At 44.9% G+C, this 72,089-nt stretch overlaps 3 protein-coding genes and 1 long non-coding RNA gene across 4 annotated transcripts; 1 reads left to right on the top strand and 3 right to left on the bottom strand.

The window, feature by feature from the left end:
- Window positions 1-16,649: 16,649 nt before the first annotated feature.
- On the top strand, window positions 16,650-17,308 carry LOC127309511 (uncharacterized). The gene is made up of 2 exons (XR_007857191.2): window positions 16,650-16,761; window positions 16,879-17,308. It is a non-coding gene; the product is annotated as an uncharacterized lncRNA (long non-coding RNA).
- Window positions 17,309-19,285: 1,977 nt separating this feature from the next.
- On the bottom strand, window positions 19,286-20,380 carry LOC139832530 (F-box protein SKIP23-like). Its single transcript, XM_071822310.1, has one exon. It carries the CDS (start codon window positions 20,378-20,380, stop codon window positions 19,286-19,288), a length of 1,095 nt encoding a protein of 364 aa, XP_071678411.1.
- A 262-nt stretch (window positions 20,381-20,642) lies between these two features.
- LOC139832532 (F-box protein SKIP23-like) lies at window positions 20,643-27,322 on the bottom strand. The gene is made up of 2 exons (XM_071822311.1): window positions 26,318-27,322; window positions 20,643-20,750 (listed from the first exon to the last, which is right to left on the bottom strand). The coding sequence occupies exons 1-2, from the start codon at window positions 27,320-27,322 to the stop codon at window positions 20,643-20,645; spliced, it is 1,113 nt and encodes a 370-aa protein (XP_071678412.1).
- A 262-nt stretch (window positions 27,323-27,584) lies between these two features.
- On the bottom strand, window positions 27,585-36,357 carry LOC139832533 (uncharacterized). The gene is made up of 3 exons (XM_071822312.1): window positions 35,761-36,357; window positions 33,263-33,661; window positions 27,585-27,692 (listed from the first exon to the last, which is right to left on the bottom strand). The coding sequence occupies exons 1-3, from the start codon at window positions 36,355-36,357 to the stop codon at window positions 27,585-27,587; spliced, it is 1,104 nt and encodes a 367-aa protein (XP_071678413.1).
- Window positions 36,358-72,089: the final 35,732 nt, after the last annotated feature.

Genomic DNA, 72,089 nt, shown 5'->3' on the forward strand with positions numbered 1-72,089 from the left:
TGTGGTTGTCATTAATTAGCAAAACCACACATAGGGGCAATGTACCCTTACAATCTCCCCCATTTTGGTAATTGATGACAACCACAATAAGAGGGTTTATATAATGAATATTAGAAACAAGTACGCAACTTATCCGAGAATAAGTTGTATACAAGAGGTTGTATTTGATATGGTCAAGTAACACAAAGCTACTAGCCCATATCAAAACCGGCTCTACTCACACAACTACAACAAATGCAAGAGATGTGAGTAGAACCAATATATATAGTGAAAACTCCCCCACAATGTATGCACGTGTGATGAACATGAATTCATTGCATATATTGTCAAGATTAACCTTTGGGATAGTTTCCACTATATATATACAACCATGCAAGACATATAAATATGGAATGCATGAGAGGCAAAACACTTAAGTACAAACCAAACTTAAGCACAAAACCATTCCCTTAAACCCTCTAAACTTCTCCCCCATTGGCATCGATTGTCAAAATGGGTGAAAAATTTAGAAGGCCAATATAATGTGAGTTCCTCCCCAAAGTGTGCACTTCTCATAATCTGAGTGGAATCAAATGCACATATCCAATGATGAATACTTGAAGGAAGTCAAACTATATTGAGGATCAAAGATTGCATAAAGATAATATGGTGAAGTGAGCTTCAACAAATAAAGGCAAGCAATCAAGGATCCAATTGGACAAACAAAGATATCATGATAAGAGAGATATGGTGCTCTAAAGAAGATAAGAAAGCTCCCCAAGGTTCGTGCACAATTTATAATGGTTGCATTTGAATACAATATGCACAAACATGGAATCCTCACTCCCTATATATCATTTAGAACACGACTAAGATAAAGAGAATATGCTTATCAAGAAAAACTTGAGCCCATAACAATTACGAGATATGAGTGCACGAAGAAAAACAAATAAACCAAGCACTCATAAATCTTCTTTACCAACAACACTAAAATCAAAAGGATAAGAAGATGGTTGGCAAAGAACAAAGATATCAAGGTGATGGATTAGCCCTCTTATGTATATGAGTTTCTAAAGTGGACAAAGTGGTCCATAAAGAAACATGCACACACGAGAGGTTAATAGGGTAAATAAGACAAGATATCCAAGATGAAGTCATATAATATACCAAAGGATGTTTGCTTAAAAAGCACATATAGCCTATGGCTCCAATTTTTACTTATGGTATATGAATGAGCTTCAACCAAGTAAAATCTCAAAAACATCACAACCAACAATAAGGGAAGTAAAGCTAGTTGGAGTGTTTCGAGAAAAGCAACAAGTATCATAAATACGGATTTATTTCGCAATTTCATCAATATTGCACATAAGAGTTCTTTGAGGAATTGATATGCAATAAATTGCTAGAGGGCATATTTGGGATAGGTGAATCATAAACATGATTTTTATATATATATATATATATATATATATATATATATATATATATATATCCCCATCATATGCATCTTCTCAAATTACTCAAGTGTACAATAAGAAGTTTTCTTTAAAAGGATTTTTCAAGAACCTCAATATTTTCGAAATAAGGAATTTCATGCCAAGATGCAACCTACAAGAGGTTGGATGATATATGAGTATGCATGAATAAGATACTTGTTACCGAGATAGCAATGGCTTGATGTAGTAGATAAGAGTTCATTGATCATCCTAGCTTGACTCCAATTCTCATATGGTGATAACACGTTCCTTATAGATGAGACAAGCCTCCATTGCATCTCTAATGTACCTAAAACATCATTCAAGTACATCTTGGCCCCCAAACTTATTGGGTCCAACATGGTTAGACTAAGCACAATATATAGGACACACTCCATATAAATATGTGCATATTTTGGATGAAATTTGAATTTCATGCACATCTTAGCCATTTAGGATTTGATGGAGTATATCCTATATAATGGATCGAAGAAAGCAAGCATGCTACAAGTATAAACAATTACATATAAGCACGCATAAAGACTTTAAAGATCCAAGAAAGATATAATTTGGACAAAACACCAAATGAATCAAATAAGGCATAAAGGTGTCACCAAACAAATTTGTTGTCCAAATTATATCAAAGATGCAAATCACAAAAGATTTGTTCAACAAAGTTCAACAAATGAACTAAGAAGGAACCATCGAGCACAAAGGATGAAATAAAGCAAACATGCTCAAAGATATATCTCATTCAAGCAAATAGAATATGTAAGAAGGAATGAGATAGCAAAACTCCCCAAAAGAGCAAGGTTCAAACAAAATAAACCAAACCCTATACACTTTTCACAATGGCACAATGTACCGTAAGGAAAAGGTTTGTCTTCCAAAACAAACACTTGATATGAATCAAGAGAATTTATCAAAAGATTTTTCAAAGGAACAAGGAAGACACATGGGAGAAACAAAGATTTGTTGGAAATAAAATAAGGCAATAAGAAGTAATTCAAGATGAAGGTGATCCATAAATTCAACCACATACAAGGTTATCAATTGTCAAAGACAATGAGTATATTGGAAATAATTTCCGGTGGTGTATTGATAATGATAGTAGGATCATCTTCACAATAAAAGGCATAGGATTAAGTGTATATAATTAAGCACTATGCACGGATGAAGATTCTTGATAGCTTCAATTAGTCAAACAATCACGCACGGCAATGATTAGAATAACTTGAAGCAAACGGTGTCCCAAATGAGATATAGAGATATGTATTTGAGGAAAAACCGTACCAAGAATTTCTTACTCAAACAAGAATCCATAAGATGAGTAATTAAAAGATTTTTAATAAGAGTGGAGCTTGTTTGAGCAAACATGCACCTAGGAGCAAGATAATTAAGAGCATCAACTCTAAGTGGCATAACCTCATATGTTCACATTTTCTAGGCTTGTGATATGTACAAGACATATTACTCCCCCATAATGTGATAAGTCATTTCTTTTAAAACAAGAGGCAATTGAAATTCGATTAGAGATGATTAATGGACATTTAGAATTTGAATTTCTCATGAGTATGACACACCACATAGTGGCTAGATAATCTTGCAATATCAATACTAAGTGGTGGTACCCATATACACACATTTTATAGAAAGAGAGATGCACAAAGCATATCACTCCCCCAAAATGGGATGTTCCATTAATCACTTCAAAGAGAGCCAAATAAGATATCATCAAGATGCATTAGGCTCAAAACAATACACAAGTATATGGTGAGTCAAACAAACATACTTGAACACACAAGATAAGCAAGTAAGACACAACACATACATACACATATTTGGTACAAAACCAAACATGCAAAGGGGCAAGTAACTTACAATACACATGAAGAGTTGAAGTATAAGTTACCGCAAGGAGGAACATTGGATTATGAGATATAGGTGATGATCCATACGACTTGGCTTGGTCAAAATATAATATATGAAGATCCCTTAATTCTTCATGAAGTAGCCAAGTCTCCAAAGACCTCCACATGTACCTATTGATCACGTTTGAGCTTGTTGGTCCCCAACCAAGTTGGGTCCTAAGAGGTTAGTCACAATAGGCTTGGCAACCCAAATGGTCCTTTTCTTGAGACCACTTTGAATTCCAACAAACTTGGCAAACACATTGCCATCCTTATCCTTCCCTAGAGAATAATCATCATCAACAATTATAGGGTTAGATAAGGTACCACTTAAACATGAAGAAGCAAAGTGCCCCTTCACACGGCATAAGTAGCAAGTGTTTCCCTTTCTCTTCTTTATTGATTTCTTCTCTTGGGAAACAACATCTTGATTCTTCTTGGGAAGTGGCCTATCTTCAACTTGAGGTCGAGCATGAGCTTGACCTTGACCTTGTGGCCGTTTCCCTTGTTGTTTCTCACTCAAGTGCTTCTTCTTCTTCAATGGGCATGATCTAACATGGTGCCCTTCAACTTTGCACTTGAAGCAAACAATCTTGGCCGAATCCTTGACTTTGTCTTGGCCCTTCTTCTTGTTGTTCTTGCTCTTGGACTTGTTCTTGTTATTGGAGTTAAATCCAAGTCCACTCTTGTCATTGGGGGATTGTTGCACACTTAGCATCTTGTCAAGTGCGGATTTCCCTTCATGACGCTTTTCCAAGTCTTTCTTTAAAGAAAGGACTTGAGCCTCGAGCTCTTTTATTTCCTCTACATGGTTAGTAGAAATACAAGTACTAGAGGAAGTAGAAGCTTCATTGTTAGAGCAACAAGGCAAAGTGAGTAATCCAACACAAGGTGTATCACTAGTTTGACTAGATGGATTACAAGGACTAGCACATGGCAATATAGCATTTGTAGTAGAGATTGTGCTAATGTCCACATGAGGCTCACAAGATGTTACCTTAGTGATACTAGCCTCATGAGCTAACTTTAGCTCATCGTAGGAAGTTAGAAGATCCTCAAGAGAGTGTGAGAGCGTTTTATTGCTTTCTTCCAATTCCCTACAATTGCTAGTTAGCCAATCAAGTTGAGCCCTTAGCTCAACATTCTTCTCTAATGTAGATGCTTCACAAGAATTAGAGTTAGTAGCACAAGCATCATCAATAGATTTTTCATTTTCAAGCTCATAGGATTCAATTTTTTGTGTGAGCATAAAATTAGTATGCTTCTCATCTTTTAGCTCTTGCTTGAGGAGATTGAATCTCATTTCCCCATTTTCAACATGGGACTCCAACTCCACTATGGTTTCCCTATATTTACTCAAGGTATCCATAGAGTGTTCGAGATTAGCACGAGCTTCTTTATTACCATGAAGAGAAGAATATACCATTGCCATATTATGCACCAAGATATTATATTCTTCATCATTATCATCATCATCACTCTCATCATTAGAGGAAGTGTTAGGAGTCAAAGTAGGAGATACCTTTGATCCATTTGCCATAAGGCACATGTGCATACCGGAGGATGAAGATAAAGAAATTCTTGAATCCTCATTTGAAAACATGTCTTGATCCATAGAGTGTTCGGTTTCCTCTACATTTTTAGTCAACAAAGAACTAGAGGAAATAGAAGCATTTTGATTATGGGAGCAAGACAAGGCAAGCATATCATCATGAGATTTATGTAAGCAATTTACACATGATATGCAAGGACTATCAACACAAGCATGTAGATTAATTTCAATGCTAGATGTGTTTAAGTCCAAAGAGGAAGCATTGCAATGGGATAGAGATGAAGAATCATCACTATTGAGCACAATATCAACATTGCACTTTTCCTCACCACTCACAATATCATTACCTCGTGTCTTGCTACACGTTGGTGAAGTGGAAGAAGATGAGAACTCATCACGGCCGGAGGTGGAAGCAACTTGGAGCTCTTCATGATGTGAAGTGGAAGAGAGCTCCTCGGAGTCACCACCAACCAAATGAGAAGTGGATCCACCAAACATTTCCTTAAGCTTGATCCACATCTCATGAGATGATTTTCGCTTTATATATATCAAGAACCTATGAAAATCTGGTCTCAAAGAGAATACAAGCTCATTAGATACTTGAGCTTCAAGATGTAAGTTTTTCTCATCCTCTAAAGATAGATTTTGAGGGTCCATCGGAGGAGAAAAACCTACATCTAGAAATTGCTCAATGTTTGGACACAAGGTCCGAAGTTTGCAAAGCAAGCAATTTCGCCACAAAAGATAATTTGTGCCAACAAAGATAATTGTGTCATTGTGCACTAAGTTACTAGCCGACATCTTTACTCTCAAGGCGGTGAAGCCTTAAACAAGGAGAGACCTTGCTCTGATACCAATTGAAAGATCGAGATGTCGCCTAGAGGGGGGGGTGAATAGGCAATTACAAACTCTTGCGGATTTGTCTTGTAAGAATGCGGAATTAAACTATCGTTTAGTTTACAAGCACAAACCCTAAATATGCTAAGCTCAACTAAGTGTAACAATAGCAACTAGGGCTAAGCAAGATAGGCACAAGATATATGTAGCACAAGTGATAGCAAGATATATGTACTTCAAGCATGATGGCTATCACAAGGAAAGAGAGCTCGGGTATAGAAATAACCGAGGCACGCGGAGACGAGGATGTATTCCCGTGTTCCCTTGCTTTGCAACAAGGTACGTCACGTTTGGAGGAGTGGAGGTCCCACGAAGGATTCCCCGCGCCACGAAGGCTCACCCTATTCTCCGAACCACACCCACGAAGGATTATGGCCCTTTCCTTATGGTTAGCTTTTCCTCCGCTCCGGAGATGGCAAGCTCCACAACCACTTCACAAGCTCCACGAAGGAGAAGCCCGGGCCCCTTCACAATCTTCCACGAAGAGATCACCGGGACACCAACCAAGCCAACTAGGAGGTCACCCTCCAAGAGTAACAAGCTCACGGTCTCTCACTCGAACAAATCGTGGTGGAGAGCTCAACACTATGCAATGATGCAAAGCAAGAACACCGGAGGTGTTCAAATCCTTCACTCTCAAATTCCACCCAAGCAACAAATGCTAAGATGAGATTGGAGAGGAAGAACAATGGGGAAAGTCAACAAAAGACTCCAAGATCTAGATCCCAAGAGTTCCCCTCACTTAGAGAAGAAATGGATTGGTGGAGGTTGTAGATCTAGATCTCCTCTCTTAGATCCCTCAAGAATGAGCAAGAATCATGGGAGGGAAGGGAGAGGAAGCAAGCTCAAGAGGTTCAACAATGGTGGTCAAAAACGTGCTCAAGAACCCTAGAAAACTGTTGGGGAAGAAGCCCCTTTTATAGCCAAACGAAATATGACCGTTTGGGGCAGATCTGGGAGTTTTTCGTGCAGCCTGGCGGAAAACCCGGTCGACAGACCGAGGACCGGGCCGCCTGGCGGAAAACCCGGTCGGCAAGACCAGGGACCGGGCGCCCTGAAAGCCCCTGGAAACCATCCGGATGGCACCGGTCTGGGAGCCGGTCTGTGCGGACGACCCGGTGAGACAGCGGCGCGGCGGGCCAAACATGAAAAACATGATTTACAAAAACCATGATAACTTTTGCGTCCGGACTCCGATTTCGATGATCTTGGGCTTGTTGGAATGAGAACAACAAGACCTACAACTTTATGCATAGAAACATCATTGTCCACCCACGGAGTAAAAACCATAAGATGAATGTTTGACCTATCTATAAAAGAGACACCGGTAAAACCTCCAAGATTGAAAACGCAATAGAAGATGCATATGGATTCCGTTTTAGATGAACTTGGGCTTGTTGTAAAGCTAGCAACAAGCTCAAGAACCTCACACAGAGAAACACCAAGAAGCAATAAGATTTATGGAATGCAAATCATGCAAAGGGTTGAGCTCCCTAAGACGATGTGATCAAGTTACCCAACCGAAAGCCCCTCTTGATAGTGCGGCTATGTATCCTATAACCCGGTCTCCCAACAACCACCTTGAGACCGGTAAAAGGAAATCCTAGCAAGGCCATACCTTTGCCTTGCGCATCCCGCTTGATCTTGATGATATCTCTTCAAGCTCCACTCAAGCCGGAATGCCTCACTTGATCATCGTTACTTCGTGAAGACTCACAAATGCTCCCCCATACACTATGATGGGAAAGCTCCATTGATATACATCTTCACATGTCCATTATCATCAAATGGACGTCAAGCTTCAAGCATATGATCCTCTCGAGATGCTCAACTTGAACTTGCCCAACTCAACCTTGATGACGATCACCACTTGACGTCATCCTCTCATGGGCTATATGAGATCTCACTTTTGATGCATGCCCATGGAAAGATACCTAACCCACATAGACAACACAAGGGAACATATATGATGGGTTAGTTCATAAAGCATAATTGAGACGGCTTACCATACCACATGACTTCTTGTGGCACATACTTCATGCTTCATGTGTTGACCAAACTTGAATCTATTCTTCACTCTTTGTATTGGTCAACCTAGTACCTTCTCATGCTCTATCATACTATCTTGAGGTGTATATAGAATTCTTCACTTGGAATCAAGCACTCAAGATCTTGATCATTCATTGCTTATCACATAAGCTAGAGCATGGCTAATATTGAGTTCCACATAAGAACTCCATCTTCATTTCTTCTTCTTGATCATATCACATATATATCTTCATACCGATGATCTTGATGCCAATACACAAGGTATACCTTTATCTTCATGGCATTCATACTTGAATCCAACACATGGAATACAAGTAGTACCTATGGAATATTCCTTCATATAAACTCAATGAAAACATTAGTCCATTGTGGTTGTCATTAATTAGCAAAACCACACATAGGGGCAATGTACCCTTACAATCTCCCCCATTTTGGTAATTGATGACAACCACAATAAGAGGGTTTATATAATGAATATTAGAAACAAGTACGCAACTTATCCGAGAATAAGTTGTATACAAGAGGTTGTATTTGATATGGTCAAGTAACACAAAGCTACTAGCCCATATCAAAACCGGCTCTACTCACACAACTACAACAAATGCAAGAGATGTGAGTAGAACCAATATATATAGTGAAAACTCCCCCACAATGTATGCACGTGTGATGAACATGAATTCATTGCATATATTGTCAAGATTAACCTTTGGGATAGTTTCCACTATATATATACAACCATGCAAGACATATAAATATGGAATGCATGAGAGGCAAAACACTTAAGTACAAACCAAACTTAAGCACAAAACCATTCCCTTAAACCCTCTAAACTTCTCCCCCATTGGCATCGATTGTCAAAATGGGTGAAAAATTTAGAAGGCCAATATAATGTGAGTTCCTCCCCAAAGTGTGCACTTCTCATAATCTGAGTGGAATCAAATGCACATATCCAATGATGAATACTTGAAGGAAGTCAAACTATATTGAGGATCAAAGATTGCATAAAGATAATATGGTGAAGTGAGCTTCAACAAATAAAGGCAAGCAATCAAGGATCCAATTGGACAAACAAAGATATCATGATAAGAGAGATATGGTGCTCTAAAGAAGATAAGAAAGCTCCCCAAGGTTCGTGCACAATTTATAATGGTTGCATTTGAATACAATATGCACAAACATGGAATCCTCACTCCCTATATATCATTTAGAACACGACTAAGATAAAGAGAATATGCTTATCAAGAAAAACTTGAGCCCATAACAATTACGAGATATGAGTGCACGAAGAAAAACAAATAAACCAAGCACTCATAAATCTTCTTTACCAACAACACTAAAATCAAAAGGATAAGAAGATGGTTGGCAAAGAACAAAGATATCAAGGTGATGGATTAGCCCTCTTATGTATATGAGTTTCTAAAGTGGACAAAGTGGTCCATAAAGAAACATGCACACACGAGAGGTTAATAGGGTAAATAAGACAAGATATCCAAGATGAAGTCATATAATATACCAAAGGATGTTTGCTTAAAAAGCACATATAGCCTATGGCTCCAATTTTTACTTATGGTATATGAATGAGCTTCAACCAAGTAAAATCTCAAAAACATCACAACCAACAATAAGGGAAGTAAAGCTAGTTGGAGTGTTTCGAGAAAAGCAACAAGTATCATAAATACGGATTTATTTCGCAATTTCATCAATATTGCACATAAGAGTTCTTTGAGGAATTGATATGCAATAAATTGCTAGAGGGCATATTTGGGATAGGTGAATCATAAACATGATTTTTATATATATATATATATATATATATATATATATATATATATATATATATATATATATATCCCCATCATATGCATCTTCTCAAATTACTCAAGTGTACAATAAGAAGTTTTCTTTAAAAGGATTTTTCAAGAACCTCAATATTTTCGAAATAAGGAATTTCATGCCAAGATGCAACCTACAAGAGGTTGGATGATATATGAGTATGCATGAATAAGATACTTGTTACCGAGATAGCAATGGCTTGATGTAGTAGATAAGAGTTCATTGATCATCCTAGCTTGACTCCAATTCTCATATGGTGATAACACGTTCCTTATAGATGAGACAAGCCTCCATTGCATCTCTAATGTACCTAAAACATCATTCAAGTACATCTTGGCCCCCAAACTTATTGGGTCCAACATGGTTAGACTAAGCACAATATATAGGACACACTCCATATAAATATGTGCATATTTTGGATGAAATTTGAATTTCATGCACATCTTAGCCATTTAGGATTTGATGGAGTATATCCTATATAATGGATCGAAGAAAGCAAGCATGCTACAAGTATAAACAATTACATATAAGCACGCATAAAGACTTTAAAGATCCAAGAAAGATATAATTTGGACAAAACACCAAATGAATCAAATAAGGCATAAAGGTGTCACCAAACAAATTTGTTGTCCAAATTATATCAAAGATGCAAATCACAAAAGATTTGTTCAACAAAGTTCAACAAATGAACTAAGAAGGAACCATCGAGCACAAAGGATGAAATAAAGCAAACATGCTCAAAGATATATCTCATTCAAGCAAATAGAATATGTAAGAAGGAATGAGATCGCTCAACTCCCAAAAGAGCAAGGTTCAAACAAAATAAACCAAACCCTATACACTTTTCACAATGGCACAATGTACCGTAAGGAAAAGGTTTGTCTTCCAAAACAAACACTTGATATGAATCAAGAGAATTTATCAAAAGATTTTTCAAAGGAACAAGGAAGACACATGGGAGAAACAAAGATTTGTTGGAAATAAAATAAGGCAATAAGAAGTAATTCAAGATGAAGGTGATCCATAAATTCAACCACATACAAGGTTATCAATTGTCAAAGACAATGAGTATATTGGAAATAATTTCCGGTGGTGTATTGATAATGATAGTAGGATCATCTTCACAATAAAAGGCATAGGATTAAGTGTATATAATTAAGCACTATGCACGGATGAAGATTCTTGATAGCTTCAATTAGTCAAACAATCACGCACGGCAATGATTAGAATAACTTGAAGCAAACGGTGTCCCAAATGAGATATAGAGATATGTATTTGAGGAAAAACCGTACCAAGAATTTCTTACTCAAACAAGAATCCATAAGATGAGTAATTAAAAGATTTTTAATAAGAGTGGAGCTTGTTTGAGCAAACATGCACCTAGGAGCAAGATAATTAAGAGCATCAACTCTAAGTGGCATAACCTCATATGTTCACATTTTCTAGGCTTGTGATATGTACAAGACATATTACTCCCCCATAATGTGATAAGTCATTTCTTTTAAAACAAGAGGCAATTGAAATTCGATTAGAGATGATTAATGGACATTTAGAATTTGAATTTCTCATGAGTATGACACACCACATAGTGGCTAGATAATCTTGCAATATCAATACTAAGTGGTGGTACCCATATACACACATTTTATAGAAAGAGAGATGCACAAAGCATATCACTCCCCCAAAATGGGATGTTCCATTAATCACTTCAAAGAGAGCCAAATAAGATATCATCAAGATGCATTAGGCTCAAAACAATACACAAGTATATGGTGAGTCAAACAAACATACTTGAACACACAAGATAAGCAAGTAAGACACAACACATACATACACATATTTGGTACAAAACCAAACATGCAAAGGGGCAAGTAACTTACAATACACATGAAGAGTTGAAGTATAAGTTACCGCAAGGAGGAACATTGGATTATGAGATATAGGTGATGATCCATACGACTTGGCTTGGTCAAAATATAATATATGAAGATCCCTTAATTCTTCATGAAGTAGCCAAGTCTCCAAAGACCTCCACATGTACCTATTGATCACGTTTGAGCTTGTTGGTCCCCAACCAAGTTGGGTCCTAAGAGGTTAGTCACAATAGGCTTGGCAACCCAAATGGTCCTTTTCTTGAGACCACTTTGAATTCCAACAAACTTGGCAAACACATTGCCATCCTTATCCTTCCCTAGAGAATAATCATCATCAACAATTATAGGGTTAGATAAGGTACCACTTAAACATGAAGAAGCAAAGTGCCCCTTCACACGGCATAAGTAGCAAGTGTTTCCCTTTCTCTTCTTTATTGATTTCTTCTCTTGGGAAACAACATCTTGATTCTTCTTGGGAAGTGGCCTATCTTCAACTTGAGGTCGAGCATGAGCTTGACCTTGACCTTGTGGCCGTTTCCCTTGTTGTTTCTCACTCAAGTGCTTCTTCTTCTTCAATGGGCATGATCTAACATGGTGCCCTTCAACTTTGCACTTGAAGCAAACAATCTTGGCCGAATCCTTGACTTTGTCTTGGCCCTTCTTCTTGTTGTTCTTGCTCTTGGACTTGTTCTTGTTATTGGAGTTAAATCCAAGTCCACTCTTGTCATTGGGGATTGTTGCACACTTAGCATCTTGTCAAGTGCGGATTTCCCTTCATGACGCTTTTCCAAGTCTTTCTTTAAAGAAAGGACTTGAGCCTCGAGCTCTTTTATTTCCTCTACATGGTTAGTAGAAATACAAGTACTAGAGGAAGTAGAAGCTTCATTGTTAGAGCAACAAGGCAAAGTGAGTAATCCAACACAAGGTGTATCACTAGTTTGACTAGATGGATTACAAGGACTAGCACATGGCAATATAGCATTTGTAGTAGAGATTGTGCTAATGTCCACATGAGGCTCACAAGATGTTACCTTAGTGATACTAGCCTCATGAGCTAACTTTAGCTCATCGTAGGAAGTTAGAAGATCCTCAAGAGAGTGTGAGAGCGTTTTATTGCTTTCTTCCAATTCCCTACAATTGCTAGTTAGCCAATCAAGTTGAGCCCTTAGCTCAACATTCTTCTCTAATGTAGATGCTTCACAAGAATTAGAGTTAGTAGCACAAGCATCATCAATAGATTTTTCATTTTCAAGCTCATAGGATTCAATTTTTTGTGTGAGCATAAAATTAGTATGCTTCTCATCTTTTAGCTCTTGCTTGAGGAGATTGAATCTCATTTCCCCATTTTCAACATGGGACTCCAACTCCACTATGGTTTCCCTATATTTACTCAAGGTATCCATAGAGTGTTCGAGATTAGCACGAGCTTCTTTATTACCATGAAGAGAAGAATATACCATTGCCATATTATGCACCAAGATATTATATTCTTCATCATTATCATCATCATCACTCTCATCATTAGAGGAAGTGTTAGGAGTCAAAGTAGGAGATACCTTTGATCCATTTGCCATAAGGCACATGTGCATACCGGAGGATGAAGATAAAGAAATTCTTGAATCCTCATTTGAAAACATGTCTTGATCCATAGAGTGTTCGGTTTCCTCTACATTTTTAGTCAACAAAGAACTAGAGGAAATAGAAGCATTTTGATTATGGGAGCAAGACAAGGCAAGCATATCATCATGAGATTTATGTAAGCAATTTACACATGATATGCAAGGACTATCAACACAAGCATGTAGATTAATTTCAATGCTAGATGTGTTTAAGTCCAAAGAGGAAGCATTGCAATGGGATAGAGATGAAGAATCATCACTATTGAGCACAATATCAACATTGCACTTTTCCTCACCACTCACAATATCATTACCTCGTGTCTTGCTACACGTTGGTGAAGTGGAAGAAGATGAGAACTCATCACGGCCGGAGGTGGAAGCAACTTGGAGCTCTTCATGATGTGAAGGGGAAGAGAGCTCCTCGGAGTCACCACCAACCAAATGAGAAGTGGATCCACCAAACATTTCCTTAAGCTTGATCCACATCTCATGAGATGATTTTCGCTTTATATATATCAAGAACCTATGAAAATCTGGTCTCAAAGAGAATACAAGCTCATTAGATACTTGAGCTTCAAGATGTAAGTTTTTCTCATCCTCTAAAGATAGATTTTGAGGGTCCATCGGAGGAGAAAAACCTACATCTAGAAATTGCTCAATGTTTGGACACAAGGTCCGAAGTTTGCAAAGCAAGCAATTTCGCCACAAAAGATAATTTGTGCCAACAAAGATAATTGTGTCATTGTGCACTAAGTTACTAGCCGACATCTTTACTCTCAAGGCGGTGAAGCCTTAAACAAGGAGAGACCTTGCTCTGATACCAATTGAAAGATCGAGATGTCGCCTAGAGGGGGGGGGGGTGAATAGGCAATTACAAACTCTTGCGGATTTGTCTTGTAAGAATGCGGAATTAAACTATCGTTTAGTTTACAAGCACAAACCCTAAATATGCTAAGCTCAACTAAGTGTAACAATAGCAACTAGGGCTAAGCAAGATAGGCACAAGATATATGTAGCACAAGTGATAGCAAGATATATGTACTTCAAGCATGATGGCTATCACAAGGAAAGAGAGCTCGGGTATAGAAATAACCGAGGCACGCGGAGACGAGGATGTATTCCCGTGTTCCCTTGCTTTGCAACAAGGTACGTCACGTTTGGAGGAGTGGAGGTCCCACGAAGGATTCCCCGCGCCACGAAGGCTCACCCTATTCTCCGAACCACACCCACGAAGGATTATGGCCCTTTCCTTATGGTTAGCTTTTCCTCCGCTCCGGAGATGGCAAGCTCCACAACCACTTCACAAGCTCCACGAAGGAGAAGCCCGGGCCCCTTCACAATCTTCCACGAAGAGATCACCGGGACACCAACCAAGCCAACTAGGAGGTCACCCTCCAAGAGTAACAAGCTCACGGTCTCTCACTCGAACAAATCGTGGTGGAGAGCTCAACACTATGCAATGATGCAAAGCAAGAACACCGGAGGTGTTCAAATCCTTCACTCTCAAATTCCACCCAAGCAACAAATGCTAAGATGAGATTGGAGAGGAAGAACAATGGGGAAAGTCAACAAAAGACTCCAAGATCTAGATCCCAAGAGTTCCCCTCACTTAGAGAAGAAATGGATTGGTGGAGGTTGTAGATCTAGATCTCCTCTCTTAGATCCCTCAAGAATGAGCAAGAATCATGGGAGGGAAGGGAGAGGAAGCAAGCTCAAGAGGTTCAACAATGGTGGTCAAAAACGTGCTCAAGAACCCTAGAAAACTGTTGGGGAAGAAGCCCCTTTTATAGCCAAACGAAATATGACCGTTTGGGGCAGATCTGGGAGTTTTTCGTGCGGCTGGCGGAAAACCCGGTCCAGACCGGGCCAGGGACCGGGCCGCTGGCGGAAAACCCGGTCGACCGGGCCAGGGACCGGGCGCCGCTGACAGCCCCCTGGAAACCATCCGGATGGCACCGGTATGGGAGCCGGTCTGTGCCGGACGACCCGGTGAGACAGCCGGCGCGCCGGGCCAAACATGAAAAACATGATTTACAAAAACCATGATAACTTTTGCGTCCGGACTCCGATTTCGATGATCTTGGGCTTGTTGGAATGAGAACAACAAGACCTACAACTTTATGCATAGAAACATCATTGTCCACCCACGGAGTAAAAACCATAAGATGAATGTTTGACCTATCTATAAAAGAGACACCGGTAAAACCTCCAAGATTGAAAACGCAATAGAAGATGCATATGGATTCCGTTTTAGATGAACTTGGGCTTGTTGTAAAGCTAGCAACAAGCTCAAGAACCTCACACAGAGAAACACCAAGAAGCAATAAGATTTATGGAATGCAAATCATGCAAAGGGTTGAGCTCCCTAAGACGATGTGATCAAGTTACCCAACCGAAAGCCCCTCTTGATAGTGCGGCTATGTATCCTATAACCCGGTCTCCCAACAACCACCTTGAGACCGGTAAAAGGAAATCCTAGCAAGGCCATACCTTTGCCTTGCGCATCCCGCTTGATCTTGATGATATCTCTTCAAGCTCCACTCAAGCCGGAATGCCTCACTTGATCATCGTTACTTCGTGAAGACTCACAAATGCTCCCCCATACACTATGATGGGAAAGCTCCATTGATATACATCTTCACATGTCCATTATCATCAAATGGACGTCAAGCTTCAAGCATATGATCCTCTCGAGATGCTCAACTTGAACTTGCCCAACTCAACCTTGATGACGATCACCACTTGACGTCATCCTCTCATGGGCTATATGAGATCTCACTTTTGATGCATGCCCATGGAAAGATACCTAACCCACATAGACAACACAAGGGAACATATATGATGGGTTAGTTCATAAAGCATAATTGAGACGGCTTACCATACCACATGACTTCTTGTGGCACATACTTCATGCTTCATGTGTTGACCAAACTTGAATCTATTCTTCACTCTTTGTATTGGTCAACCTAGTACCTTCTCATGCTCTATCATACTATCTTGAGGTGTATATAGAATTCTTCACTTGGAATCAAGCACTCAAGATCTTGATCATTCATTGCTTATCACATAAGCTAGAGCATGGCTAATATTGAGTTCCACATAAGAACTCCATCTTCATTTCTTCTTCTTGATCATATCACATATATATCTTCATACCGATGATCTTGATGCCAATACACAAGGTATACCTTTATCTTCATGGCATTCATACTTGAATCCAACACATGGAATACAAGTAGTACCTATGGAATATTCCTTCATATAAACTCAATGAAAACATTAGTCCATTGTGGTTGTCATTAATTAGCAAAACCACACATAGGGGCAATGTACCCTTACACTATTTCCTTACCATTTTGGGTGAGTGTTTCTGTCTTGAGCACATTCTCTTTTGTTTACTCCATGCATGGTATGTGGCTAATCGATGAGTTATGCATGACTGTGCATGTATCGTGTCCGCAGGTTCCACTGGATTCTTATGGTAATTCAAGTTCAGACCTCCTCAGTTCTCGTCCACGACTCTCTGAATATGGATCCGGCGCTTTGGGCCGACATGAGAAAAATGATGCAAAAGTAATTATTTTCATTCATTTGCGCTCTATATCGATCGGCCTATTTCGTTCATCATTTCCTAATATCAAGTAACTAATTAATAACTCTCTTGTTTATTTAATTTTCTTTGCCTCGTAGGGTTTGGAGACGGTTCGTAGATACCAAGGTCGGTGAATTCAAAAAAGAGCTACATTTTAAAATGGCAGTGCGGACGACTGGGGATATTCAGCCACCGGGGACCAATCTATGTGGATACTATGTTTGTGAGAGGATCCGGAGATACTGCAATGAGCGGGACCAGAAGTGTGAGAACAACATCCTGAGGAATAACCTCCGGAAGACGCTTAGTCCAGAAGCTCGCTTCCGACCACTTCAAGAGGAACTAGCTGGATGGTTGGCGAGGGAAGTCATCGATCCTAGAGGAGAACACCATTACGATGACGTAGAACTTTATATGCACTAAATTATGGATGGAAACTTGTTCAAAATTGTATATGGTCATCCGATATTGAATATATATTGTATATGGTCATCCGATATTGAATATATATTGTATATTCCTCTTGAATTCTTTTTGGTTCTAATTTCAAATTTGTTTGAAATTGTACATTCATATGCATGTATGTAGTACCGTAGAATATGTGAAACTCCTTCAAAATTAAAACCCAAAAGAAATAAAATAATACAAATTAAAAAGAAACCAGATTTAGGGGGAGGGGGGCTAAACCCTAAACCCGGCGGAGGCCTTTAGTCGCGGTTGGCCAGAAGAACCGCGACTAAAGGTCCTCCGCCTTGGCGCTCGCCTGCGGCCCACGTGGACGGGCCTTTAGTCGCGATTCGTAAGGAACCGCGACTAAAGGGGGGGCCTTTAGTCGCGCTACTTTGGTCGCGGTTGCGCAACCGCGACTAATGGCAGTTGCGAACCGCGACCAAAGCCCCTTTTTCCACCAGTGTTCAAGTCCTTAGCCGAAAAATGGGGCCCGGATATTCTGGAAATATCCGGCCCGGATTATCCGGCCTGGTGATCCTGTTAGAGCTTCTTTTTGACATGTCTCACCACATCCATCACACATGAATATATGTATCTATATAATCCCTGTACCACTTAGACAAACATTAGTGTATCACATACATTGACATCAAACACACAAAACATATTATGAGAGATGTTCTTTCAGGAGTTCTTCGTGTTTTCGGTAGCTGTGAGATGGTTCTTTTTTACCTATAGAATGTGTTAGGGGTTTGGACCGAAAAGCTTGGACTCATAAAATGAGCGTTGGAACTCAAGTTGGCTTAAAATGTGTTTGTTTTGTTACATTAAAAATAGACAGGTTCCTCTTTATTTTTATATTTGTTTTCAATCCGGCAGTTGTCCTCGTTCTATTTATTTCAAAATTGTATCGGTTTCTGAATTATAAATCAGCTAGCCGTCCAATAGTCACTCCGGACCAAACAAAATACTCGTAATTTGTGTGAGATTATGCAATGTTCTACTACTCATTAATTTTCTGAGGTTCTTGTTATGATTATGACGCCAAACAATGTCCAAATTAATGGCTATATCTACATGGATGTTCAATGAAACCTTTCACTTAGATATAAAATTAGGTGCATGCACCTGATTACTAGGATGTCGTCGGAATTTGAATAGTACATGAGATAATGTGAATGTTTGGGTGGAATTGAAGTTGATGGTTATGTAACACTATCACCGGAAGTGCAATGTCGACAATGGGGTTGAAGAGTTTCTCATGGTTGCCATCCTCAAATCGATGCATATCAAAATAACAATGAAATATATTAGAGGTGATTTTCAGCGTTCTAGAAAAAAAACTAATACTATGACGAAACTAGGTGTGAACTACTAAAACACCATGGTTAAATTGTTTTAGAGAAGAGTCAATAGAAATAAAGTAATTTGTATTTCACTGCCGGTTTTGCGAGGTGCCTCCCATGATTGATTTCTGGCACATGGAGTCCAAAGTCAGAAATTTCTTAAGACGCGTCATGTAGGGAAAGGGTTGCACACAAAAAGAAGAAAGGAAACCTTGCACAAGGAAAAAGGCAGAGAGGCGGTGGCGGTGGAGCAGGTGTCCACGCGGGACGGCTGCGCGGCGGCGCGGGTGGTGGCGTAGCAGGTGGTGGCGACGCAGGTGGTGCCGGCAGGGGCGCGGGTGGTGGTGGGTGCAGCGGATCGGTGTGTGGCTGTGTGGCGGGAGCAGGGGTAGTTCGGTCTTCACCGATTTGTCATTGCGCGGTCCTACCTGTAAGATCCGGCCCCACTTTCAGTAACGGCACGAGACGGAAACGTTTGAAGCCAGAAGCGGTGGCAAAACTGAGCACCATTCTGCTCTAGTGGCAAAACTGAGTGTTGCGCGGGCTGTAGTGATAAACCAATAATTAACCCAAAGAAGAAAGGAAACCTGGCACAAGGAAAAAAGGCAGAGAGGGTGCAACTTACACTCTTGACAATTTTGTTCTCAAATAAATAATCCTAATGCTTAAGCTTAATACCCACATATATTTTATTAATCGCAACTGGTATTTAGCTAGTGCCGAAATATGCATGGTTCATGAGAAGACGTGGAAGGCACAAGGGGAGGGCTTGGTTGAGTAATAACATTATCATAGGAACCTCATTGTCGACAATGGGCTCGAAGACTTTCTCATGGCTGCCATCCTCAATACGATGCATGTCAATTTCCATCAGACGTCTGAAGTTGTAGATGCAATTGGCTTCAATAGAAGGAAGGTTATCAACGTTGACAGATAGAGACCGGGAGCCAAGGAAGATGGCCTGGTTTCCGATGCTCTTGATCATGCGAAGAGCCTTATTCTCGAGATCGACCCTGAAGACCTGCACCTTATCCCCGGTGGACGTCGGACCACGCACAACAAGCAGCTCCCCAGCATTGTCCACGAGAAACGGGGGCTGCCAGCACTCCCTCCAGCCGCCGACGACGACGGCGGTGAACCTCCAGCGGTCTTCCAGCACCGCGATAGTCCCTTTCATGTCCACGGCATACACGCGGCCCTGGAAGGATACCACGGACTCAAACGCGTCCAGGACCGGTTTGGCCTGTAGGATCCACCGGGAAGCGCCTCCGAAATTCAGATCGGATGAGGTTGCCACGTCGACGTCTGGGATAAGGCGAAATTGCTGATCTGCATGGAAGCTGTAGAGCACCACCATCAGCGACGAGCCCGCCGCCACGACCACCAGTCCGCCGTCGGGGGCGTGCGTTGGGTACACGGGGAAGCGGATCGAGGCGCCCGTGAAGGGGTTTAAGGCGAAGATCTTCTTGGAGGCGCTCGGCCCACGCAGGATGAGGAGGCCGTCGTTGTCCGCGGCAACGTAGGTGTAGTCGCGGAGCGCTGGCAGATCCTTCCACACGAAGCGGCCGGTGTCGACGTTGAGGAAGAGGCGGCGAGTGTCGCGCACGTTCACGTTGCTCTCCAACATGACCCATCGGCGAGGGAGGAAGCGGGGATCAGGGCCGCGCGGGTCGGCGGTGGCGTCGCGCCAGCTGTGGCACACGGCGCGGAGGCTCACGTAGCAGTCGATGTCGCCGGAGGAGAGCAAGGCGTCCCCGACGAGGTTGAGGAGCTCGGAGGGGAGCGATGACCAGTCCGCCGCCATCGCCATGGAGAGGCGCCCGCGCTCGGAGCGGATCGGGCGCTTAATTGTTGGCGGTTTGGCTGCTAATCTCTAGCGGAATATATATACAGGTCAAGTGCACGACGGATCGAAGCGATTTTTCCCCTTTGATTCCGGTGCATGACGTTTTGGAGAGCGGAATATATGCGCTTGCCTGACTGCCCATTGTTAATTTGTGTTAATTCATGCCTCTACTTATGCGGTACGAGTAGTACAGAGTAGTACCATTTAGCAGCTTGTATAACTAGAGCTTCTCCGTTGGGACACACAAGGACACTGGACCAAGCAAAGCTCGGAACAACTTCGGTAGTGAAACAACACCATAGCCGCCCAAGTACACAGCTACGCCCAGCTGCAAACAGAGAAAAATTCACAGTTCTGACCGTAACAAACGGCATAACTGCCGAAAAGTGTATTTGGCACATGAGCACCAGTGCTCCTGATTTGTAAAAATCATTTTTTTTAGATTTCAAAAAATATGAAATTAAATACCCACATACATATAAACATTCTGAAGGTATAGTAGAAATTTTGGAGAAAAATATGTTATATTTTAAGCTATATAAAAAAGACAATTTTCTGACAAATATATACCTCTATAGGTAGCCAAAAGTTTGTGTTTTTCCTGTAGCTCAAAATACAATGTAATTTCTACAGAAACTTTGCATGAATATCCAGAACATGTGTATGTATTCATGGAATAAATGTGATAATTTTTTAGAATGCAGAAATACCGTTTTTAAATATTTTGAAAACTGAGAGCACTGGTGCTCAGGTGCACCAAATTTGCTTCCCATAACTGCACAAATACATCATTTTGATACTTCACTAAGTTATACTAGTCCTTCGAATTTCATTATTACAACGCCAACAAAATTGCAGATGCAAGAAACAGTAATTCATGAACTGAATCCCAACTCCCATTGATCTTTGGACTCTAGATAGAATCACATATCCTACCAGGTTTTTTCCCCTCAGCCCGTATTTTTGAGATTACCATGAAAATCACTTTTACCGGCTACCACCGAAAAACAGTAATACCGGACGAAATATACCGGTATTTATTTAAATTGTGAAGTTTGATTAAATTTTGACGAATTTTAAATTCATTTGGGAAATCTCGGGCGGTATTATGGCACGTATTTTAGGAATTTCCAAAAATGGATAAGGGCATCTACCATTGTAGACGTTTAGTTAGGTTCATAAGTGATAAAGAAATTGACGAGTGAAACAGAAAAACGGCGGAACGCTCTATCCTCCAACGCTGGCCGCAAACCCAGACGCTAAACTAGTACCAAAATTTCACATTGAGATTGGATGCAACCCATAAAATAAAATAAAATTCCCTTATTTACGGGAAACGATAGAAATTTTCAGTTACAAGTGTACGACTGTACAAGAAGTGAGAAAACAAACACAGAAATATCCTATATAACTAAGAAGTTCATCCCCGCTAAGAGTATTTCTCTCAACATGCAAGGTGTCCACCTCATCAGGCCCACCACATCACCCTACTCATGTCCACCTCATCCCATGCATGCAATGTGGGCTGCCCAGTCCATGCGGAGAATTTGGCTATTGGATGTCCTATGCCACCTTCATCTTAATAATCTAGCTTTAGTTATGCGTGGGTTACTATTTTGACATTTGGATACATAGAAGATCAATCATCAGGTCCTCTCCGCGGGTGTGGATCCTCTACAGTTCTTCAATTACTGTACCGGTACAGTAATTGAGATATCTAACGTCCATTTAAATCTGACGTCCATCAATTGGTGTCCAGTACCTCCACGCCTCCTTAAACATAGGGAATTTGTTCCTGATTATTTCCATCACAAAACGCTGCCGGTTATGGTTAGTACTGAGGCCCGTTAGATCTAAATGGATGTCAGATCTCTGCACTACTGTACCCGGTACAGTAATTGAAGAACTGTAGAGGAGCCACGCCCCCTCTCCGCCCCTTTGCATGACCGGACATGCACCATATTAATTACCTTGCCATTGATTTATCTTCCCTTCCTAGAAACTTGATATATACCCCTTGCCATCCTTGCCTCACATTCCTTCCACAGTTCCACACCCGTCGCTTTGCATCGATGGCATCGAGCCATTGTCTTCTCATCCTTGGCTTCAAGGCATCCTGTTGTCTCCCACACCGTCCTCTACATTTACTAATCTACCAAATTAGATTGGGCCTGGAATCAGCTGCTGCAAGCTCAACTTAAGCATCGCCGTGGTGATCGGGAAGAGAAGCACTGCCGCATCGAGTTCTGTTGTCATATGCCATGCAGAGAGACATCTACGACGTGGTCAATCTGACCGGATACAATGCCTTTATCTTCCTTTGTGTTGCTTCAATGCCTTTACTTTGAATTATTGCTTTATGAGTTAACTCTTATGCAAGACTTATTGATGCTTGTCTTGAAGTGATATTCATGAAAAGTCTTTGCTATATGATTCACTTGTTTACTCATGTCATATACATTGTTTTGATCGCTGCATTCACTACATATGCTTTACAAATAGTATGATCAAGGTTATGATGGCATGTCACTCCAGAAATTATCTTTGTTATCGTTTTACCTGCTCGGGATGAGCAGAACTAAGCTTGGGGATGCTGATACGTCTCCGACGTATCGATAATTTCTTATGTTCCATGCCACATTATTGATGATATCTACATGTTATATGCACATTTTATGTCATATTTATGCGTTTTCTGGAACTAACCTATTAACAAGATGCCGAAGTGCCAGTTGTTGTTTTCTGCTGTTTTTGGTTTCAGAAATCCTAGTAAAGAAATATTCTCGGAATCGGACGAAATCAACGCCCAGGTTCCTATTTTGCCCGGAAGCATCCAGAACACACGAGAACCGCCAGAGAGGGGGCACATGGCCACCAAACCCTAGGCCGGCGCGGCCAAGGGGGGGCCACGCCCCCCTATAGTGTGGGCCCCCCAGAAGTCCACCGACCTTGCCCTTCCGCCTATTTAAAGCCTCCGTCGCGAAAACCCTGATACGTTCGACGAAACCCACAGAAACCTTCCAGAGCCGCCGCCATCGCGAAGCCAAGATCTGGGGGACAGGAGTCTTTGTTCCGGCACGCCGCCGGGACGGGGAAGTGCCCCCGGAAGGCTTCTCCATCAACACCACCGCCATCTTCATCAACGCTGCTGTCTCCCATGAGGAGGGAGTAGTTCTCCATCAAGGCTCGGGGCTGTACCGGTAGCTATGTGGTTCATCTCTCTCCTATGTACTTCAATACAATAATCTCATGAGCTGCCCTACATGATTGAGATTCATATGATGATGCTTGTAATCTAGATGTCATTATGCTAGTCAAGTGAATTTTACTTATGTGATCTCCGGAGACTCCTTGTCCCACGTGTGTAAAGGTGACAGTGTGTGCACCGTGTGGGTCTCTTAGGCTATATTTCACAGAATACTTATTCACTGTTATGAATGGCATAGTGAAGTGCTTATTTATATCCCTTTATGATTGCAATGTATTTTATATCACAATTTATCTATGTGCTACTCTAGCAATGTTATTAAAGTAGTTTTATTCCTCCTGCACGGTGTAATGGTGACAGTGTGTGCATCCGTGTTAGTACTTGGTTTATGCTATGATTATGATCTCTTGTAGATTATGAAGTTAACTATTGCTATGATAGTATTGATGTGTATTATTCCTCCTACATAGCATGAAGGTGACAGTGTGCATGCTATGTTAGTACTTGGTTTAGTATGTTGATCTTTCATGCACTCTAAGGTTATTTAAATATGAACATTGAATTGTGGAGCTTGTTAACTCCGGCATTGAGGGTTCGTGTAATCCTACGCAATGTGTTCATCATCCAACAAGAGTGTAGAGTATGCATTTATCTATTCTGTTATGTGATCAATGTTGAGAGTGTCCACTAGTGAAAGTCTAATCCCTAGGCCTTGTTCCTAAATACTGCTATCGCTGCTTGTTTACTGTTTTACTGCGTTACTACTGCTGCAATACTATCACCATCAACTACACGCCAGCAAGCTATTTTCTGGCACCGTTGCTACTGCTCATACTTATTCATACCACCTGTATTTCACTATCTCTTCGCCGAACTAGTACACCTATTAGGTGTGTTGGGGACACAAGAGACTTCTTGCTTTGTGGTTGCAGGGTTGCATGAGAGGGATATCTTTGACCTCTTCCTCCCTGAGTTCGATAAACCTTGGGTGATCCACTTAAGGGAAACTTGCTGCTGTTCTACAAACCTCTGCTCTTGGAGGCCCAACACTGTCTACAGGAAAAGGAGGAGGCGTAGACATCAGCCGCCTTTACACCTATCTTAGGTGTAAGGGCGGCACCCCGCTTGATCTTTATTTAGTAGATCCGATCCGTTATGGTTGCTCCTTGTTCTTCAAGGATTAGTTTAATATCTGCATAGTTAGGCCTTACAAACGGGTTGAAAGATCCAGTGGCGCGTAGGGTGTAGTTTGCTAGCCCTAGACAGGATGTTCCGAGGATCAACTTCGTGTTGGTTTTTAGGCCTTGCCTAGGGTCGGTTTACGATCACCGTGCGTGGCCGCCAGGCTCAATCACGAGTAGGATGTTCCGATTATGTGGTGAAAACCCTAAATCGTAGTAGGTCGTTTTAGCTTTATTTTGATCAAGCAGGACCACCATATATTCGTACACCTCGTACGAATCATGGGTGGATCGGCTCCTTGAGCCGATTCACAGGACAACCTGAGAGCCGATCGAGGCTCGTATTTAATGTTTACGTGTATGCCATGCAGGAAACTAAGCGAGGCACATCCATCACCTTCCTGACCAGGTATAGGTCAGGTGGCACGCCCTTGCACCAGCATCGGACGTGCGTGCCGAACCTTTGCGGGCCGTCGCTCGGAGGGACCAGGGCCAGCCGCAGTCCTGGGAGCCTCCCGGCTCTACTTGTGTTGCCCGTCGCTGCTCGCCGGTGGGTTTCTGACCGCAACAGTAACACTATTACCGGAAGTGCAATGTAGACAATGGGGTTGAAGAGTTTCTCATGGTTGCCATCCTCAAATCGATGCATGTCAAAATAACAATGAAATATATTAGAGGTGATTTTCAGCGTTCTAGAAAAAAAAACTAATACTATGACGAAACTAGGTGTGAACTACTAAAACACCATGGTTAAATTGTTTTAGAGAAGAGTCAATAGAAATAAAGTAATTTGTATTTCACTGCCGGTTTTGCGAGGTGCCTCCCATGATTGATTTCGGCACATGGAGTCCAAAGTCAGAAATTTCGTAAGACGCGTCATGTAGGGAAAGGGTTGCACACAAAAAGAAGAAAGGAAACCTTGCACAAGGAAAAAGGCAGAGAGGCGGTGGCGGTGGAGCAGGTGTCCACGCGAGACGGCTGCGCGGCGGCGCGGGTGGTGGCGTCGCAGGTGGTGGCGACGCAGGTGGTGCCGGCAGGGGCGCGGGTGGTGGTGGGTGCAGCGGATCGGTGTGTGGCTGTGTGGCGGGAGCAGGGGTAGTTCGGTCTTCACCGATTTGTCATTGCGCGGTCCTACCTGTAAGATCCGGCCCCACTTTCAGTAACGGCACGAGACGGAAACGTTTGAAGCCAGAAGCGGTGGCAAAACTGAGCACCATTCTGCTCTAGTGGCAAAACTGAGTGTTGCGCGGGCTGTAGTGATAAACCAATAATTAACCCAAAGAAGAAAGGAAACCTGGCACAAGGAAAAAAGGCAGAGAGGGTGCAACTTACACTCTTGACAATTTTGTTCTCAAATAAATAATCCTAATGCTTAAGCTTAATACCCACATATATTTTATTAATCGCAACTGGTATTTAGCTAGTGCCGAAATATGCATGGTTCATGAGAAGACGTGGAAGGCACAAGGGGAGGGCTTGGTTGAGTAATAACATTATCATAGGAACCTCATTGTCGACAATGGGCTCGAAGACTTTCTCATGGCTGCCATCCTCAATACGATGCATGTCAATTTCCATCAGACGTCTGAAGTTGTAGATGCAATTGGCTTCAATAGAAGGAAGGTTATCAACGTTGACAGATAGAGACCGGGAGCCAAGGAAGATGGCCTGGTTTCCGATGCTCTTGATCATGCGAAGAGCCTTATTCTCGAGATCGACCCTGAAGACCTGCACCTTATCCCCGGTGGACGTCGGACCACGCACAACAAGCAGCTCCCCAGCATTGTCCACGAGAAACGGGGGCTGCCAGCACTCCCTCCAGCCGCCGACGACGACGGCGGTGAACCTCCAGCGGTCTTCCAGCACCGCGATAGTCCCTTTCATGTCCACGGCATACACGCGGCCCTGGAAGGATACCACGGACTCAAACGCGTCCAGGACCGGTTTGGCCTGTAGGATCCACCGGGAAGCGCCTCCGAAATTCAGATCGGATGAGGTTGCCACGTCGACGTCTGGGATAAGGCGAAATTGCTGATCTGCATGGAAGCTGTAGAGCACCACCATCAGCGACGAGCCCGCCGCCACGACCACCAGTCCGCCGTCGGGGGCGTGCGTTGGGTACACGGGGAAGCGGATCGAGGCGCCCGTGAAGGGGTTTAAGGCGAAGATCTTCTTGGAGGCGCTCGGCCCACGCAGGATGAGGAGGCCGTCGTTGTCCGCGGCAACGTAGGTGTAGTCGCGGAGCGCTGGCAGATCCTTCCACACGAAGCGGCCGGTGTCGACGTTGAGGAAGAGGCGGCGAGTGTCGCGCACGTTCACGTTGCTCTCCAACATGACCCATCGGCGAGGGAGGAAGCGGGGATCAGGGCCGCGCGGGTCGGCGGTGGCGTCGCGCCAGCTGTGGCACACGGCGCGGAGGCTCACGTAGCAGTCGATGTCGCCGGAGGAGAGCAAGGCGTCCCCGACGAGGTTGAGGAGCTCGGAGGGGAGCGATGACCAGTCCGCCGCCATCGCCATGGAGAGGCGCCCGCGCTCGGAGCGGATCGGGCGCTTAATTGTTGGCGGTTTGGCTGCTAATCTCTAGCGGAATATATATACAGGTCAAGTGCACGACGGATCGAAGCGATTTTTCCCCTTTGATTCCGGTGCATGACGTTTTGGAGAGCGGAATATATGCGCTTGCCTGACTGCCCATTGTTAATTTGTGTTAATTCATGCCTCTACTTATGCGGTACGAGTAGTACAGAGTAGTACCATTTAGCAGCTTGTATAACTAGAGCTTCTCCGTTGGGACACACAAGGACACTGGACCAAGCAAAGCTCGGAACAACTTCGGTAGTGAAACAACACCATAGCCGCCCAAGTACACAGCTACGCCCAGCTGCAAACAGAGAAAAAATTCACAGTTCTGACCGTAACAAACGGCATAACTGCCGAAAAGTGTATTTGGCACATGAGCACCAGTGCTCCTGATTTGTAAAAATCATTTTTTTTAGATTTCAAAAAATATGAAATTAAATACCCACATACATATAAACATTCTGAAGGTATAGTAGAAATTTTGGAGAAAAATATGTTATATTTTAAGCTATATAAAAAAGACAATTTTCTGACAAATATATACCTCTATAGGTAGCCAAAAGTTTGTGTTTTTCCTGTAGCTCAAAATACAATGTAATTTCTACAGAAACTTTGCATGAATATCCAGAACATGTGTATGTATTCATGGAATAAATGTGATAATTTTTTAGAATGCAGAAATACCGTTTTTAAATATTTTGAAAACTGAGAGCACTGGTGCTCAGGTGCACCAAATTTGCTTCCCATAACTGCACAAATACATCATTTTGATACTTCACTAAGTTATACTAGTCCTTCGAATTTCATTATTACAACGCCAACAAAATTGCAGATGCAAGAAACAGTAATTCATGAACTGAATCCCAACTCCCATTGATCTTTGGACTCTAGATAGAATCACATATCCTACCAGGTTTTTTCCCCTCAGCCCGTATTTTTGAGATTACCATGAAAATCACTTTTACCGGCTACCACCGAAAAACAGTAATACCGGACGAAATATACCGGTATTTATTTAAATTGTGAAGTTTGATTAAATTTTGACGAATTTTAAATTCATTTGGGAAATCTCGGGCGGTATTATGGCACGTATTTTAGGAATTTCCAAAAATGGATAAGGGCATCTACCATTGTAGACGTTTAGTTAGGTTCATAAGTGATAAAGAAATTGACGAGTGAAACAGAAAAACGGCGGAACGCTCTATCCTCCAACGCTGGCCGCAAACCCAGACGCTAAACTAGTACCAAAATTTCACATTGAGATTGGATGCAACCCATAAAATAAAATAAAATTCCCTTATTTACGGGAAACGATAGAAATTTTCAGTTACAAGTGTACGACTGTACAAGAAGTGAGAAAACAAACACAGAAATATCCTATATAACTAAGAAGTTCATCCCCGCTAAGAGTATTTCTCTCAACATGCAAGGTGTCCACCTCATCAGGCCCACCACATCACCCTACTCATGTCCACCTCATCCCATGCATGCAATGTGGGCTGCCCAGTCCATGCGGAGAATTTGGCTATTGGATGTCCTATGCCACCTTCATCTTAATAATCTAGCTTTAGTTATGCGTGGGTTACTATTTTGACATTTGGATACATAGAAGATCAATCATCAGGTCCTCTCCGCGGGTGTGGATCCTCTACAGTTCTTCAATTACTGTACCGGTACAGTAATTGAGATATCTAACGTCCATTTAAATCTGACGTCCATCAATTGGTGTCCAGTACCTCCACGCCTCCTTAAACATAGGGAATTTGTTCCTGATTATTTCCATCACAAAACGCTGCAGGTTATGGTTAGTACTGAGGCCCGTTAGATCTAAATGGATGTCAGATCTCTGCACTACTGTACCCGGTACAGTAATTGAAGAACTGTAGAGAAGCCACGCCCCCTCTCCGCCCCTTTGCATGACCGGACATGCACCATATTAATTACCTTGCCATTGATTTATCTTCCCTTCCTAGAAACTTGATATATACCCCTTGCCATCCTTGCCTCACATCTCTTCCACAGTTCCACACCCGTCGCTTTGCATCGATGGCATCGAGCCATTGTCTTCTCATCCTTGGCTTCAAGGCATCCTGTTGTCTCCCACACCGTCCTCTACATTTAATAATCTACCAAATTAGATTGGGCCTGGAATCAGCTGCTGCAAGCTCAACTTAAGCATCGCCGTGGTGATCGGGAAGAGAAGCACTGCCGCATCGAGTTCTGTTGTCATATGCCATGCAGAGAGACATCTACGACGTGGTCAATCTGACCGGATACAATGCCTTTATCTTCCTTTGTGTTGCTTCAATGCCTTTACTTTGAATTATTGCTTTATGAGTTAACTCTTATGCAAGACTTATTGATGCTTGTCTTGAAGTGATATTCATGAAAAGTCTTTGCTATATGATTCACTTGTTTACTCATGTCATATACATTGGTTTGATCGCTGCATTCACTACATATGCTTTACAAATAGTATGATCAAGGTTATGATGGCATGTCACTCCAGAAATTATCTTTGTTATCGTTTTACCTGCTCGGGATGAGCAGAACTAAGCTTGGGGATGCTGATACGTCTCCGACGTATCGATAATTTCTTATGTTCCATGCCACATTATTGATGATATCTACATGTTATATGCACATTTTATGTCATATTTATGCGTTTTCTGGAACTAACCTATTAACAAGATGCCGAAGTGCCAGTTGTTGTTTTCTGCTGTTTTTGGTTTCAGAAATCCTAGTAAAGAAATATTCTCGGAATCGGACGAAATCAACGCCCAGGTTCCTATTTTGCCCGGAAGCATCCAGAACACACGAGAACCGCCAGAGAGGGGGCACATGGCCACCAAACCCTAGGCCGGCGCGGCCAAGGGGGGGGCCGTGCCCCCCTATAGTGTGGGCTCCCCAGAAGTCCACCGACCTTGCCCTTCCGCCTATTAAAAGCCTCCGTCGCGAAAACCCTGATACGTTCGACGAAACCCACAGAAACCTTCCAGAGCCGCCGCCATCGCGAAGCCAAGATCTGGGGGACAGGAGTCTCTGTTCCGGCACGCCGCCGGGACGGGGAAGTGCCCCCGGAAGGCTTCTCCATCAACACCACCGCCATCTTCATCAACGCTGCTGTCTCCCATGAGGAGGGAGTAGTTCTCCATCAAGGCTCGGGGCTGTACCGGTAGCTATGTGGTTCATCTCTCTCCTATGTACTTCAATACAATAATCTCATGAGCTGCCCTACATGATTGAGATTCATATGATGATGCTTGTAATCTAGATGTCATTATGCTAGTCAAGTGAATTTTACTTATGTGATCTCCGGAGACTCCTTGTCCCACGTGTGTAAAGGTGACAGTGTGTGCACCGTGTGGGTCTCTTAGGCTATATTTCACAGAATACTTATTCACTGTTATGAATGGCATAGTGAAGTGCTTATTTATGTCCCTTTATGATTGCAATGTATTTTGTATCACAATTTATCTATGTGCTACTCTAGCAATGTTATTAAAGTAGTTTTATTCCTCCTGCACGGTGTAATGGTGACAGTGTGTGCATCCGTGTTAGTACTTGGTTTATGCTATGATTATGATCTCTTGTAGATTATGAAGTTAACTATTGCTATGATAGTATTGATGTGTATTATTCCTCCTACATAGCATGAAGGTGACAGTGTGCATGCTATGTTAGTACTTGGTTTAGTCTGTTGATCTTTCATGCACTCTAAGGTTATTTAAATATGAACATTGAATTGTGGAGCTTGTTAACTCCGGCATTGAGGGTTCGTGTAATCCTACGCAATGTGTTCATCATCCAACAAGAGTGTAGAGTATGCATTTATCTATTCTGTTATGTGATCAATGTTGAGAGTGTCCACTAGTGAAAGTCTAATCCCTAGGCCTTGTTCCTAAATACTGCTATCGCTGCTTGTTTACTGTTTTACTGCGTTACTACTGCTGCAATACTACCACCATCAACTACACGCCAGCAAGCTATTTTCTGGCACCGTTGCTACTGCTCATACTTATTCATACCACCTGTATTTCACTATCTCTTCGCCGAACTAGTACACCTATTAGGTGTGTTGGGGACACAAGAGACTTCTTGCTTTGTGGTTGCAGGGTTGCATGCGAGGGATATCTTTGACCTCTTCCTCCCTGAGTTCGATAAATCTTGGGTGATCCATTTAAGGGAAACTTGCTGCTGTTCTACAAACCTCTGCTCTTGGAGGCCCAACACTGTCTACAGGAAAAGGAGGAGGCGTAGACATCAGCCGCCTTTACACCTATCTTAGGTGTAAGGGCGGCAACCCGCTTGATCTTTATTTAGTAGATCCGATCCGTTATGGTTGCTCCTTGTTCTTCAAGGATTAGTTTAATATCTGCATAGTTAGGCCTTACAAACGGGTTGAAAGATCCAGTGGCGCGTAGGGTGTAGTTTGCTAGCCCTAGACAGGATGTTCCGAGGATCAACTTCGTGTTGGTTTTTAGGCCTTGCCTAGGGTCGGTTTACGATCACCGTGCGTGGCCGCCAGGCTCAATCACGAGTAGGATGTTCCGATTATGTGGTGAAAACCCTAAATCGTAGTAGGTCGTTTTAGCTTTATTTTGATCAAGCAGGACCACCATATATTCGTACACCTCGTACGAATCATGGGTGGATCGGCTCCTTGAGCCGATTCACAGGACAACCTGAGAGCCGATCGAGGCTCGTATTTAATGTTTACGTGTATGCCATGCAGGAAACTAAGCGAGGCACATCCATCACCTTCCTGACCAGGTATAGGTCAGGTGGCACGCCCTTGCACCAGCATCGGACGTGCGTGCCGAACCTTTGCGGGCCGTCGCTCGGAGGGACCAGGGCCAGCCGCAGTCCTGGGAGCCTCCCGGCTCTACTTGTGTTGCCCGTCGCTGCTCGCCGGTGGGTTTCTGACCGCAACAGTAACACTATTACCGGAAGTGCAATGTAGACAATGGGGTTGAAGAGTTTCTCATGGTTGCCATCCTCAAATCGATGCATGTAAAAATAACAATGAAATATATTAGAGGTGATTTTCAGCGTTCTAGAAAAAAAAACTAATACTATGACGAAACTAGGTGTGAACTACTAAAACACCATGGTTAAATTGTTTTAGAGAAGAGTCAATAGAAATAAAGTAATTTGTATTTCACTGCCGGTTTTGCGAGGTGCCTCCCATGATTGATTTCTGGCACATGGAGTCCAAAGTCAGAAATTTCGTAAGACGCGTCATGTAGGGAAAGGGTTGCACACAAAAAGAAGAAAGGAAACCTTGCACAAGGAAAAAGGCAGAGAGGCGGTGGCGGTGGAGCAGGTGTCCACGCGAGACGGCTGCGCGGCGGCGCGGGTGGTGGCGTCGCAGGTGGTGGCGACGCAGGTGGTGGCGGCAGGGGCGCGGGTGGTGGTGGGTGCAGCGGATCGGTGTGTGGCTGTGTGGCGGGAGCAGGGGTAGTTCGGTCTTCACCGATTTGTCATTGCGCGGTCCTACCTGTAAGATCCGGCCCCACTTTCAGTAACGGCACGAGACGGAAACGTTTGAAGCCAGAAGCGGTGGCAAAACTGAGCACCATTCTGCTCTAGTGGCAAAACTGAGTGTTGCGCGGGCTGTAGTGATAAACCAATAATTAACCCAAAGAAGAAAGGAAACCTGGCACAAGGAAAAAAGGCAGAGAGGGTGCAACTTACACTCTTGACAATTTTGTTCTCAAATAAATAATCCTAATGCTTAAGCTTAATACCCACATATATTTTATTAATCGCAACTGGTATTTAGCTAGTGCCGAAATATGCATGGTTCATGAGAAGACGTGGAAGGCACAAGGGGAGGGCTTGGTTGAGTAATAACATTATCATAGGAACCTCATTGTCGACAATGGGCTCGAAGACTTTCTCATGGCTGCCATCCTCAATACGATGCATGTCAATTTCCATCAGACGTCTGAAGTTGTAGATGCAATTGGCTTCAATAGAAGGAAGGTTATCAACGTTGACAGATAGAGACCGGGAGCCAAGGAAGATGGCCTGGTTTCCGATGCTCTTGATCATGCGAAGAGCCTTATTCTCGAGATCGACCCTGAAGACCTGCACCTTATCCCCGGTGGACGTCGGACCACGCACAACAAGCAGCTCCCCAGCATTGTCCACGAGAAACGGGGGCTGCCAGCACTCCCTCCAGCCGCCGACGACGACGGCGGTGAACCTCCAGCGGTCTTCTAGCACCGCTACCGTTCCTTTCATGTCCACGGCGTACACGCGGCCCTGGAAGGATACCACGGACTCAAACGTGTCCAGGACCGGTTTGACCTGTAGGATCCAGGGCCGGGCCGGCAAAATCCGGGGCCCTGTGCGAAAATTTAAAATGGGCCCCAATCTCACTAGAAAAATATAACTAATAAACAATTATAACAATTATATGTTTTAAGTGGACGTCCAAGCTGAAAAACTACTCTCTATGCCCGTAGATTTTAAACTCCTGATAATACTATCTTAAAAATAGTTTCAAAAGGAAGCATATTGCTTAAAAATCCGACCGGGTTGATGGTCCTTAAAAAAACCTATATCTAATGGTTTTGATGCATGTAAAACCATCCCAAAAAGTATATGTATATAGATAAGCCTATGAAAAACTACCCCCACCAGAGGAATACAATAGCCATATATCAAATTTACGTCACTCTCTATAAATTAAAACCGCAATATTTTTGCGTGTTAGTTAATTGTTTCATTTGAATATCAGAAGTCAAGATATCGCAGTACAAAGTTTCTGACATCTTTGACTTGAACTAGAAATTTATTTCAAAAGTAGGAATAGTTTGATTTATAAATACAACTTTTCAAAAGTAGTATTTGTATCATAGGCATCAATCATCAATGAGGATATAAATAAATGCAGCTTTTCTAATATTCAATGCTAATAAAATAAATAGTTAAGTATTTGTATCATAGCATCAATTAGAATAGAAAAAAACCAAAGAAAAAAAAGTAAAACGAGGCGCTGCTATTGGGTTTTGAACGTGCAACCTTTTAGCAGGTATAGTGTGATTTATAAATGCAGAACAGAAAAAAAAACAAAGAAAAGATAATAACAGCAAGCGCGCTGGTTCGTGAATCGAACTTGCAACCTCGTGGATAACAATTTAGCACGCGCGCAACTAGCTGAACTAAGCTAGTTTCGTGATCTCCATCCGAAGTAAAATTATATACTCTATATAGAAGGCCCGTTTCAAAATTCTGGGCCCCCAAAATTTCGGGGCCCTGTGCGGCCGCACGGGCTGCACTCCCGTTGGCCCGGGCCTGACTCTCAGTTGCATAATGTTTATTTGAACAACATCATTCTTTAAGGGTTCTTCGAAATAAAATCTTCAATGATATCCTCATAATCAATCTTCTCCAACACTTTACTCTCAAGTGATATTGTCACTAAATCATTGAGTGTTTGTTGCGTTATCATAGTACGCATATATGATTTCAATAGTTTCAATTTAGAAAAGCTTCGCTCCGCTGATGCAACAGTCACAAGAATGATCAACAAAATTTGATACGCAATACTTGCATTGGGAGAACAATCATGACACTTCAAATAATCTAGAACTTGAACAGACTCCATGGTTTCTTTTGAAATGAATTCTTGAAGAAACTTCAGCTCAACATACAAGTCGTTGGCATCAATGTCAGACTTTTTATCTTTTGTGAGGGCACCCTCAAAATTTTCACAAGAAGATTTCAAGCTATCATTATCCAATATCTAGTGCAAGCGTGGCAGGACCAACCGACTAATTGTCGGAAGACACATTTGCTTCTTTTATAATACATTTGTCCATAACTCACTTTTGAGATTGAATTAGTATATGTTACTTCTATTTTCTCTTGCGCTTTTTGGCACCGGAATCACGCCCCATTGATTTTAAAACATTACATACAAAAAATAAAATAATGATGTACCATTGATGATCAACGAATAGCCTAGAACATAGAAGATGAGGAAAATTCGAATTACCTAGTCTAGTTGTCAGATGGAATTCGGCATGGCGGCAGCTTTCTCGTCCGGCGTCGCGGGAGCGGGAATCAAAGACAGGACGTGGTCGAGGCAGCGGGAATGAAAGATCGGATGAGGCGAGGAGGAGAAGAGGCGTGTGGGTCGCTGGCTGCTGCCTGCCTCGTGAGTCGCAATGTCGCTTCTTAACTCCCGATTCGGGAAGTCCTTCACGATCTGTGTGAAGAAACGTTCCGCTTGCAGGTTTCCAAGGCCCAGGCACGCTTCCATCTATTCCTTTTTTCTTTTTTTCCCTGTATAAATACTGGGCCTATATAAAAATTTGGGGCCCTTAAAATTCTGGGGCCCTGTGCAAGCTGCACACCCAGCACATGTGGCCGCCCGGGCCTGGTAGGATCCACTGGGAAGCGTCTCCGAAATTCAGATCGGATGAGGTTGCCACGTCGACGTCTGGGATAAGGCACGGAACTTGCTGATCTGCATGGAAGCTGTAGAGCACCACCATCGGCGACGAGCCCGCCGCCACGACCACCAGTCCGCCGTCGGGGGCGTGCGTTGGGTACACCGGGAAGGGGATCGAGGCGCCCGTGAAGGGGTTTAAGGCGAAGATCTTCTTGGAGGCGCTCGGCCCACGCAGGATGAGGAGGCCGTCGTTGTCCGCGGCAACGTAGGTGTAGTCGCGGAGCGCTGGCAGATCCTTCCACACGAAGCGGCCGGTGTCGACGTTGAGGAAGAGGCGGCGAGTGTCGCGCACGTTCACGTCGCCCGGCTCCAACATGACCCATCGCCGAGGGAGGAAGCGGGGATCAGGGCCGCGCGGGTCGGCGGTGGCGTCGCGCCAGCAGTGGCACACGGCGCGGAGGCTCACGTAGCAATCGATGTCGCCGGTGGAGAGCAAGGTGTCCGCGACGAGGTTGAGGAGCTCGGAGGGGAGCGATGACCAGTCCGCCGCCATCGCCATGGACAGGCGAACGCGCTCGGAGCGGATCGGCCGGGCTTAATTATATTGTTGGCGGTTTGGCTGCTAACCTCTAGCGGAATATATATGCAGGTCAACTGTCAAGTGCACGACGGATCGCAGCGATTTTTCCCCCTTTGATTCCGGTGGAGCGGAATATATGCGCGAGGAGGAGGCCGTCCACGAACGCGAGACAGCGAAGCTCAACGTCGCCATCGAGGCGCGTCTCGCCGAGCTCACACGCGAGACAAGGCCTCTAGGCGATCTCATCGGGCGGAAGAACGAGCTCACTGCTCAGGAAGATGCCCGCTGCCTCGTCCAGATGCCTTTGATGTCTACGTTCCCCCTCCTTTCCTGTAGACAGTGTTGGGCCTCCAAGAGCAGAGGTTTGTAGAACAGCAGCAAGTTTTCCCTTAAGTGGATCACCCAAGGTTTATCGAACTCAGGGAGGAAGAGGTCAAAGATATCCCTCTCATGCAACCCTGCAACCACAAAGCAAGAAGTCTCTTGTGTCCCCAACACACCTAATAGGTGCACTAGTTTGGCGAAGAGATAGTGAAATACAGGTGGTATGAATATATATGAGCAGTAGCAACGGTGCTAGAAAATAGCTTGCTGGCGTGTAGTTGATGGTGGTAGTCACTAGTAGGAAAACCATTATAGGTAGAAACAACAACTGTGGCGCAGCATATTAACAATGCGCCACAAAACAATTTCTGTGGCGCACCAGCCACTATGCGCCACAAAAATGGAGCAACTTCTATGGCGCACGGTCAGCGCATGCGCCACAGAAAGAGGATATTCTGCGGCGCACTATGGCCAGTGCGCCACAGAAAGTTAGTGGGGCCCACGCGGGGTCCACAACTGCACATGGGCGAAGGATATTCTGTGGCGCATGGAGCAATGTGCGCCACAGAAATTTAAACTTCTGTGGCGCACATTGCTCCATGCGCCACAGAACATCCAGCGGGGACCACCCCCCGGCTCACGCCACCAAGATTCTGTGGCGCATGTGCTAGTATGCGCCACAGAAGTCAAACATTCTGTGGCGCATATCACCATATGCGCCACAGAATGAGCACAGTAGATCTAGGCTTTTCCCTCTTCTCTTCCACCCACCACACTTTCCATTCTTGTCTACTCTAACCAGCTCGTGTTGCTCCTCTCTTTCACTCCATTTTAGTCATACTTTCCTCCATTGTTGATAGCTCTAAGCCTATTTTGTGGGCATATTTGTAAGGGGAAGCCACTCCAACTTGTAGAGGGTACTAAGAACCACAATTCTCTTTCCCTCCTCCATTTTCCCTCTTGCATGGTCCATTGCTTTCTCTCCACCACCCCATCCTCTTGCTCCACCATGATTGGTAGATTTGTGAGAGGTTGAGTACTATTGGATGCATGTTTTGTATGTATGGATGTTTTGTAGGTGAAGATTATCGCGCTCCCGGACGGTTTGCGATGGCGAGACGATGATGTTTATACTTGTTGAGCTTTGTGTTGTGGTTGAATGTTTGCTTGCGAAGAAGCTTATTTGTGTTGTTGGTGTTGTTGGTTTGTGCCGGCGTGTGGTGCATGGATGTTTGCCGAAATGTTGATTCATTTCCATTTCGGCAAATTTTTGCACTAGCCATATGTCCTACTTTTAGGATAGGTCATGCCGAAATTTTCCGGCGATCATGCATGCATGTGTGTTTGTGCATGATGTGTGTGGTTCTAATTAACTCTCTTTTGCTCTATGTATGACGCGCAGTGAACCATGGTCGTCCATATGAGGGAAGGCCAAGTGGTTAGATACAAGGTGAACGCGAAGGCCGACATGGTTAGGAACAACATGACCCTGATAAGATGTCCGTGTCGAAAATGCGGACTCCGGCAGTGGATCGACCCTGATTCTGGACAACTGGAGGAACACCTGCTCAGGCGCGGTTTCATGCTCGGCTTCAATGAGGAGCCGGTGGCAAATGTTGGTCATGAAGAAGAGGACGACATCGGGCGAGAAGACGAAGAGTCTCCCAAACATGGTGTTCATCATGAGGCCGATGAAGGAGATGATGATGCCGGAGCAGATGGTGGTGGAGAAGCCGAGAGCACGCAGACGCCGCTAACGTCGGCCTTGCGGGACCCTCATGTTCAAGAGCTGCTCCTGAAGGACACGGGCAACGCCAAACCTGAAGCCAAGCTGGCGCAAATGGAGGTAGACGGGATGACTCCATTGTATCCAGGGTGTCGGCCCGAGGATACACGCTTGAGTGTAACGCTCGAGTGTCTGGAGATGAAGGCGGAACACAAATGGACCGACAGCAGCTTCAGCGATAACATGAAATCCTGGCATGCTCGTCTTCCCAAGGACAACACATTGCCAAGAAGTATCGACGAGGCCAAGAAAATAGTTTGCCCACTCGACCTACCGCACGTAAAGTACCACGCATGCATCAATGATTGTGCACTTTTCCGGGATGAGTACAAGGATAGAACCACATGTCCAGTGTGCGGGCACGGACGGTACAAGAGAGGGAACAAGAAAGTTCCTCTGAAAGTTGTCTGGTACTTTCCTATCACTCCCCGTCTGCAGCGGTATTTCGTAGATCCTAAGGAAGCAAAGCTCATGCAATGGCACGCGGAAAGGGAGAGGCCCACAGATGATCCGGAGAAGGGCAAGATCCTGACACACCCTGCAGACGCTAGCCAGTGGAATGCGTTGGACATTGAGTTCGCAGATGAGTTTGGGAGCGAACCGAGGAACGTTCGTTTGGGCATGAGCACCGACGGACTCAATCCCTTTGGAAACCAGAGTAGCACGCATAGCACCTGGCCCGTGTTTGTATGGCCATACAACCTCCCCCCCTGGCTGTGCACAAAGCAGCGGTACGTACACATGAGTATTCTTATTCAGGGGCCGAAACAACCGGGTGTGGACATGCATCTGTATCTCAATCTATTGAAAGAGGAGTTAGCCACGCTGTGGGAGACGCCGGCCCGTACTTGGGACGCGTACAAAAGAGATTATTTCCCTCTCAGAGCCGCATTGCTAACGACAGTGCAGGACTATCCTGGTTACGCATATGTAGCGTGCCAAGTGAACCACGGATTCAACGCATGTGTCAAGTGCATGGATAAGACCCCGCATCTGCAGCTGCCGAAGGTGCCCGGGTCTTCTAAAACTGTGTTCCAAGGGACTCGAATGTGGCTTCGCTTCGATCACCCGTGGAGAAAACGCAAGGATCTGTTCAATGGCGAAGAGGAGTTCGAAAGAGCCCCACGACCGAGGAGCGGCGAAGAAATATCCGAGCTTTTAGAAAATTGGGAAGATTGCCCCGCGCCGGGAAAGAAGCGACCGAGAGAATCGCCGTTGCTAGGCGTATGGAAAGCGAGGTCCGTTTTCTGGGACCTGCCATACTGGAAGGTCCTCCACACGCCCCATAGCCTCGATGTCATGCACATCACGAAAAACGTTACCGAGAGCCTACTTGGCACTCTGATGAACATGCCAGAGAGGACCAAGGATGGCCCGAAAGCAAGAACCGACCTGAAATTGCTTGGCCTCAAGAAAGAACTTCAGTACCCCACCGATAGTGATGATGATGAACAGACGGAAACGACTCAGGGTCGCCACAAAAGGGCTAAGATAAATGAGGTGGTGGTGCTTAAACCTGCCTGCTTCACTCTGAGCGATGAGGAGCTCGAGAGGTTTTTCGAGTGCCTCCTAGGAGTCAAAGTTCCTCACGGTTACTCTGGGAAAATAAGCAGATATCTGGACGTAGCGAAGAAGAGGTTTAGCGGGATGAAGTCTCATGACTGTCACGTCCTGATGACGCAGATACTTCCCGTTGCGATGCGAGGGATAATGGACGACCACGTCCGCGAGACGCTGTTTGGCCTCTGCAACTTCTTCGACGTCATCTCTAGGAAGTCCATCGGCGTTAAGCAGCTCAACAGGCTACAAGAAGAGATCGTCGTGATACTATGCGAGCTCGAGATTTACTTCCCGCCCGCGTTCTTCGACATCATGGTGCATCTGCTTGTCCATGTAGTGGATGATATCATCCACCTCGGGCCGACATTCCTGCACAACATGATGCCATTCGAAAGGTTGAACGGTGTCATCAAAGGATTCGTTCGCAACAGGGCCCGTCCAGATGGAAGCATAGCCAAGGGCTTTCTCACCTACGAGTGCATCTCCTTCTGCCAGAACTACCTAAGCACCGAGAACGAGGATGTCGGTCTGCCCACCAGGAAGCACGTCGGCAGGCTAGAAGGGTTTGGTCACCGCGAGGGCTACCGCGCAATGCATGTCGGCATCGCTGGTCGACGCGCCGACTTTGACAGGGCACACCGAGTCGCGCTACATCACATAGAATTGGTCAGCCCTTGGGTGGATAAGCACAAAAGCTTAATCGAGCAGGAGTTCATCGACCTAGGCCGGCCGAGGAAAACGGGAGACGTTACGAAAGAGCACAACTCCAGCTTCACGGGGTGGTTCAAGAAAAGGCTACTGGAAAGTCCCACACTGACGCCTTGTACTGAAGAGCAGAAACTCATATTCTCCCTGTCACAGGGACCCGGGCACAACGTAAGGACCTATCAGTCGTACGACATCAACGGCTATAGATTCTACACCGAGGAGAAGGACAAGAATAGCGAATATCAAAACTCAGGAGTAACTATGCTATCCTACACCGATGACAAGACTGATGTCAAGGAAAGATTCTACGGAAGGATCGAGGAGATTTGGGAACTCGACTATGTTGGAGAGACGATGCCGATGTTCCGTGTGAGATGGGCCAAGAGCGTCGAAAAAGATGGACTGTATTTCACCACCATGGTTATACCCGATGCCAAATCGAAGACCCCCTCCGCGAAAAATGAGCCGTGGGTGCTCGCTAGCCAAGTTGACCAATGCTTCTTCATTACCGACCCGTCAAAGCCCAGCCGTGTGGTCATGAGGAGGGGCAAGAGGAGCATCATCGGAATGGAAGGAGACGCCGACAAGCAAGACATCGACAAGAACGGCGATCCGAAGATCGAAGAGGAATTTGACAAGTACTTCGACAAGCCTACTACTTATTCGAAAGTAAGAAGGAAGACCACCCTACCGGCTAAAGGTTGCCCGTACACGAGAAGAAATCTCAAGGTGGCCGGGCTAAAGTATTCAACAACGGCCGCGATGAAGAAGGGCAAGAACATTGTCAAGAAACGCTAGCTAGCCACCAATCAGAACCGAGAAGTTCATTGTGCCTTTTTTTGTACTCTAATTCACACATATATGTACTTTGGCAAAAACACATGTGTGTACATGTGTGTGTATGACACAAGCACCATGCATGTGTGTGATGTGGTTTTTTTGTTTACTCTAATGCAGACATATATGTTCTTTGGCAAAAACACAAGTGTGTATATGTGTGTGATGTGATTTTTTTGAATTATCTATATTAGGAACATATAATGCAGGGGAGAAATAAATTTTATAAGGAAAATAACTTCTGTGGCGCACCAGACACGATATGCGCCACAGAAGTTTCACACTTAGCCATATTATGGGAAGCCAAAGGCTCCTCCATAGTTCCGTCGAAAAAACTTCTGTGGCGCATATGGGGCTTCGTGCGCCATAGAAAGTTGAAATTCTGTGGCGCATATGGGGCTTCGTGCGCCACAGAAAGATGAAATTCTGTGGCGCATATGGGGCTTGGTGCGCCACAGAATTTTAACACTTAGCCATATACCGCTTTCTCCTCGCGTCCCTGCTCACTTCTTCCCCAACACCGCCCAACCCTAGCTAGCGCTGTCGCCCAACCGCCCGCCGCCCGCCGCCCGCCGCCCGCCGCCGCGCTCGCCCGGAGGAGCAGTAGGAGCGCCGCCCGCCGCCCGCGCCCGCCCGGAGGAGCAGTAGGAGCGCCGCCCGCCGCCCGCGCCCGCCCGGAGGAGCAGGAGGAGCGCCGCCCGCTGCCCGCGCCGCACCGTCGCCTCGTCGACGACCACCACGCCCTCGCCTCGCCGACGACCACCGCGCCCTCGCCTTGCCCTACGCCCGCCCCTGGTGAGCTTCTCTCCCTCTCCCCTCTCTCCCCCTTCCCTCTCCCCCTCCACAAGCAGGTTTATTTTATGGCCTGAGGTTATGCAATTTGACTAGATTCTTAGTCCAAGGGCCTTAGGCCGACTAGATTCTTAGTCTATCGGTTAAATTAATGCTACTTGCTAGCTGCTAGTATTGTTTGCTGATATATCTTGCTAGGGTTCTTCTCAAGTTACTTACAATGAAGGTGCACTTTATACTAGTATCCTTTTTATGTGGCTTTGCAGTTACCCCTGAATGGTGGACTTTCTCTGCCTTTTCAGCGTGTTGAATGCCAGCCAAGTTACCCCTGAATTAGGCAACTCATGCTAAACCATGAGAATACAGGGGCATGTTTTCTGTGTTGCATATGTGTATGTAGATGTGAAAAGATGCACTGGTTTATTTACTGTAATACACTACATAGATTGGTATGAACTATTGAAGGCCTGTCACATTGTTTACGATTTGGCAGGAATAAAAGTATTCAGTGGCAAGCAGAAGCATCTGCACTACTGTTTTCATCAATTTATTTATTCCATTTTCATTTTGCATTGTTCACACATTAGAGATTACTTCTTGATGGTCAAAATGCTACTGCTGTTTTATAGCCTGCTGCTGTTTTATAGCATGTTTCCTAGCAGCTAGCAGTACTGGGACATAACATTTATAGCCTGTTGGTGTTGATGGCTGCTGTTGATGGCTGCTGGCTATTGCTTTCCTGCTGCTGTTGCTGGTGCTGCATGTGTTGCTTGCCTGCTGCTGTTTGCTGGTGGCTATTGATGGCTGCTGGTTGTTGCTGGCTGCTGCTGTCGCCGCCGTCCTGTGAATTATGTGAATTGGTGCTGTGTATGGACATGGTGGTATGCATGGTGGCATTTTATTATGTGAATTGTTGCAGGGATTTCAAATGAGCTGCCCATTTCTCCCGAAACGTTGATTCACTTCCGTTTCGGTTGAGAAATGGGGCTCCTATGTCCAAAAATTAGCAAAGGTCATGCCGAATTTTCCGGCCGACAATTGTACTAATAGATTTCTTCCTCTTGTTTATAGAAAGTGCAAACATGTCGGCCAATGACAACGTGGCCGGCACTTCTAAGGCCGCCATGAGCCTCGAAGAGGAAGCCAGAGCGGCGAACGTCGCGTTCTGGGAAGTCGGCCCCTCCCATCGACAAGAGGAGGAGGAGGTGGACTTGGCGGCGGAGGAAGTCGGACCTGACCGACAGATGACTGAAGCCGGGGAGGAGGAGGAGGAGTATGAACCCACCACCACCGACGGCGGCGACCACACGTGGGGTGACTCCACCGAGTGTGCCGACCACACGGAGGATGACGGCAGCGGCAACCCGGCTGCTAAGAAGAAGAAGAAGCCGCGGAAGGATCGGAAGCCGACGGTGCTCGCCAACACCACCAGCGAGATCACATTGGTCTCCGAAAGTGGGCAGCCCTTGGAGCCTATGGATGTTGCCGCTGGGTACGGCATGCAACTCGGGTGCATTGTCCGGGAAAGCATGTCGATCAACACGGTGAACCTCCGAGGTGAAGGCAAGGAGAAATTGGTCGAGCTCTGCCTTCGGAAGCTTCACCGACGGTACACGTTCCCGGCGCCATACAATACCTTGTCAACATCCAACCCGGTGAATAAATTGGCCATCACGAAGATGAGCAACGCCCTGAGCAGCTGGAAAAGCCGGGTGAAGGCTAAGATCGACAAAGGTGAAAGCTGGGAGACTATTAAGAAGGGTGAGCCGATGCTCGATGAAGCGGAGTTCACGATATTCAAGGCGCAGGTGGAAAGCGACGATGCCAAAGCATGGACAGAGTGGGGTAGGAAAATGCATGAGCTCAACTTAGGAGCACATCACCTTGGAAGCGGCGGTTATAGAGGAAAGATTCCCATTTGGGAAAAGGAGGACGAAGAGCTTGCACGTGCTGGGAAACCGAACCCATGGTTGAAAATGACCAACTTGCAGGTGAGGTACTTTGTACGGGCCCGCTACACTCTGGACAGGAAGACCATGGAATTCGTTACCGAGGATAAAGAAGTGAAGAAGTTTGAGGAAAAGCTGGTAAGGGAATTTACCCGCGCGGTCCATTGCTGCACATATTACATATATGAGGTGAAGGCAATGCCCTAAATGTGTTCACCATATCCTTGTCTGCAGAACGAGCAGTTGGCGGCGGCCGATCGCCCCGAGGACGAATCATCATCCCAGGGCTCGACGGAGCCGTGGGACAGGCCTTTCAACAGGGCGTTGAATTCCTACAAGAAGAGGCCATTGTCCGAGCCGCCGACGTCGGCTGGCCGTGTCTGCGGCTTTGGTACAAGCATGAAGTTTCGCGAGTACTACAAAGAGGACAACAAGAAGAGAAGGGAGAGGAGGAGCGATAAAGCCGAGGTGGAAGAGCTGAGGCAGAAGGTCTCCATGCTGGAGGCAAAACAGGCAACCTCGATGGATAAAGAAGAGGTAGACAAGCTGTTTGAGAAGAAGCTCCGCGATTTCCTACCCCCTCAGCTCATCGAGGGGATAGCTGCGTGGAATGCGGCCGGTCAGGTGGGGCAGATACAAGTGCCTAGCGCCGGGGGCAGCAACTCGACCTTCAACGTGTCGCCATCTCCGGATGTGGTTACCCCGCCGCCCACCATCGCCGCGGGGCAGCCGATGGAGTTGGATGAACCGGTGCCCCCTCCTGTCAAGGCTACCAAGGGGCAACCGGCGGCGGTGGTGCTTCATAATGCACCCGAGCCGCAGAAGATTGATCGGCCGGCCGCCCCTGTCTCGACATTAGCAGAGCTCAACGCCATCACCAAGGTAGTTAACTAATTAGTTATTCCGTGCCATCTCCTTCATGCGTTTTGATACCCGGCGATCTAATTAATGATGCCCAACATTCTCAGGACACTCCATGCGTGCTCCTTCATTGTGCGCCCGGCGGCAAGTTGAAGGATGTTGCCACGGGCATGATCATACAACCGAAGAGCACCACGTTGCACACCGTGGCTATGGACGCTAACGTCCTGAAGGTCACTTTGGGTCGGGTGTTGCCGGGGTGCGAAGACATGGACCCCCCAATACAACCCGAGGGAGCCGACGAGCGCCTGACACTTGAGAACTGCCATGGCTATACCATGGTATGGCCAAAGACCCAGATCCGTCTTGGGGGTCGCTCCACCGGCGCCTCCTCGATCGCCCGACAGCCGATCGTCCGGCCGCCTCCTCGGAGGGCAGCTCCTCCCGTCCTCGCCGCCACAACAAGCCGCCACAAGAAACTGCTGGGAGCGTCTACACCTCAACCGCCACCGGCGGAGCCTAAAGGCAAGGCCGCTGCACCGCTATCGCCCATCCCACCACCCCAGGAAGATGACATCGATGATGATGGGCTGGTCGACGTCGATGCCTACCTCAACACCGGCGCCGACATAGACGATTTGTACATGGCGGGCGCGGATGAAGAACCATTCCGCGCTCGCGACGAAGAAGCTGGCCCACCCAAGGCAACCAAACAGCGCCTGGTGTTCCGCGGCTTCTCTGAAGAGACGCCTCCGGCCGCCGATACACAAGAGCCATCCACCGCAAACATCTTCAGCCCTAATACGCTAATCAAGAAGGTCAACGAGCAGTTTGAAGCGTCAGGGGCCGTTGCTCCGAAGAAGCCCCGTAAAAGACCTAGTAAGAACAAGGACAAGTCTGCGAGCCAGCCACCTCCGACGATCCGTTATCGGGACTCCATTGTACCTCCCAGCAAGGATGGCTTGACCAGAATGCATGAAGCTGGCAAACCAATAATGGGTCCGGAGCTGCGCCACCTCGCTTCCAGAGATATGCTGCGTCTGCAGGACAGTGTCCTTCACCTAGAGAGTGTCCTTCTTAAGGACAAAGATCCAAATTACCCGGTCTTCACGGTCAGGGTGCCAACAGATGTGGGCTTTGTCACTGATGCCCCCGCGGATATATTCTTTATAGCGTACGAGGACATCTTCAAGCTATTCCACTCGAGAAGGCTGGACTATAACTTGGTCCACCTATTCACGCTCAATCTGGCGATGAAGATCAAGAGAGAGAGTACCCCGGACGTCGCGATAGCGGATCCCTACTACATGCGTGAAAGCCAGCTGGCCTTATCAGTGGTGCGGGTCCGGGCTTCATTGTACCTACAGAAGTGCTTCTTGGACAACAAGAGGAAGGACAACATCCTTTTGGTTTACTTTCCCGAGTAAGTACACATCCCGCTAGCCCTGTAATAAATTTCTTTTCAATTGCTCATTTCCAACATCGATCTTGTTCCAAATTTGTGTTGCGCAGAGACACGTACTGTGTACTCATCTCCATCGCCCCGAAGTATTCTCTTGCCACCTATTTCGACTCGGGAAGTGCGAAAAAGAAGAACTACAGCAGAATAAGGGGTGTGCTAGATGATGCTCTCGAGGGCTACTTCAAAAAGGGAGGCGCCTTCAAAGAAAAGGCGGAATGTTTCAGGGATGATGGTAAACACAAGTTCAAGCACGTGTTCGAGTTCCCCTGTGTCAAGCAGCCTGAAAACAGCACTCTGGAGGCCTTCTATGTCATGCATCACCTAAAAGGGTTTGTCCGGGATAGCCAGAACTTGTTGCTGCCATCTGCTCTCCGAGGATGGTCCGAAAAGTTGGCGCGGATCAATGATGATGACCTCAGAGAAGACTTCCATGCTACCCAGTGACATAGGCATCCCAAATGGGCCTGCCGAATATAGTACCCGGGGTTTATTGAAGGTCCACTACCCGAAGAATAAGAAGATTCGGGAGCCCAAGATGTATTTAAGGAAAAGATAGAGTTGTAATAGGAAGTGTTATTTGTAATATGGCGGGATGAGTTAGAAACCGTCCCGGACTCTGTAAACTTGTATAGCACGAATCCCTCGGCTCCACCTCCTATATAAAGGGGGAGTCGAGGGACAAAGAATCAATCGAATCATTGTCTACAAACCTTAGTTTTCATAATCGTCGAGTACTTTTCGGCTGAAACCTTCGAGATCTACTTGCCCTCTACTTCTAACTAAACCCTAGCCTACAATCCATAGGCATTGACAAGTTAATCCCTTGTCAATTGGCGCCGTCTGTGGGAATTAGAGGCGTAAGGATCTGATCTCGATGGCACGTTCAAGATCTTCGACATCGTCAACCGCAAGCAACACAATGGATCGAGGTAAACAGATCGCTGCTGGTCTTGTCGATTTTGTTCCTCACCCACCCTCCCGTTTGGATGCATATGCGTATCTGGCGGAGCCCATGGAGATGACGTTCGGAAGGTTCCACTTTCGCGTCGAGAAGGAAGGATCGTATCGTGTCGAAATTCCGATTTCGTCGGGATCGTCGGCGGTCGATTCCGATTTTTCAAACTATGCATCATCAACCGAGTCAGGGGAAGAAGAAACCTCGACGACACGCTACGTCAGCACTAGAGCAAGAGAGAAACTCGCCACGATCTTCAACGACATGTCGTTTGAGTCATCTGCGGACTCATATATAAGCGATGGCTCAAGCGAGGTCGACAGCTACGACTTCATCGACAAATCTATCACAGTGGGCAAGGTCTTCATCAATCTCAACGATGATGTCACCAAACCCAACGTAGATCTGAATACGAAGTATCATCAGATTTACGCCATTGAAGATCAAGAAGAAACATCAGAGGCTTTCGACGATTTGGGTAATCCTTTTGTCGATCCCTCAGATCTAAGGAGAGGTCTGGGCACTAAATATGTCGGGCCCACACCACGAGTCAGAGTTCAACTTCCACAAGCAGCCTGGGATAGAGCGGCAAAAGCCCTAGATGGGTCGGAGCCAATGACGACAACAGCTACAGCTCAAGAACTGCAAGCTTATCAATATAGGCTCGCACGAACTGCCCGAGAAATAGAAAAACAGACAGCTGAGTTGAACAGGAGAAAGGAGGCAGCTTCTGCATCCAGCAGGAGAAGGGCAGATCTAAGTGGACAATCTAGAGTTTCGGGTGATAGCCACAGGGAGGCTCGAAACAGAGGAAGATCAAGGTTACAACACATACCCGAAGCAGAAAGAGAGCACTTGGTGCAAAACCTCGACATGTCCTTCATGTCGATAGATACAAGAGGAAATATTATTCCTAAGACACCAGAAGCTGGGTATATGGCGACACAAGCTTACATCCTCGCATCCAGGCCACCCCCAGGAGATCCAAGGGAAACATTATACAACATGGCGTTAGCAGGGGTTGGAGCTATGGGGACAGCGTTCGTAGCAACGCCTCCCGAAGAAGCACCAAGGCAAAATAGTCCGCGACCTGCAGCAGCAACAGCAGCAGCACGTGAAGGACCAAGTGGAGCAAGGGACACAGCAGCACAAGCAAGAGTCGACAGAGCGCGGCAAAGCAGAAGGGATCATCGGCAATCTCCAGAACTTAATGACGAGGATATGTGCGGCTTACCATGCTTCACAAGGAGAGTTCGAAAAACTCGAGTCCCCTCAGGATTCAAGTTACCCGATCATTTCAAGAAATTCGATGGCCTTCAAGATCCAGAGGATTGGCTAGTCGATTATTTGGAGACAGTGAAGCTCACAGGAGGAACCAGGGCAACAGCTATGCAAAGCATCCAGGTGCACTTGAGTGGAGCCGCACGATCTTGGATAAAGAAACTGGCTCCAGGGTCCATCGACAGCTGGGAAAGTTTCGAGGATGTGTTCGTCAAGAACTTCAGATCCACGTGCAAAAAACCTGCGTCGTTAGAGGAGTTGAGAGCATGTCGACAAAAGCCAGATGAGTCAATGAGAAAGTACATCCAAAGGTGGAATATCATCAAAAACTCGGCAGAAAATATATCTGACGAGAGAGCAATAGATGCGTTTGTCGCAGGAGTCAGGCGGGGAGATTTTGTCGAGGACTTGGGAAGGACCAATCCAAAGACAGTATCCGCGTTAATGGAGATAGCAAATAAATGGGCGGATGGAGAAGACGCTGTCCACAATAAACGACACAGGTCGCCAGAGGAGGACCGTGGTCGAAATTATCAATCGAGGCGACGATTTCCTCGGCAGTATCCAAACTATGATGCCCCAGGGCAAATTTCGGCAGGATTTCGAGCAAACACAGGAGGAAATAATAGAGATGATTATCAGAGAAGCAATGAGCAGCGAAGCGATAATAGGGATGACTCCCGCAACAGACAAAATAGTGGGCCGAGGTTTCCAAGACCTTTCGTGTCCCCCGAGGAAATGCTGAACGGACCGTGCCAGATGCACTTCTTCCTCGACAGCAACGGGAAAAGACAGTCAGGGCACCTGCAGAAAGACTGTCGAAATTTTCAGGCAATGTTCAGATATGCAGAAAATGCTCACGCTCGAGCAGCACAGAGAAACCCTCGGGAGCCTAGGAGCGAAGTTCATCTACCGCCACCTCCCGCGATTACAGAGGATAATCGACACCAGCTCAGAATAGCGGCAGCACCTGCACCACCACCCTATGTTGATCCTAACTCCAACGGAGCAGTGTCGATGATTCAGAAGGGAAGGCCGTCCAATAGGGCTCAGAAAGTAATCTCACGACAGGTGTTTATGGCAGAGAAAATGCCTCCACCAACAGTTGAGTACCTCAATTGGTCAGGGCAAGACATCGGTTTCACTATAGCAGATCATCCGCAGCAAGTTCCTCGACCAGGGCAGTCAGCACTTATTCTGCCAGCAGTTATTGCAGGTTTTGATGTTTCTCGAGTATTCATAGATGGTGGCAGCAGTTTAAACCTTATGTATGCAGACACATTGAGGAAGATGAACATATCCTTAGCAAACTTGAAGCCAACGGACACAAGGTTCCACGGTATCACACCAGAAAAACCAAGTTACCCATTGGGAAAAATTAACCTCGACGTTCAGTTCGGAACCCGAGAAAACTATAGAATCGAAAGACTGGAGTTTGAAGTCGTGGATTTTCCATCACAGTACCACGCTTTGTTGGGACGACCAGCATACGCTAGATTTATGGCAGTACCACACTATACATACCTGTTGTGGAGATTGCCTGGACCAAAGGGACCAATCACAGTCAAGGGAAGCTTTGCCCTAGCCGATAAATGCGACAAGGATTTTCACAGGTTGGCAGAAACTTTCGGGATGCAAGCTGAATACTTGGCGTCAAAAAGCATGACTGATTACGACGTACTGCCAGACGTTGGAAGGCCAAACAAAGAATCAACTTTCAATGCCGAGAAAAATTCAAAAGAGGTGCAGATTCACCCGACAGATCCAAAAAAGACGACATCTATCGCAAACGACATGGATATCGCATAGGAAAGCGCGCTCGTCAAGTTCCTCCGTGAGAACTGGAAAATCTTTGCATGGTGTCCAGCTGACATGCCAGGAGTACCCAGGGAACTTGCCGAGCACCACCTAAATTTGGATCCAACAGCGAAACCAATCAGACAACCTTTGCGGCGTTTTTCGGAACCAAACCGCAAAGCCATGCTTTCAGAAATAAATTGACTTGAAGAAGCTGGTTTTATCAGGGAGATATCTACAGAAGCCACATGGGTAGCTAACCCAGTGATGGTGCCGAAGAAAAACACGACAGTCCTTCGCATGTGCGTCGACTTTAAGTGTCTCAATAAACATTGTCCTAAGGATCACTTTCCCCTCCCAAGGATCGATCAAATTATCGACTCCACGGCAGGTTGTGAACGTCTTTCCTTCTTGGATGCATACTCTGGTTATAACCAGATTAGATTAAAAGAAGATGATGAAGCCAAGACAGCGTTTATTACACCTTACGGCGTGTTTTGCTACAAGACAATGCCCTTTGGTCTAAAAAATGCGGGAGCAACATATCAGAGGATGATGCAGAAATGTTTAGCAACACAGATCGGGAAAAACGTGCAAGTATACATCGATGATGTCGTCATAACATCAAAAAAGGGGGCAACGCTGATCGAGGATCTCAAAGAAACTTTTGACAACCTCGACAAATTCTGCCTCAAACTGAACCCGACGAAGTGTTCTTTTGGCGTCCCAGCAGGAGAACTTCTGGGGTTTCTAGTTTCAGCAAGAGGAATAGAAGCAAATCCCGACAAAATACAAGCAATAGTAACAATGAGAAAGCCAACGAAGTTGAAAGAAATACAGCAGCTAACTGGGCGAGTCGCAGCTTTGAGCAGGTTCGTCGCCAGGTTAGGAGAAAAAACGTTACCATTTTATGCACTGATAAAACAAGGAGATAAATTCCAGTGGAACGAAGAGGCCGACAGAGCTTTCGAAGATCTGAAGCGAAAAATCTCGACACCACCAATCCTGGTGGCTCCAAAGGAAAAGGAACCTCTCCTGTTGTATATTGCAGCCACACCCCAAGTGGTTAGCACGGTGTTAGTCGTCGAAAGAGAAGAAGAAGGGAAAATCCATGGAGTGCAGCGGCCAGTATACTTCGTGAGCGAAGTCTTGTCGCCCTCAAAACAAAGGTACCCTCAGTACCAAAAGCTAGCATATGGAGTGTTCACGACAGCACGAAAGTTGCGCCACTATTTTTCGGCACACCCGATCATAGTGGTCAATGAAGCTCCCTTATCAAATATACTGAACAACCCAGAAGCTACGGGTCGTGTCTCCCTTTGGGGAATAGAACTTTCCCCTCGGGACATCACGTACGAAAAAAGGAAAGCAATAAAGTCGCAAATACTGCCGGACTTCATCGCAGAGTGGATGGAGTTGCAAAATACAGGACCTCCAGATTTATCGAGAACCTGGACCATGAACTTTGATGGGTCCAAGAGACTAGAAGGAGCTGGCGCAGGAGTAGTACTCATATCACCTGAAGGCGACAAGTTGAAGTACATCCTTCGGATGACGTTCCCTAACGCATCTAACAATGAAGCAGAATATGAGGCTCTCATACATGGGATGAAGATGGCAAAAGCCTGCGGTGCAACTCGATTAAAAATCTTTGGCGATTCACAGTTGGTGGCTCAGCAAGTTATGAACCAATGTGATGCAGTCAATGATAGCATGATGGCATACAAGGAGGTGTACAACGAGCTTGAGAAGTTGTTCGATGGATGCGAAGTAAATCATATTAGCAGGTTGAGCAACGACGAAGCCGACATTCTTGCAAACATCGGGTCACAGTGCCTTCCAGTCCCGCCAGGTGTATTCTGGGAGGAGATAACAGAGAGATCCACTAAGCCGACAAAATCAAAAAAGAAGGAGAAGAAACCCTCGGGGGCTGCCAAGGAAAACCAAGAGGACGAAGAAGAAGATCAGGATTTGATCATGGTGATACAGATACCGTGGATGCAGCCGTACATATCATACATCCTGAGGAAAGAAATACCTGACGACCCAGTTGAGGCAAGGCGAGTAATTCGACGTTCCAAAGCTTTTACGGTGGTCAAGGGAGAATTGTATAAGCGAAGTATTTCAGGCGTCTTGCAAAGGTGTGTCACACCCGAAGAAGGAAGAATAATTCTGAAGGACGTACACGAAGGAATATGTGGCCACCACGCAAGTAGTCGAGCTATCGCAGCCAAGGTTTTTCGGGCAGGATTCTATTGGTTGACAGCAATCGAGGATGCCAAGGACATAGTAAGAACCTGCGACGCGTGTCAAAGGTTTGCCGCAAAACCTCACTCTCCAGCAGCGGAGCTAGCACCAATACCATTGTCATGGCCCTTTGCTCAATGGGGACTTGATATGGTGGGCAAGTTACACAAATCCTGGCCAGGAGGAAAAGAGTACATGCTAGTAGCTGTCGACAAGTTCACAAAGTGGATAGAAGCAAAGCCGATAAACTCACCAGATGGAGCATCCGCAGTAAAATTCGTGAAAGGCCTCGTCTTCAGATTTGGAGTGCCCCACAGCATCGTCACGGACAACGGCAGTAACTTTACATCCAATGAATTCAAAGACTATTGCGAAGAGGTGGGTATCAAGCTGAACTTTGCGTCAGTTGCACATCCTCAAACCAACGGGCAAGTCGAGAAAGCCAATGGCATCATCTGCAATGGCATCAAGAAGCGCTTGTTAGGACCACTAGAAAAAGCTCGACATACCTGGCCTGAAGAATTACCAAGTGTGTTGTGGAGCATCCGAACAACACCAAATACAGCGACACAGGAAACTCCGTTTTTCCTGGTTCATGGAGCAGAAGCAGTATTGCCAATCGAGATAGAGCACAACTCTCCACGCGTCGCGGAGTATGACGAAGAGACGTCAAGAAAAGCACTAGAAGATGACGTCGACGCACTCGATGAAGCTCGAGATGAAGTATTGTCTCGGGTAACCAAATATCAACAGGACTTGAAGAATTACCACAGTCGACGTTTGCGGCCAAGATCTTTTCAGGTGGGCGACCTAGTTCTTCGGCTCACGCAAAAAAGTCATGAAAAACTCGAGTCACCATGGCTTGGCCCTTACATCGTCACGGAAGTAATCGGAGGAGGAGCATACAGGATAAAGGACAAGAAGACAGGGGTGGAGGAGCCAAACCCCTGGAACGTGGCGCAACTTAGGCGGTTCTACGCCTAGAGTCGAAATATAGTCCTTGTAAAACTTCAATGTACTGAAACGCCCGCGAGTTTTCAGACGCACTCTTTTCCTTTTTCGGGGCACCGAGTGGGGCCGGAGAAGGTTTTTAATGAGGCGGGCTCGCGGTGCTGCAATATAATAAAGATAGTGACTATATCACTTTTCTTCTTTATCGACATGACCAAAGTCTTTGCTCCGACGAATTTCAATATAGTTCATCGACAAAAGAAAAACCTTGCCTTGGTATTCAAATACCTCGTGAGTCAATAAAAATACAAAATAGTACTCAATAAAAAGCTCGGGGGCTCATATTCGCCTTAAATATATAAATGCCTTGGTTCACAACCTCGCAAATATACAAATATAGTAAAGAGTCACCGAAACACTCGGGGGCTAGACAAACATAGAAATATGATGGTTGCTTTACAATATAGTCATGGATTACAGAGAAGAAATATCTACAGGAAGAAAAATAACTAGTCTTGATTCAGTATGTCATCAAGAGTAACTCTGTTCTCCTCAGGAGCAGCACCAAGAAAATCGGCATAATGGCCATCGGCAAAAAAGTCGGCATCCATCCGAAGCAGGTCCTCAATCATTTCTTCGGCTATAGGCGTAACCTTCGTATTAATCCTGTCAACACCAACTCTCCGACGTTTTACCTTTTGGTGAACCTTCTCGACAACCTGGGTAAGGTCAAGCTTCGAGTGGCAGATCTGGAGCATGATAAGAGCAAATCTGGCACCAGCTACCAGTTGAGCTTTGACAAAATCGTGGATACTGCGAGCATCCTTGAACCTTTCCATCAATTCAGGAAGAGTTTTTGGTTGGACATTCCGAGGAAACATGGAGTTGTAAACCATGGATAAAGTCTTGGTACAGAAGTGAAGGAAATCACGGGTTTGAGAGGTGCGATCTTGAAATCTGGTAATTTGGCGGGTTCTCTCTGGAGTAGCCCAAAACAAAGAACCATGGTCTAAGGAAAGATTAACAAGGAGGTTTGTCCTAGCATTTACCCTCTCTTCCTCGGCAGCAGCATCAATAAAGGCACCTATAAAATAACGAAGGGGACACCTTCAAGAGACAGTAGCATGAAGATGAAAGAAATCACAGAATGAGACAAACATACCCGACATATCTGCACTGGCTTCATTCATTAATTCGAGCATGAAATTTTCTCGAGTAACCGCCTTTTCAGCCTCGGAAGCAGCAATCTCTTTAGCAGCCAAGGCCTCGTGAGCTTGCTGAAGGGCAACTTTTTCGGCTTCAGATGACTTACGGGATTGCTCCATCATCACAAGTGTTTGCTTCTTCGCATACTGAAGTTGTTGTCGAAGCTCATTCAATTCTTGCGACAAGGTATCATCGACAGGTGCAGTATCAGTAACAGTTCTCTTCGCGCGGGAAGAAGGTGAAACATTGGAAGGAGTGGAGGTTGGAGTATAGTTATCAAATATCAACTGAAATTTAAACAGGACAACATCAAATGACAGGCAAAGATAGAGTTCTTCATTAATCTCTTGGGAATAATTACAAGGGCATTACAGTGGAGCTAAGGAAATACGTGTCGCCAAATAACTACTTTGGCGACAAGAGCAAAAGAAGCAAAAAGAAAAACAGAGGCATGCAACTAGACCTCCGGCCTTGACGAACTGGGAGTCGACGATGGTTTAATCCCAAGATAGGCCAAGATCTTCTTCGTGTTGGGCTTAGCTGCCTTCATCAGCGACCGCCATCTTGATTGCTCAATCTGCTCGGTGTCGCCAACTTTCATCCAGTCAATAGCCTGTCCACTGTCAGCAACCAACGCGACAGTGTTCTCAACAGCAACCTTCATATTTTCTTGGCGCACCTTCAGTCCAAGGTCCTCCGATGTATTGAACATCTTGGCGAGGCTGAGGAAAGTCGCAGGCTCCTCTTTCTTCGGGAAGAAGTATGGGAACAATGCCGATAAACTTGCACTGGCATTGGCCATGCCTTCACGAATTTCACGCCCATGAAACTCCAGAAGAGAAAGTGCGTCAAGGAGAGGGTCATTGACGGGATTCTCCAGATCAAAATCTTGGTCTGTTTGGGCTGCCACACGAGACAAAACATTAGTCGAAAACCAAGAAACAGGAAGTACAATAAAATAGAAGGGATTGATGATATTACTCAGCGTACGTCGACTTTGCGACTTCAAACGCTTGATGATCTCTTGCTCACGTGCAGCTTGTGCAGTTTTTTGCTCATCTAAGGCAGATTCAGCATCTTTGAGACTTTTCTGCAGTTCCTCGACACCAGCAGCTTTCACCTTGGCTTCATCAGCCTCGGCCTTGGCTTCGCTAGCAGCGAGTTCAGCTTTCTTGCGAGCCGCTTCACTTTGCTCGAGTTTTTGAGCAAGTGCGTCGGCACGTTCGTTGGCTTCTGCAAGTTTCTCTGTCGAGATATGAAAAAGAAAGAAAAGAAAGATCAAAAAATTGCGACAAGCAATAGGAATAAAAAGTCAAAGAAAAATAGCAAGTATAAAAGTTGTTACCTTCGGCTCTGGCGGCATATTCACGGTACCCAATAAATGTAGGATAACGTTGCATAGAAAACAAAAATTTTCCTACCGCGAACCCGCAATCCAAGCCAAGATGCAATCTAGAAGACGGTAGCAACGAGGGGGTATCGAGTCTCACCCTTGAAGAGATTCCAAAGCCTACAAGATGAGGCTCTTGTTGCTGCGGTAGACGTTCACTTGCCGCTTGCAAAAGCGCGTAGAAGATCTTGATCACGATCGGTTCCGGCGCCACGAACGGGCAGCACCTCCGTACTTGGTCACACGTTCGGTTGTTGATGAAGACGACGTCCACCTCCCCGTTCCAGCGGGCAGCAGAAGTAGTAGCTCCTCTTGAATCCGACAGCACGACGGCGTGGTGTCGGTGGCGTTGGAGAATCCCGGCGGAGCTTCGCTAAGCGTGCGGGGAAGAAGGAGGAGTGGGGCGGCTAGGGTTTGGGGAGAGGGGGTGGCCGGCCTCCAAGGGGTGCGGCCAAGGTGGTGGCTTTTGTGTGGCCGGCCCCCTCCCCTATGCCCCTCATTATATAGGTGGAACCCCAAGAGTTGGTCTCCAAGTCTTCGAATAAGACCCGAACCAAAAACCTTCCATAGGGAGGAGGAAACCTAGCCAAGCTAGGACTCCCACCAAGGTGGGAGTTCCACCTCCCATATGGGGGGGTGGCCGGCCCCCTAAGGGGGAGTCCACTTGGGACTCCTCCCCCACTAGGGTTGGCCGGCCATGGAGGTGGAGTCCCATGTGGACTCCACCTTCCTTGGTGGTTTCTTCCGGATTTTTCTAGAACCTTCTAGAACCTTCCATAGAACCTTCCGCGACATTTTATTCACATAAAATGACATCCTATATATGAATCTTATTCTCCGGACCATTCCGGAACTCCTCGTGATGTCCGGGATCACATCCGGGACTTCGAACAAATATTCCAACTTCATTCCATATTCAAGAACTACCATTTCAACATCCAACTTTAAGTGTGTCACCCTACGGTTCGAGAACTATGCGGACATGGTTGAGTACTCACTCCGACCAATAACCAATAGCGGGATCTGGAGATCCATAATGGCTCCCACATATTCAACGATGACTTTAGTGATCGAATGAACCATTCACATACATTACCAATTCCCTTTGTCTCGCGATATTTTACTTGTACGAGGTTTGATCTTCGGTAACACTCTATACATTGTTCAACCTCGTCTCAAGACAAGTACTCTATACACGTAAATGTGGTATGTGGTCTCTTATGAACTCATTCATATGCTTGCAAGACATTAGACGACATTCCACCGAGAGGGCCCAGAGTATATCTATCCGTCATCGGGATGGACAAATCCCACTGTTGATCCATATGCCTCAACTCATACTTTCCGGATACTTAATCCCACCTTTATAGCCACCCATTTACGCAGTGGTGTTTGGTGTAATCAAAGTACCTTTCCGGTATAAGTGATTTACATGATCTCATGGTCATAAGGACTAGGTAACTATGTATCGAAAGCTTATAGCAAATAACTTAATGACGAGATCTTATGCTACGCTTAATTGGGTGTGTCCATTATATCATTCACACAATGACATAACCTTGTTATTAATAACATCCAATGTTCATGATTATGAAACTAATCATCTATTAATCAACAAGCTAGTTTAAGAGGCATACTAGGGACTTCTTGTTTGTCTATATATCACACATGTACTAATGTTTCAGTTAATACAATTATAGCATGACATATAAACATTTATCATAAACATAGAGATATAAATAATAACTACTTTTATTATTGCCTCTAGGGCATATCTCCTTCAGTCTCCCACTTGCACTAGAGTCAATAATCTAGATTACATTGTAATATACCTAACACCCATGGCATTCTGGTGTTGGTCATGCTTTGCCCTAGGGAGAGCTTTAGTCAACGGATCTGCTACATTCAGATCAGTGTGTACTTTGCAAATCTTTACTTCTCCATCTTCGATGTACTCACGAATCGAGTGATAACGCAGCTTGATATGCTTCAGCCTCTTGTGTGACCTTGGCTCTTGTGCATTGGCAATGGCACCCATGTTGTCACAGTATATGACTAGTGGGTCCAATGCACTAGGAACCACACCGAGCTCTACAATGAACCTCTTCATCCATACCGCTTCTGATGAAGCCTCTGAAGCCGCTATGTACTCTGATTCTGTTGAAGACTTCGCCACCGTGCACTGCTTCGAGCTTGCCCAGCTTACTGCAGCACCATTCAATATAAACACGTACCCAGACTGTGACTTAGAGTCATCAGGATCAGTGTTCCAACTTGCATCGGTGTAACTTGTTACAACGAGCTCTTGGTCACCTCCATAACAAAGAAACATATCCTTAGTTCTTTTTAAGTACTTCAGGATATTCTTGACCGCTGTCCAGTGCTCCATTCCTGGATCACTTTGATATCTGCTAGTCAAACTAACAACATGTGCTATATCCGGTCTTGTACATAGCATGGCATACATAATAGAGCCTACTGCCGAAGCATAGGGGATCTTATTCATCCTTTCTCTTTCTTCTGCCGTAGCCGGTCCTTGAGTCTTACTCAAGACCTTGCCTGGTAACATAGGTAAAAACCCTTTCTTACTTTCGTCCATTCTAAACTTCTTTAGAATCTTGTCCAGGTATGTACTCTGTGATAGCCCTATTAGGCGTCTTGATCTATCTCTATAAATCTTGATGCCTAATATATACGATGCTTCACCAAGGTCTTTCATTGAAAAACTATTATTCAAATAACCTTTAACACTGCTTAATAGTTCTATATCATTTCCGATCAATAATATGTCATCTACATATAATATCAGGAATGCTACAGAGCTCCCACTCACTTTCTTGTAAATACAGGCCTCTCCATGACACTGTATAAACCCGAAGTCTTTGATTACCTTATCAAAACGTCGGTTCCAACTTCTTGATGCTTGCTTCAGTCCATAAATTGAACGCTGAAGTTTGCATACTTTGTCAGCATTTTTAGGATCGACAAAACCTTTGGGTTGTACCATATACAACTCTTCCTCAATGTCTCCATTAAGGAACGCCGTTTTGACATCCATCTGCCAAATCTCATAATCGAAAAATGCAGCTATTGCTAACAAAATCCTCACAGATTTTAGCTTCGCTACAGGTGAGAAAGTCTCATCGTAGTCAACTCCTTGAATTTGTCGGAAACCCTTTGCGACAAGTCGAGCTTTATAGACAGTAATATTACCATCAGCATCTGTTTTTCTCTTGAAGATCCATTTATTCTCGACAGCCTTTCGGCTATCAGGTAAGTCTACCAAAGTCCATACTTTGTTATCATACATGGATCCCATTTCGGATTTCATTGCTTCTTGCCATTTGTTGGAATCTGGGCTCATCATCGCTTCTTCATACGTCGCAGGGTCCTCATCATTGTTATCCACAATCATGACATTTAGACAAGGATCATACCAATCAGGAGTGGCACGTTCCCTTGTCGATCTGCGAGGTTCAGTAGTTTCCTCGTTCGAAGTTTCATGATCATTATCATTAGCTTCCTCTGTTGCCGGTGTAGGCGATGCAGTGTACAACTTCCCGATCTTGCGCTACTCTGATCAACGAGTATAGATTCATCAATCTCATCGAGTTCTACTTTTCTTCCAGTCACTTCTTTAGTGAGAAATTCTTTCTCAAGAAAGGTTCCGTTCTTAGCAACAAAGATTTTGCCTTCGGATCTGTGATAGAAAGTATACCCTATAGTTTCCTTAGGGTATCCTATGAAGACGCATTTCTCCGCTTTGGGTTCTAGCTTGTCCGGTTGTAACTTCTTTACATAGGCTTCGCAACCCCAAACTTTCAGGAACGACAGCTTAGGTTTCTTATTAAACCATAATTCATACGGTGTCGTTTCTACGGATTTTGATGGTGCTCTATTTAAAGTGAATGCGGCTGTCTCTAATGCATAACTCCAAAATGATAACGGCAAATCAGTAAGAGACATCATAGAACGAACCATATCTAAGAGAGTTCGATTACGACGTTCGGACACACCGTTTCGTTGTGGTGTTCCCGGCGGTGTCAATTGTGAAAGTATTCCGCATTTCTTTAAATGCATGCCAAACTCATAACTCAGATATTCACCTCCACGATCAGATCGTAGAAATTTGATCTTCTTGTTACGTTGATTTTCTACTTCACTTTGAAATTCCTTAAACTTCTCGAAAGTTTCGGATTTATGTTTCATGAAATAGATATACCCATATCTACTCAGATCATCTGTGAAGGTTAGAACATAACGATAACCACCGCGCGAAGCTACACTCATTGGTCCGCACACATCGGTATGTATAATTTCCAATAAGTCAGTAGCTCGCTCCATCATACCAGAAAATGGAGTCTTAGTCATTTTTCCCATTAGACATGCTTCACATCTATCAAGTGACTCAAAGTCAAGTGATTCAAGTAATCCATCAGTATGGAGTTTCTTCATGCGTTTCACTCCAATATGACCAAGACGACAGTGCCACATATAAGTAGAATTATCATTAAGTTTAATTCGCTTAGCATCAATGTTATGTATATGCGTATCACTACTATCGAGATCTAACAGAAATAAGCCATTCTTTTGTGGTGCTCGACCATAAAAGATATTATTCATAAAAATAGAACAACCATTATTCTCAGACTTGAATGAATAACCATCTTGCATTAAACAAGATCCAGATATAATGTTCATGCTCAACGCAGGTACAAAATAGCAATTATTTAGGCTTAAAACTAATCCCGAAGGTAGATGTAGAGGAAGTGTGCCGACTGCGATCACATTGACCTTGGATCCGTTTCCAACGCGCATCGTCACTTCATCTTTCAGCAGTTGTCGTTTATTCCTTAGTTCCTGTTTCGAGTTACAAATATGAGCAACCGAACCAGTATCAAATACCCAGGTACTAGAACGAGAACTAGTGAGATAAACATCTATAACATGTATATCAGATATACCTTCTTTCTTCTTCTTGACAAGGCCGCTCTTCAGATCAGCCAGATACTTGGAGCAATTACGCTTCCAGTGTCCCTTCTCCTTGCAGTAATAGCACTCAGCATCAGGCTTAGGGCCGTTCTTAGGTTTCATGGGAGGCGTGGCAGCTTTCTTGCCACCCTTCTTGAATTTTCCCTTAGACTTGCCCTGTTTCTTGAAACTGGTGGTCTTGTTGACCATCAACACTTGGTGCTCTTTCTTGATCTCAATCTCAGCAGCTTTTAGCATGCCAAAAAGTTCAGGTAACTCCTTGTTCATGTTCTGCATATTGTAGTTCATCACAAAGTTCTTGTAACTTGGTGGCAGTGATTGAAGGACACGATTAATCCCCAGTCTGTTAGGAATCACTATTCCCAAGTCACTGAGTTTCTTCGCATGCCCGGTCATGGCGAGCATGTGCTCACTAACGGAGCTGCCTTCTTCCATCATACAGCTGAAGAAATGTTTCGATGCTTCATAGCATTCCACGGCCGCATGAGTCTCGAATATAGCTTTCAGCTCATTCATCAACTCATGAGGATCATGGTGCTCAAAACGTTTTTGAAGATCGGATTCCAGACTGCACAGGATGGCACACTGAACTTGAGAGTACCGAGTTTTCCGAGTCTCGTAAACAGCTTTTACTTCATCGGTTTCAGTTTCTGCAGGAGGGTCACCTAGCGGTGCATCAGGCACATATTGCAGATTTCCGCCAGAGAGGAAGATCCTCACATGACGGAACCAGTCGGTGAAGTTGCTACCGTTGCTCTTAAGCTTTTCTTTCTCTAGGAACTGGTTAAAATTGATTGAGGACGCCATCTCTACAACATATATTTGCAATAGTTTAGACTAAGTTTATGACAAATTGAGTTCAAATTTTAATTCAACATAATTAAAAAATCTAGGTGAACTCCCACTCAAAACAATATCCCTCGCATTGTCTTAGTGATCACACGAACCAAATCCATCGCACCTCAAATCGATCATCACGAGAAAAGGTGTAATTTCAATGGCGAACACTCAAAGTGTTCATCATATCAATCATATGATTCATGCTCTACCTTTCGGTATCACGTGTTCCGAGACCATGTCTGTACATGCTAGGCTCGTCAAGGCCACCTTAGTATCCGCATGTGCAAAACTGTCTTGCACCCGTTGTAAGCACTTATCGAATCTATCACACCCGATCATCACGAGATGCTTCGAAACGATAAGACTTGATAACGGTGCTACTAAGGATGAACACTTTATTATCTTGAGATTTTAGTGAGGGATCATCTTATAATGCTACCGTCGCGATCTAAGCAAAATAAGATGCATAAAAGGATTAACATCACATGCAGTTCATATGTGATATGATATGGCCCTTTTGTCTTTGCGCCTTTGATCTTCATCTCCAAAGCACGGACATGATCTCCATCATCTTCGGGCATGATCTCCATCATCGTCGGCGAAGCACCAAGGTCAATGGCGCCGTCTTCATGATTGTCCTCCATGTAGCAACTATTACAACTACTTTGAAATACTACTCAACATGAAATTTAAAGACAACCATAAGGCTCCTGCCGGTTGCCACAATACAATAATGATCATCTCATACATATTCATCATCACATTATGGCCATATCACATCACCAAACCCTGCAAAAACAAGTTAGACGCTCTCTAATTTGGTTTGCATATTTTACGTGGTTTAGGGTTTTCGATATAGATCTAATCTACCTACGAACATGAACCACAACGTTGATACTAATGTTGTCAATAGAAGAGTAAATTGAATCTTTACTATAGTAGGAGAGACAGACACCCGCAAAGCCTCTTATGCAATACAAGTTGCATGTCGAACGAGGAACAAGTCTCATGAACGCGGTCATGTAAAGTTAGTCCGAGCCGCTTCATCCCACTATGCCATAAAGATGCAAAGTACTCAACTAAAGATAACAAGAGCATCAACGCCCACAAAACCATTGTGTTCTACTCGTGCAACCATCTATGCATAGACACGGCTCTGATACCACTGTAGGATAACGTTGCATAGAAAACAAAAATTTTCCTACCGCGAACACGCAATCCAAGCCAAGATGCAATCTAGAAGACGGTAGCAACGAGGGGGTATCGAGTCTCACCCTTGAAGAGATTCCAAAGCCTACAAGATGAGGCTCTTGTTGCTGCGGTAGACGTTCACTTGCCGCTTGCAAAAGCGCGTAGAAGATCTTGATCACGATCGGTTCCGGCGCCACGAACGGGCAGCACCTCCGTACTTGGTCACACGTTCGGTTGTTGATGAAGACGACGTCCACCTCCCCGTTCCAGCGGGCAGCGGAAGTAGTAGCTCCTCTTGAATCCGACAGCACGACGGCGTGGTGTCGGTGGCGTTGGAGAATCCCGGCGGAGCTTCGCTAAGCGTGCGGGGAAGAAGGAGGAGTGGGGCGGCTAGGGTTTGGGGAGAGGGGGTGGCCGGCCTCCAAGGGGTGCGGCCAAGGTGGTGGCTTTTGTGTGGCCGGCCCCCTCCCCTATGCCCCTCATTATATAGGTGGAACCCCAAGAGTTGGTCTCCAAGTCTTCGAATAAGACCCGAACCAAAAACCTTCCATAGGGAGGAGGAAACCTAGCCAAGCTAGGACTCCCACCAAGGTGGGAGTTCCACCTCCCATATGGGGGGGTGGCCGGCCCCCTAAGGGGGAGTCCACTTGGGACTCCTCCCCCACTAGGGTTGGCCGGCCATGGAGGTGGAGTCCCATGTGGACTCCACCTTCCTTGGTGGTTTCTTCCGGATTTTTCTAGAACCTTCTAGAACCTTCCATAGAACCTTCCGCGACATTTTATTCACATAAAATGACATCCTATATATGAATCTTATTCTCCGGACCATTCCGGAACTCCTCGTGATGTCCGGGATCACATCCGGGACTTCGAACAAATATTCCAACTTCATTCCATATTCAAGAACTACCATTTCAACATCCAACTTTAAGTGTGTCACCCTACGGTTCGAGAACTATGCGGACATGGTTGAGTACTCACTCCGACCAATAACCAATAGCGGGATCTGGAGATCCATAATGGCTCCCACATATTCAACGATGACTTTAGTGATCGAATGAACCATTCACATACATTACCAATTCCCTTTGTCTCGCGATATTTTACTTGTCTGAGGTTTGATCTTCGGTATCACTCTATACCTTGTTCAACCTCGTCTCCTGACAAGTACTCTTTACTCGTACCGTGGTATGTGGTCTCTTATGAACTCATTCATATGCTTGCAAGACATTAGACGACATTCCACCGAGAGGGCCCAGAGTATATCTATCCGTCATCGGGATGGACAAATCCCACTGTTGATCCATATGCCTCAACTCATACTTTCCGGATACTTAATCCCACCTTTATAGCCACCCATTTACGCAGTGGTGTTTGGTGTAATCAAAGTACCTTTCCGGTATAAGTGATTTACATGATCTCATGGTCATAAGGATTAGGTAACTATGTATCGAAAGCTTATAGCAAATAACTTAATGACGAGATCTTATGCTACGCTTAATTGGGTGTGTCCATTATATCATTCACACAATGACATAACCTTGTTATTAATAACATCCAATGTTCATGATTATGAAACTAATCATCTATTAATCAACAAGCTAGTTTAAGAGGCATACTAGGGACTTCTTGTTTGTCTATATATCACACATGTACTAATGTTTCAGTTAATACAATTATAGCATGACATATAAACATTTATCATAAACATAGAGATATAAATAATAACTACTTTTATTATTGCCTCTAGGGCATATCTCCTTCAATAAATTGGGAACCGATGCGAAGAAGATCCTTGATCATAGGCTGTTCAACGTGAACACAAAAAGAAAAAAAAACATCGGCATGAAAAAGAGAAAAGGTGTGAATAAACAAAATAAGGAAAATATAGATGTCGACAAGCTTACATCATCTAGAAGCAGAGTCGACGAATTGCCCAACTGAGGGGCAGGTTCAACAATCTTTTCAATCCTTGCCCTTTTTGGTGAAGGAGCAAGGGGGCTTGATGGAGGAGTAGTGGTGACGACGTTTTGTTGAGGAGGCGACGTTTCTTCTCCTTCAACTGGCGTGTCTGAGGCAAGTACAGTACGAGACGTGCTCGTCTGAGGAGCTACGTCAGTAATTGGTACTTCTTCCTCGTCATCACTGTCGAACAAAAAATCGGCAGCATAAAAAGCAAGACAAGATAAATATGTCGAGTACAAAAACAAGGAGAAACAACGACAACTTACGAGCTGACGAGGGATTCAATATAAGGATCATAAGCTGCCTTCGGGAACAGAAGAGCCTTGAGTATCTTCGGCAACAATGGCCATTTCTTCGACTTCTCCACCCTCAGGAAGAGAAGGAAGGGAAGTTATAGTAGGATGGTTCTGTAAAAAAAAAATAATGACACAATGAAAACTGAAGAGATGACAATACAATGAGATGAAGAGAAAGTGCGGAACAGGATAAAAACTCGGGAAGACAAAGTACCTTGGGGAGTGGATTGGTGGAGCTGTACGGTTTCACGCGACTTGAGGAAGGAATTGGGTCTTTGCCCAGACGAGAAAGTCTTCGAAGCAACTTCTCGAAGTCCTTGGTGGAAAGATCAACGGAGATTCTATTGGCGTCGTTTTCACCAGAGTACGTCCAAAGGGGATTTTTGCGAGCCTGAAGAGGCTGCACTCTAATCTTAAGGAAGTAGGCAGTGATTTGAACACCAGACAGCTCCTTGCCTCGAGTGTTTTGAAGCTGATGAATACGAGACATGAGTGCCTCTGTCGCTTTTTTCTCTTCCTCAGAAGCTTCGGCATCCCAGGAGCGGCGGCGCTGAATTTTGGCACTTCCGTCGAAAGGAACTATGTTGTGCTCAACGGAATTGGCGCTTTCTTCGTGAATGTAGAGCCACTTTTTGCGCCATCCTTGGACAGAATCGGGAAACTTGACGTCGAAATAGTCGACATCAGTACGAACACAGATAACAACGCCACCTATGTTATAAGTGGCGTTGTGGGAGCCATTGCGGCGGAGGCAGAAAATGCGTTTCCACAGAGCCCAATTGGGAGGGATTCCGAGGAAACATTCGCAAAGCGTGATAAAAATAGAAATATGAAGGATTGGGGTCAACTGGTGCAGTTGAATCCCATAAACAAAAAGAAGGCCGCGGAGGAAATCGTGGATTGGGGTCGAAAGGCCGCGGATCAGGTGATCAACAAAACTAACCCGATACTCCATTGGAGGCTTGGGGTAGCTTTCTTCGCTAGGGAATCGGATGGCGCCCTCTTTCTTCATGAGGCCAAGCCTCTTCATCATGTTGGTGTCTTGGTTGGAGATTTTGGATCTCTCCCACTCAAGATCCTCGGCGGCCATCTTGGATTCCGGAGTGCTGTGGCGAGTCAGACGCGCGCGTGGTGGCATCAACAGCAATGGGCAAAGCAATGTATGTGCGTGCGGAAGTTCGGAGAGAGTTGGGCGCAGGGGAAGTTTTGCGAAGAGGAACAGGTGAGCGGCGCAAGCAAGGGGATGAACAGAGGTTGAAGACAGGTTTATATAAGAATCGGGTGAGGGAGTGTGCCGTTGGATGAAGAAATCGTGTGGTGAGAATGGATCTTCTAGAAACAAGGGCAAAAGAGTATTTTTACTGAGATAAGCGTTACCGTACGTGCGCCAGAAAAAGCGGAGGACGTGTGTCCCCCACTTGCACGACATGTCAACGTGGTAGGAGCAATGGACCCACAGGGCAGAAAAATCACGACTACTCGTCAAGGATGAAGTAAATTTGATTAAGGGAAGAATGTCGACAAGAAAAGTAAAAGAAGATTGGCGACAAGATGAATTATTCAATACTTCGGGAGCCTTTGATCAAATACAAGTTTTTGCCCAAATGCTCGGGGGCTACTTCGACAAAAAGTAAAATTTCGAGTATGACAATATAGAAAATGTTGAGCCTACAGTTAAGCACAAGTTCTTGACTGTAGCCTCGGGGGCTACTCCCATCGGGAGCGCTGTTCGCGCACCCGAGAGATAAAAAAAAAAAAAAAAAAAAAGGGAGAAGAAGAAGAAGAGGAAAGAGTTTATATTGGGAAATAATGACAATATAGCGACAAGGAGGACTAAAATGTTGAGCCTACAACCAAGCACAAGTTCTTGGCTGTAGCCTCGGGGGCTACTCCCATCGGGAACGCTGTTCGCGTGCCCGATGAAATTAACGAAGGAAAAATAGAAGAGCAAGAGAGTATATTTCGAGTTATAATTAACTCTACATATACTCCCATCGGGAGAGCAATATAAGTCATATTTGACTCGATAAAATGTGCCATTCCAACAGCCGGAAAAGCACTCGACAATATATTCTCAGAACGCCAAAGTTGCGATCAATTTCTGAATGCCGCAAATTTGCGAAGGTAAGACCCCAGATCCGTTCTGCTGGGCGTGGCATCGCCAAAGACTGCGCTCTGCTACTTTTTATCTGTATCAACAGATACGAAGAAAAATCCTAACGGACGCGTTAGGTACCCGATAAATTTGACTGGGACTCGACAGAATGGTAAGACCTTAAGCGGCACCTGTCGAAGTTTACACCAGTATCCCGAGATCATGTCCAGGGACGTGATTTTGAAGTAGGTTTTTGCGGATTGCCACTAGAGCAGTTAACTAGTACCTGACCCGTCAGATGAACTAGCCCCAACTACCAATATCCCTGTACAATATAGAATTTTATGAGAAGAAATATACAAAGTTAAAGCTTTCGAGTAAAAATAAACAGTGGAGATTTTCCCTGACTCTACGATTCAAGCAAAATCTCGGGGGCTACTGACATAGGCATCCCAAATGGGCCTGCCGAATATAGTACCCGGGGTTTATTGAAGGTCCACTACCCGAAGAATAAGAAGATTCGGGAGCCCAAGATGTATTTAAGGAAAAGATAGAGTTGTAATAGGAAGTGTTATTTGTAATATGGCGGGATGAGTTAGAAACCGTCCCGGACTCTGTAAACTTGTATAGCACGAATCCCTCGGCTCCACCTCCTATATAAAGGGGGAGTCGAGGGACGAAGAATCAATCGAATCATTGTCTACAAACCTTAGTTTTCATAATCGTCGAGTACTTTTCGGCTGAAACCTTCGAGATCTACTTGCCCTCTACTTCTAACTAAACCCTAGCCTACAATCCATAGGCATTGACAAGTTAATCCCTTGTCACCCAGGTCAAGTTATCACATATCATCATTGAAGACGTCATCACAGGGGGAGGGCTCTTACACCAGGGTAGAGCGTTATGCAAGAGGGACATCGAACAACGCCTCAAAGCGCAGGGTGACAAGAGGACGTGGAATACGAAAGATCTGTACAAGTTGTTCCCGGAGCCCTGCGAGCCTTGACTTAGTGTGTGTGGATCATAAACTCTAAGTACTAGCTATCTTCATCGGTTAGTTTGTATATATTGATGGACGTCGTCTTGTGTGTGCGCCTCGCAAACTTATTGTTGACGTGTTCAACTTTACTATATGCTTTGCTCTAATATTTATGAACATATATATATGCGTGATGTACTAATATGATATACTAATATGCCTTGTCAATACAGATGCCGACGTACGTTGTGTACAAGGGTCGGGTTCCAGGTGTCTACGAGGAGTGGCAGGACTGTCTCGAACAGGTGCACAAGTTCAGCGGGAACAGCTACAAGGGATACGCGACTAGAGAGGAGGCGGTAGCACAGTGGAGGGCACACGTGGGGAAGAAGAAGAACCGGCTGAAGTTCTTGGTCCCCCTCTTACTCACCGCCGCCGCGGTTGTACTATACTTTACTTTAGTCTAGGTGGCCGGTGACGATGCATGTGTATGCGACGATGAACACATTTGTACTTGTGTAATAATTTGGATCTAAATGATGTAATGATGAAGATTTGTGTGTATCATGTCATTTGTGAGTATTTCTGTTATTTCTGGATTGTGCTATGTATTTCCCGTATATTTCCTGTCAAATACCAGTATATACTGCAGAAATGGGAAAAATTCGAAAATCCAAAAATTAACATTCTGTGGCGCATGCAATGGTAGTGCGCCATAAAAACTTATAAATATTCTGTGGCGCACGGAAGCAGATGCGCCACAAAATCTACAGCTAAATTCTGTGGCGCATGTGTGCAGGTGCGCCACAAAATTCTCAAAGATTCTGTGGCGCACTGGTGCGCATGCGCCACAGAATTCCAAACTTCTGTGGCGCACCCAGTGCTGCGCCACAGAATTCTAATACTAGTCGCGTGGCAACTGTGGCGACGGCCTCGTGCGCCACAGAAAGAGGAAATGGTGCGCCACAGTTAGCCCTTTTCCTACTAGTGAGTATTGCAGCAGTAGTAACACAGTAAAACAGTAAACAAGCAGTAGTAACGCAGCAGTATTTATGAACAAGGCCTAGGGATTACACTTTCACTAGTGGACACTCTCAACATTGATCACATAACAGAACAGATAAATGCATACTCTACACTCTCGTTGGATGATGAACACATTGCGTAGGATTACACGAACCCTCAATGCCGGAGTTAACAAGCTCCACAATAATGCTCATATTTTAGTAACCTTTAGTGTAAGATAGATCAAAAGACTAAACCAAGTACTAGCATAGCATGCACACTGTCACCTTCATGCATATGTAGGAGGAATAGATCACATCAATATTATCATAGCAATAGTTAACTTCGCAATCTACAAGAGATCATGATCATAGCATAAACCAAGTACTAACACGGTGCACACACTGTCACCTTTACACACGTGCAGGAGGAATAGAACTACTTTAATAACATTGCTAGAGTAGCACATAGATAGTAGTGATACAAAACTCATATGAATCTCAATCATGTAAAGCAGCTCATGAGATCATTGTATTGAAGTACATAGGAGAGATTAACCACATAGCTACCGGTACAGCCCCGAGCCTCGATGGAGAACTACTCCCTCCTCATGGGAGCAGCTGCGGTGATGAAGATGGCGGTGGAGATGGCAGCGGTGTCGATGGAGAAGCCTTCCGGGGGCACTTCCCCGCTCCGGCGGCGTGCCGGAACAGAGACTCATGTCCCCCAGATCTTGGCTTCGCGATGGCGGCGGCTCTGGAAGGTTTCTGTGGGTTTCGTCAAACGCATCAGGGTTTTCGCGACGGAGGCTTTAAATAGGCGAAGAGGCGGCGCAGGAGGGCTGAAGGGGTGTCCACACCATATGGCGGCGCGGCCAGGGCCTGGGCCGCGCCGGCCTATGGTCTGGGGGCCCAGTGCCCCCCCTCTGGTCCTCCCCGGGTGTTCTGGATGCTTCCGGTGAAAATAGGAACTTGGGCGTTGATTTCGTCCGATTCCGAGAATATTTCGTTACTAGGATTTCTGAAACCAAAAACAGCAGAAAACAGGAACTGGCACTTCGGCATCTTGTTAATAGGTTAGTTCCAGAAAATGCACGAATATGACATAAAGTGTGCATAAAACATGTAGATAACATCAATAATGTGGCATGGAACATAAGAAATTATCGATACGTCGGAGACGTATCAGCATCCCCAAGCTTAGTTCTGCTCGTCCCGAGCAGGTAAAACGATAACAAAGATAATTTCTGGAGTGACATGCCATCATAACCTTGATCTTACTATTTGTACAGCATATGTAGTGAATGCAGCGATCAAAACAATGGTAATGACATGAGTAAACAACTGAATCATAAAGCAAAGACTTTTCATGAATAGCACTTCAAGATAAGCATCAATAAGTCTTGCATAAGAGTTAACTCATAAAGCAATAATTCAAAGTAAAGGTATTGAAGCAACACAAAAGAAGATGAAGTTTCAGCGGTTGCTTTCAACTTATAACATGTATATCTCATGGATAGTTGTCAATGCAAAGCAATATAACAAATGCAATATGCAAATATGTAAGAATCAATGCAAAGTTCACACAAGTGTTTGCTTCTTGAGGTGGAGAGAAATAGGTGAACTGACTCAACAATAAAAGTAAAAGAATGGTCCTTCAAAGAGGAAAGCATCGATTGCTATATTTGTGCTAGAGCTTTTATTTTGAAAACATAAAGAGAGCATAAAAATAAAGTTTTGAGAGGTGTATGTTGTTGTCAACGAATGGTAGCGGGTACTCTAACCCCCTTGCCAGACAAACCTTCAAAGAGCGGCTCCCATTTTATTTTATTTTTGGGTGGCACTCCTTCCAACCTTTCTTTCACAAACCATGGCTAACCGAATCCTCGGGTGCCTGCCAACAATCTCATACCATGAAGGAGTGCCTTTTTATTTTAGTTTTATTATGATGACACTCCTCCCAACCTTTGCTTACACAAGCCATGGCTAACCGAATCCTTCGGGTGCCGTCCAACAATCACATACCATGGAGGAGTGTCTATTTTTGTTAATTAACTTGGGACTGGGAATCCCATTGCCAGCTCTTTTTGCAAAATTATTGGATAAGCGGATGAAGCCACTAGTCCATTGGTGAAAGTTGCCCAACAAGATTGAAAGATAAACACCACATACTTCCTCATGAGCTATAAAACATTGACACAAATCAGAGGTGATAAATTTTGAATTGTTTAAAGGTAGCACTC

This window comes from Lolium perenne, chromosome 6 (genome assembly GCF_019359855.2).
Source record: "Lolium perenne isolate Kyuss_39 chromosome 6, Kyuss_2.0, whole genome shotgun sequence".
NCBI classification, from domain to species: domain Eukaryota; kingdom Viridiplantae; phylum Streptophyta; class Magnoliopsida; order Poales; family Poaceae; genus Lolium; species Lolium perenne.

Bases quoted from the DNA above. Each gene is read 5' to 3' on its own strand.
- LOC139832533 (XM_071822312.1), bottom strand. From the start codon at position 36,357: ATGGCGATGGCGGCGGACTGGTCATCGCTCCCCTCCGAGCTCCTCAAC. The intron at 33,662-35,760 runs GTGTGCAGCTTG...GTATCCTTCCAG, and splicing joins CGGGCGGCCACATGTGCTGG to GGCCGCGTGTACGCCGTGGA. The intron at 27,693-33,262 runs GTTCCTATGATA...CTCTGTTTGCAG, and splicing joins AGCCCATTGTCGACAATGAG to CTGGGCGTAGCTGTGTACTT.
- LOC139832532 (XM_071822311.1), bottom strand. From the start codon at position 27,322: ATGGCGGCGGACTGGTCATCGCTCCCCTCCGAGCTCCTCAACCTCGTC. The intron at 20,751-26,317 runs GTTCCTATGATA...CTCTGTTTGCAG, and splicing joins AGCCCATTGTCGACAATGAG to CTGGGCGTAGCTGTGTACTT.
- LOC139832530 (XM_071822310.1), bottom strand. From the start codon at position 20,380: ATGGCGGCGGACTGGTCATCGCTCCCCTCCGAGCTCCTCAACCTCGTC.